Source organism: Callospermophilus lateralis, chromosome 13 (genome assembly GCF_048772815.1).
Source record: "Callospermophilus lateralis isolate mCalLat2 chromosome 13, mCalLat2.hap1, whole genome shotgun sequence".
Lineage (NCBI taxonomy): Eukaryota > Metazoa > Chordata > Mammalia > Rodentia > Sciuridae > Callospermophilus > Callospermophilus lateralis.
In genome coordinates this window covers 75,273,962-75,344,605 of record NC_135317.1, presented here as the reverse complement: position 1 = coordinate 75,344,605, position 70,644 = coordinate 75,273,962, and the positions used below count along the sequence as shown (strand labels likewise).

The window sequence follows — 70,644 nt, the reverse complement described above, 5'->3', positions numbered from 1 at the left end:
ACCAAATAGTATCAGGGGTTCTAGTACTATCTGAAATCACTTAGCTCTCACAGCCTGTTTCCCTATTTATAGAACCCCAAATAATGTTGGAAGTCCCTTTCCTCATTAACATGTTTGTGATTGCTTAGGCATAAAAAATTCCAACATTAGAGATTTTCTTTGCCACCTGCTATGGTGCTACCACCTAGTGGTTAATTGCTGCCTTCCTTCGACTGCACCTGAGTCTTCAGCCTGGGGCTGTCCACTAGCAATGTAAGTCACATATGTAATTTTAAATTTCCTAGTAGCCACATTTAAAAATGAAACAGATGAAAGTAATTCAAACACTCAATAGCTTATTAGTTCATTTGATTCTCATTTAATTTTCCCCCATCAAAACAGAGTTGAATGATCCTGAATGTGAAAGACTTGAGTCTATTTCTTTCTACAGACTCAGTGCTAGAAGATTAAATGCTAATGAGATTCATACCTGCTATATTCATAGGTAGTATATTTCACAGTGGTCTTCTAGAGACAAGGTTAAGAAGGGTCTCTAATAATGGATGTTGCAGGGAGATTTTAGTGGATCTCTTGACTCTTGCCTACTTTACCTGGCTTTGAAACCATCTTGGATGATGGAAGCCTCTTACCTTTGCCCATGCAACCTAGTGTGCTGCTTGTAGCTGGCCCCTGGGGGCCTGAGCAGCCCCTCCTGAGTTGAAGTCTTTGATGTTGTGGTGGATGGCAGAACGGTTGAGGGCTTGGCAGCTGCTACTGAGAATGCTCTGGATTCTTGAGGATGATGAATTATTGGTGTGGTGGGGGAAGGGTGGGGCTCTGGAGGGTCGTCAGTCCTTTGGGTTGGTGTGGTAACTGCAGGAGATGAAAGAAAAAGGGACCTTCCATATACACTTTACTCTAGTCTCCAGAGGGACTGGGCCACCAGCTCTTTCCTCAATACATTCTTCTCTTTTGACCAGACTACATTTGTTCCTAGGGTCCTCATGGCCTGAAGTGCCTTCAGAGCATACCACCTCTATGCAATCAATTCTGTATTGGCTTTGAATACCATTTCCTCCAGGAAGCTCCCCATCTCATGCCTTCCCAGGAAGAAGAGCTTGCCCTCCAGTGAGCATGGGGAGACCTTGTTTGTAGTTCTGTTCTCACTCTGCCTTGTGCTATATTTGTTTGTTTATTTGTTCTCCCCCATCACACACCTATCAGTAACAACCATAGCTCTATGACCTTCCCAAATACACTATTCCTTTTGGAACTCAACAGGGTCCCCTCATGTAATAATATTCAATTAATAGATGCGAGGATATGATGGAAATATTAAAACGTCATAAACGCATTTAAAACTAGAAACATACTGAACTATGAAAGTATTGTTAGTATAATAACCATTTATCTTTTAATTGAAAAATAGAGTTGTTAAAATCACTAGACACCAGCAGGTAGAATACAACCCTGTGGGCAGCAAGAAGACATGATGACCTCCAGCTGGGAAACGTCTGCCCAGTCGTGGGTTTGGCAGTCATTCATAAAAAGAGCTGATTTTGTGAATGGAGCACACGCTCCATTGCTTGTGGTGCCACCTAGTGGTGATGTGCAAGTTCTGCAACTATGTCAGGGAGTCGTGGCTTTATGATAGGTTTGGAGGATGTAAAAGCAGGTCTGCTGGGCTCTGCTCTGCTCTGCTCTGCCACTCATGGTGAGCTGGACACCCACCCACCCCCCTCCTCCATTTCCACAGCGCTACAGCATCTTCCTCATCTCTCTTACTCATGCTTTGATGGACTGACCTTTGGATGTGGATTCAGAAGAACTGGCATGTGCAACCATCTGGAGCCAAGTGGGCATCCGCTGCTCCAGAAATTTATGAAACCATTTTGGAGGCTCAGATATCAGCTCCTCCTCCCAGAATGGATTGTACTCTATTGGAAGCAAGGAGATTATGTTGATGGTATCTGGAGGAAAGACAAACCTGGGGAAGGGACTGTTGGCGTAAGTAAAAGCTGACTCGGACAAGGTGAATGGCAGTGAGGGCATGAGAGCAGCGTTGCTGGAGAGGATCAGAAAAGGAGCTGGTCTTGTGGCCTCCCTGAGAGAGCACTTTTTCTCCTAGCACAGCTAATATGCCCTGAAAAACCATCAGACACTGTTGGGACTGTGAACTGTTGAATTAGTTGCTGCATTTGTGTAGGAAATCACTGGAGAAGAGGAGAAAGGCTGGATGCATGAGAAATAAAGGGCCAGACCAGACAGTAACAAATCTGGCCTATAAATATGCCTTGATAAGTGGGTGTATTTCCTTTATATTCATCTCTGATGTATCTCATGGAACAGTTATATATGACGGTTATGTCCTTGGCTTCCAGTTTCCACTGGTGCTCAAACTCATGTCACCTCTCCCCTTGAGCCCTGGGTAGGACAGGCGACACAAGGTCAGCATCTCTTATCCTTTTGCCTACCATGGGTAGACAGTTCTGTGGGCCAGGAGGTTAGTGGACTATGAAGTTCAACTCTGTGGATGCTAATTGTTATTGGGCTGGCTAATATGGCAATAGCATAGAAGTCTGGAGGACTTATTTAGATGGCTGTCTCAATCTTCCTGAGTGGAGACATTTTCTGAGTGGGCTGAACCTGCAAGCAGCGGTGGCACCTACCACTGTGGACATTCAGGGTGACCTTCTGGGTCTTTCCCCGTTCAGTGTGCGTGCCCACTCCACAGGCATAGACTCCACTGTCACTTTCGGTTAATTCTGTCATCTCCACTAGGAACAAATTCTTGTGTAAGCTCGGCTTCAAAGTGACTCGACTGTCATATTCCTTCTTGATGAAGTTATTGGATACCACCGTGGAACAGATTGCAGGTTTCACCATCTCCCGGCACAGATACATCCTCACGTTTATTTTAGGAAGCGGGCACTCGATGGTAATAGATCCACCCAGTTCTCCATCCAGCTTTACTTCTGGGAGGATCTTCAGAGCCCCACATACTGCAGAAGAAGGAGTTAATGCAGAGGGAGCCTCATTCCCAGACATATCCCCAACTCTAACTCTCTCCAGCCCTAGCGCAGGTTCTAGCCCAGCCTCCAAACCATGGCCCCATCCCCATCGCCAGTCCAACTTCAGTCAGTCCTCAGCCTCAACCTGTCATGATTTCTTCCCTTAGCTTCACTCAGCTTTTCCCTTGCCTAACCCAATTTACCACCTCAGGCCAAGTCTTTGCGCACCCCTCCCCCATGACCATACCTTAACTTAGCTCTTAGCCTCATCACTAAATCCATACCCATAAGGACCCAGACCACCCCTGCGAGAATATGATGAAAACTGCAACACCCACTTCAAGGAGAAATAATGTGCCTAGGGTGACCCCAAATGGCATATAGCCCTCAAGGGACTTCAGCCTGAGGCTGGGAGATGCAGGTCAGTTTTGCTGCAGTAGGTTTTCCTCTCCAGTTTTGTTTTGGTCATATTCATTCAGCCAGTCATTTATTCCAACAATTCTCCATATTCAGTCATTCAGTAAGTGTCTACTGAATGCCTGTCATGAACATCTCTCCCTTGTAGAACAAATCATTTAGTGAGCAATACCAACAGCCAGCCAGTACAACACCGAGTGATCGATTCCGTGACAGAGAGAGCACAGTATTCCTTGGAAGGAGCAAGCAGGGGCCCCTGATCCAGTCTCTTGTAGGAGGTGGGGTAGTTAGAGGAAGGTTATTTGGAAGATGTGGTGTCTAAATTGTGATCTGAAGGAAAGGGCATAGAGGGCAACTGAGAATCCTGATACTTGTCACCCAGTGGGGAGCTCAAAGGAGTGTATGAGTGAATGCGGGTGGGGGTGTGGGCACACTGTGTGTTGACAGGGTGTGGAGCAGGGAGGGATAAAAGATGTGGGTTGCAAGAGTCTGACATTAAAAGGCTTGTGCTTTAGGTGAGAGGTCTCATGCAGCTCAGCCAGCTATAGAAGAGGGTAAGGCCTCAGTGATTAATTATTAACTAAACAGGTCCCATTAAGTGTCTGAATATTTTCAGGAAGAGGGTTCATAAGGTAAAATGTGTGTGTGTGTGTGTGTGTGTGTGTGTGTGTGTGTGTGTGTTGGGGTGGGATGGGGTGGGGTGCAGGGCTGCAAAGGAGAAGAAGTCTTCCAGATGGTAAGAATGGTCCCCACCAGGGTGGGGATGCCAGAGAGAACAGAAGCACATCTGTGGATGTGGATGGAGGGAACTCCTCCTGCTTAGGGAGATGCATCCCCAGAGCATGACTTCAGGACAGCTGCAAGGAGTTCAGTCAAATGGGTGTCAAGGAAAGCGTCAGGAGAGCAGTGAGAATTGAGGATTCTGGATCAGGACATCCCTGATGGGTAAATGGGTAAATGTGGACAAGGGTAAAGAGGTAGAAAAAATCATGGGAGGAGAATGCAGACTACAGGGACTGGAGAGGGAGCTCTATGGGAGCCCACTGAAAATGTAGCCCATATTAGCATGGTGGGAGAGCTGGAAGCATGAGCCCCCGCATCTTTTTGGGCCTGCGTAATCCTCCCCTCCTTCTAGGGGGAGCAACATCCCTTTGGCCCAGCTAGAATGGCGGTGCTGCTCAGGGGCAGACTGAGGTGGTATGATTTAAGCACTCTTTACACCTTTATATCTTCCATTCCCGCCCCACCCCTCTGCCTTCTCAGCCTCAGTTTGATTAGCCATCCATCATGCACATATATCCCACTACCTCTCAGAGTGTCTGACACTGCATTAAAACTCCATTCCTTTGGGCTCTTAAGACTTTTCAATGCAACAATTATTTGAATTTATTCTATACTGAAGGCATCACAAAGAAAGAAGTTTTGAATAAAAATCCATTTTGATCCTTAAGGAGCTTATCATTTAATTAACCAAATAAACACACACGGAGCCACAATATGAATATAATCAGTATTCTGAGTTCAGAAGCGGGGGCTCAGGAAAGTCTTGAAAAGGAAGTGGAGACTGAGGTGGACTTTAAGGAACTCATAAGAGGCGAAGGTGAAATGAAGGATGTTTCTGGTAGAACGAATATGGGCTAGGAAGGGCAAGGTGGCAGGGGTGTGTGGCACATGTTCAAGGAAGAGTTCTGTTTGGCTAGAGCAAAGTGCAGGAGAATGTGTCAATACATTGAAGATTTTGCAAAGAACAATCCTATGACTAGAGTCAACCTGTGGGAAGATTTACCTGATCAGGCTGAGAGGGTGAAAGTGGGAAAGATAGTTGAGAGAGGATAGTTGTGCATTTGACCCCTTTCCTTTTCCTCTGTGACCTTGCTAGTAGAAGCTGCCACTGCTTCTCATTCTGGTAAGCTACACAAGTTGGCCATTGAATGAACCAAACTCTGGTTGTGACTAAATGGGAAGAGGTGGTTAAAAAAAAAAAAAAAAAAGCCATTCTGGCATTTTGTGGCTGATATTAGAAACACTTACGGCAGATGAAATAGCCCATTTGGATGGGACCCATGAGGAGTCGGAGGTAAAGGGTTAAGCATGTAGCTGTGTCTGGAGTCTTTGTGGGTGGTTAAAGTGGGGTGTCCAAGAGACAGTTGCCAACTGAAATATGAAATTCAGAAAACAGAACGGGACTATTGAATGGATTAGGGAGTCCTCCTTTAGAGTTGAAAGCTAGAAATTCAGGAGTGAAAAAGATCTATAGACAGAGAATATGGCAGTAAGAAGAAAGATCTTTGGAGGCACCAGCTTTAAAATCCCATAATAAAGGTAGACGTCTAGGAAATGAGATACCTTCAGCCCTTGGGAATTAACAACTGGCTAAACAGTACCTGGAGTGGAGAGAGGAGCACTAGCAGAGAGCGGGGTGCTCCGGTGACTCACGTGGCCTCCGTCCTTGTACTGGTTTGCAATTGAATCCATCAAGGAGCATTAGGGGCGGAGATGCCTGGCGATTGATTGCCTGTGGCCACTTCATACAAAGCGTGAAGTGTTTCCCCAGAGTACTTACCTGGCAGGAAGTAAAGTGACCAAAGCCAGAGGCCCATGGTTCTTTCCAAAGCCTCTGGAGCAGGAGCAGAGACCCACTGCCAGCCCGAGAGCCCTTCACCATCGGGAGCTTGAAAGAGATTCTGGCCCCATCGAGGGGCAAAGGCTTGAAAATGAGGAAATGACAACCTGTCTTGTTTGCCAGCTAGTCTTAGCCTAAAAAAGAAAATACCAGCAAACCACAGCGGAAGTCAGGAATTGAGAAAACATGCTGTGTTGGGTGAGAATGGGTCACCAGGGTTCCAAGGGCCTCTAGGAAGCTCTCGAGATTGTTAGCGAGCACCAGCCTGGTATCTCTTTGCCTTCACACTTTTTCTTGGAGGGGCCTCCTGTGCTTTATATGTATCCATTAACTCCTGAGCTGGGGGCCTTTGCTTTACCCCTGTCTTCAGGAAAAAAGAGCCTCATCTCCAGTTCTTCCCATTGGATGGAAGCTGTGTGGACAGAGGTTTGGACCTGAAGTCAGAAGATGCTGGTTGTGATCCTTATCAGTCACCAGTTAGCTCATTTGATGAATACCTTTGAGCACCTACTATGTGGAGTTGCCAATCATGGATCTGGGGCAATTTAGTACTTTTCTCTGAGTCTTGATTTCTTTATCTAGAAAATATATGAAGGTGGGACTAGATGACCCCTGACATCTCCTTCTACAGAACATCATCCCTGGTTCACTCAACATCTCCGCCGTCCCTCATCCCTCATTTCCCCCAGCTGTCTCCATAAGGTAATTCCCTCCAGCAGGGACCCAGGCCACTATCCAGGGACCATAGGAGCAATGTTACAATCTAGTTTTGGGAAAGCTTTCCTGGACCTCAATTTTCTCATTAAGAAAGTAGGGAAGGTCTCAGCCCTGCCTACCTCACACATCTTTTATGATGCACAGCAAAAATCACAGATGTGAAAGAGCTTTAGAGTCCTATTTCAAGTGGAGACGTGCTGCACTGTTACTGATCAGAGGGTTCCCAGGGCCTCAGTCCTTGGTGCTTCATTCCTGGATGTTGGTTCCCACCTCCAGGTGCTGCAGCCTCCTGTGCCTATGGAGGATTCAGGCTATTCCTACACCACCTCAGGGAGGAGGCAGCTGACAGAGCCCAGGGCTCCTCAGGGGCTGTGTGCATCACAACCCACTCGCCCACACACCAAATTTGTCACATGCTCTCCAAAACAACAAGTTCCCCCAGTTAGGGGTCCATTGTGAGCAGGTGCAGAGGAAGCGCATGTGGGCGGGTTGCCTGCCCTGCCCTGCCCTGCCCTGTTCTGGCTAGATCTACACTGGCTCAGAGGAGCTAGGTCCTGCAATCAGCAGATGGGCCATGATGTCAGAGGCCTCTGTCAGGCTAGGGTGCCAGAGGTTTCAGCTGGGATCAGCTCCCACCCTCCCTCCTTAGAGGGCCCTTCAGTGCCCTGTAGCTGCCAGGCTCTGCTGTCTGCTTGGCAGGAGGGCTGGACTGCCTTGGGGATCCAGGGAGAAAAGAGGGAGGGAGGGTCCAAATATAAATGAGTGAGTGTGATGTGTGTGGCTGTGGGTGTGAGAGCTTGTGGGTGTGAATGTGTGAGTGTGCACAAGCTGTATGGATGTGCATGTGTATTGTGAGATGCATAACTGTGTAGTGTGTGTAGGATGGCTACGAGTGTGTGAGTGTGCAATATGTATTGTGTGATGTGTGGAGTGTGATGAGCAGTGCGTGGCACGTGTGTGCATGAGTATGATGTGTGTATGAGTGTCTGCAAGGACCTGGGTGCACTGCGCTGTAGCCAGGCCTGTCAGGTGGAGTTGGAGTTGTGCGAATGAGCCTGGGTAAAGAATTTCCCACATGTGTGACCCCAATGAAACTTTTAAAAGCATCACATGGGGTTAAGAGCAAGAATTGGGGTTCTGAAATGAAATTATGGCATTTGCCCATAAATGAATGGAGCTGGAGACTGTCATGCTAAGTGACATAAGCCAATCCCAGAAAACCAAAGGCTGAATGTTCTCTCTGATATGTGGATGCTAACTCACAATTAGGGCGTGAGGTAGGGAAGAATAGAAACACTTTGGATTAGACAAAGGGGAATGAAAGGAAGGGTGGGGGATCGGGAATAGGAAACACACTGGAATGAACTGGACATCACTTTCCTATGTTCATATATGAATACACGACCAATGTCATTCCACATCATGTGCAACCAGAAAAATGGGAAGTTGTACTCCAGCTATGTGTAATATGTCGAAATACATTCTATTGTCATGTATAACTAAATCAACAACAACAACAACAACAACAAAGAATTAGGGGTCTGAATACTGCCAGGCAGAAGGTAACTGGAGAGTTCAAATTCCCACACCTTGGCCTGTACAGATACTGCCTTGAGATGTTGTCCCAGGGTGTCTAGGGGCAGGGGCCTTTAGGAAACCTGGCCTCTGGATAAATTATGCTGTTTACCATTCATATTCTCTTCACTCTTCTTTTCCCCATGTGAATTTAATCTCCTGATTCATGGGCTGCTGTGTTCCCGGCATTCCTAGTCCCAGAAGCACACAAAGGTGCAGGGGACTCAATGGCCAAACAGCTTCCAGGGGCCAGAGGGGTGTATGTGATGGAGAGCACTCAGGCCTAGAGGCATAGTCGTTCACTTTCCATGACCACTTCTTAACTGAGGCTTTGCTATCCTCCCCGTGTTACTGCTAGGCTTAAAGGAACATTCTTCCTAAGGTGAAGGTGGCAAGAGGTGAAACTTACCAGGGGCACGAATACAGTAAGAGTGAGTGGGGTTCACCATTGTCACTGGGTTGTTCTGGATTCTGCTTTGCTATTGCATTTCTCTACCTTCGCCTCCCCCATGGCTAGTTTCCAAAGGGCCATCTCCTGGGCCTGTCCACATGGAATGCCTCCATCCTCAGGTGGCCCTCCCTATGACTCAGTGTTCCTCTCTGCAGTGTCTGACCTTGAGAATCTCTGCTGGTGGCCTCTCCTGGGAGCCCCTCCCCACCAGGTGGAGGCACCTGCCTTAGGTATCCTGAACTTCCCTCCTTCCAGGAACTTGACCACAGGCTTGCCTGGCCAAAACATACAGGAATTCAGGGTGAATTATAATGTGATTCATCACCCAAGTCCTGGATTTTAGAATATTCACGTTTCCATGTCCAGGATAAAGACTTTTGGCTTTAGTTAAGAGTGGATTGTAGCCTCTTCTTTCTTTTCTTTCCAGTCCTGATGTGGAATTCAGGGTCTTGTGCATGCTAGGCAAATACTTGACTACTGAGCTGCACCCCCAGCCCAGAGCAACCCTTTTATTTCTCAGCCTTGAAAGTGAAACTCTAGAGTTCTTGGCTCATACGGCTGGATGAACTCTCTGTTCTTGTTTTAATTTCATGGCGAACTGGGGGCCGTTGGCTTTGGTCCTTCATCTGCTCTCTTGTGTGCATGCCCACTGCCCACTGAGATACGAAGTCTCTCTGAGATGATCCCTCATTGTTTCTATTACACAGTCTCCCTAGCAGAGGTAATTGTTTTAGGGAAGCTAGTGAGTGGGTGGGGAAACACTGTTTCTTTGTCTTGGGGACCAGCTTCATAGACCACAGCACGGGTGGTTCCTCACTGCGATCTGTCGTTCTTAGGAGAGTTGTTCCGTCTTGAGTCTTGGAAAAGTCATGAACGAGTTTTCTATTTTGCTTTGTTTAGCTTTATAAAACAAAGTCAATTGCTATAATATATTTGAAAATACTGTTGGACTTTAGTAATGCATAAGCATATCATTACCTAGCAGACTGAAAAAGAAAAAAAGTCAAGATAGTTCTAGAACTTGAGGAAGATTTCCTTGTCATTAAATATGTAAGTAGCTCCCTGAGTGGCTGATGGTCACTGCTAAGTGTCTATCATCATCTGTCTCACAGTTAATAGTTATTCCCCTGTACTGGGCTGAATGGTAGCTTCCTAAAATTCATGTCTACCCACGAACCAGCTTTTCCTCTCCTGTGCTCCTGGGCAGCTGACGAGCTTTGGGCAGACATCATTATCTTTGCAATCACTATTGACAATATCAGTTAGGAATAATGAGATTTTCTGAGATGTTAGTGACATTTTTTGGCCTTTGATTCTGGGGATTGGGGGATTGGCCTGCTTGTTATTGGCCCTGATGCAGAAATTCCATCTTAATTGTTTGCCAGGCAGGGACCTCTCGTGGGTCAAGAGTAGTTTCCTGAGGGATAAAACACTTACAGGTTCCAACATGCCTTGTAATTTTAAATCTCTTGGAATGATTTGCTGTCATCCCGGGAGAAGCTAGGACTGCCTTCCCATCACAGAGAAGAGGGAAGTCAACACTCCTGACGGCCTCCTCTCTAGCCTGGGGAGGACCCCAAAATCCTTGAGAATTGGCACAGGACACTGTAGTCAGTGGGACTGGAGGGAAGAAGAGGGGGAAGGGAAGTCTGGGTCCCTGCAAGGGCAGGCTTGGGAAGTGACCTGCGACATCGTGCTCAAGGCCCAGGTAGAAAACATGGTTCCCATCAGGCAGAATGGAAGACCAGGGGAGAGCTCTCTTGAGGAGAGATCTCTCCACACACAGCCCCCGAGGAAAAGTCCAGGTAGGGATTGGAGAGGGGACGCAATTGCCAGCCAACAAGTTTGGAGAGTCCTTGTAGGATGTGACATGGTTTAGTGCCAGAGGCTAGGATAAGCTTAATAAATAAGGGGTCCTTTATCTAATCACTAACCTCCTCAAAGAGACTTTGGATCAGTCACTCTAAACTTTAAGTTATCATTTAACTAGATCTTAGTTGATGAGCCTATAGAAAGAGTTTACTCTTGTGCTTACCTTGCTTTTGATTAGTGACCTACTGATTTTGGAGGGAACACCAGGGACAGGAGTTTAAAGGTTAAGTATTTACTATTCTAAGGTTTTGTTTGTTTGTTGTTTTATCACTGCCCATCAGAAGCCGTGGTTATACTTGCTTTCAGTTTATTCCACTATAGTCTTAATTATATTCTATAACAAAACTTCACATAAAACCATTCTTCCATTGAAAACAATTCTTTCATTGAAGACAATCTTGGTCCCACTTTCAGGAACTTTCCTAGCCCTCTTTAGTCCAGCCTCGGGGAGGAGGTGGGGGAGCCTGTTGGCTTAGACACATGCCCCAGGGTGTCTAAAAGTGGGACCAAAGAAAAATGCTCTGGAAAAATTATCTGGAAAACCCCAGGTAGAGACAAATGCAGTCCAACCCTTCTTGGTGGCAATCATGGTCTTTAATTATGAGTTAAGTCACATTTCTGATTTGTTAGCAAGGGCCAGCTTGTAGATGCTGGTTGAAATACAGAGCTCAGAGGAAGAAAGAGCTTTAATTTTAGCTCTTGGGAGATCAGCCCCTCCCTGGCACCATCTGACATTCTCTTTTCTTATCTCCACTTATAATTCTTCAAACATGTGTTTGACAGCCCTCTTATCTTAGATCCAGGGGAGTGACAGGAAGGGAAGGAGTTATCTTCCCTTCAGGTGGGACCTGGGAAAGATCAGTCACTGCCCACATTTTTCCTTTCCTCTTCCTTGTTCTAAAAAGTACCTCTAACAGTGGGGCAGGACTCTTACAGAAAGGTCCCTGGTCAGGAGATGCCAAATCTGGTTTGATACTCACTTATCTTACTGGGTGCCCTTGAGAAAAACTCAGGACCTCAAAGTTCTTGCCGAGGACTGCAAGAGTATGTTTATGATGACTTGTATGTATGCTTTAGGACTTCAGGCATTGTATGATGTCACCCATTGAGGGGTGAGGTGAGTGTACCTGCTAAGGTGTCAGGTCTTATGAGGGGATACACACTGGGAGTATCGGGCCTCCTTCAGTGATATTTATTGAGACGTGGCCAACTGGGTTTAGGGTATATCTGTCCCATCATCTAGCAGGATGCCTGGATTCTAGTAAGTATTCAAACATGACTTTTTAATGAAGGAAAGAAGAAAGGAAGGAAGAAAGGGAGAGATGGATTGGAGGGGAAAATATCACTGGCATCCCACCATAGGGGTGTAGGGAGGCCCCAAAGGTTCTCCTTCCTGAAATGAGCTCCCCACCCAGGTCCCCCTATTTTCAGAGAGACCCCTCTAAGATCTGAATCCTTCACACCTGAGGTTCTCTCAACAAAAACTAGCTGCAGATGGACACTCCTTGTGCCCCACCCCACCCAACAGGAACAATTTGGCCAGGCTTCGATGTCACTGAGGACAGGACCAGCAACCTCTGAGCATAGGTAGAAAAAGCCGAGGTGGGGGTGAGTGCAGGCAGCAAATCAGCATAATTCTGAAGGTGATTGTCACAGGCGATGGGACAGGTGGCTGGCGCTGCCTAGACTTCACTGGGTTCCTCCTGGCCCTGGGCAGCTATCTTGCCGGACTGGAGCAGGAAGGCGGAATAGGCCATGTCGGCTTCCTCCTTGGATGACTAGGGGGCAAAAGAAGAGGCATCAGTGGATGAGGGTGGGGAGGGAGGGGTGCTTTCCACATCCGGGATTCATCCTCTTGACCCAAGCAACACAAGCTTGTGTGGCCCCCTGTTCTCAGGCCTGCCCTGTGCTCACCAAGAAGCTCTGATTTTGAGAAATGGAAAGTTGCAACCTCTAAAAATATCTCCCTCTGTCTCACTACCTCCTTCCAACACGTGGGGTGGAACCACCTCTGTTGCCCTGGCCTGTCCCCGGAAGCTGTGCCCACACAGTCCATGGGCAAGGTGGCCCAGGCTGGCATCAGGTAAGGTGGTTTGTGTTTTTCTTCCTCCACTAGCCCAGAAAGGTAGCTTTTCAGCAGCCGGTGGGGAAGCTGTCTGTAGCTTTGTGGATACCTCTTGCTAAAAGCAGAGGTGTCTGCTGTTGCCAGGGGAATTAGATAGGATAAAAAGCATGAAGGCTTCAGGGTGGGATTTAACATACTGTGTACTGCCACTCCACTGGGGTGGGCAGGGCCTGCCAGTCACCCACCACCCATCAAGTTGCCCACCACCAGTGAATGTCTTTCAGGCCCAGACAAAGAGCTGGTGCTGAGCAACTCTTAAGGGAGGGTGGGTGACCTAAGGAAAGTCCAGGGGTCCCACAGCCCAGAAAAAGCATCTCCCAACCCCCAGCTCTTGACATGTGATCTCCCCGCCTGTGACCACACCTGTCAGGCACTTTTCTTTTTTCTGTCCTGGCTTCCTCCCTCCTGCAGGTTTATAGTCTACCGATGCAGCTGCCTTCTTCCTCAGCTTTATACACAACACCCACAACCAGGAGGAAGCCTTGCCCCTCCTGCAGAAAGTCCCCCTGAATACTGTTTGTGCCATCTTTCCTGTTCTGGGGTCAGCCTCCATGCAAAGGTGCCCCTGATATCTAACCATAATTCCTCATCTTGCAATTCCTTGTCACTCTAATGGGGCTCCCCTTCTCTCCCGGGCTCTTACCCTTTTTGCTCTCTTGGGTTCTTCAGGTTCTGTGTTGCCCTCGGGGGTGGCCATGGCCTCTGCATATACAGAGAGTGTGGTTAGCTCTCACTAGCCCCTGTTTCCACCCCAGAGTCAGGGTCAGACTAGTTCTTGCTGCATGATAGGGGGGTTGAGCATTCTCTCCACACATACCAGCTTTTTCTTCAAGGATGGTCTCCTGAGTGACTGGAGCGGCTCCCATATTGTCAACGGCACCAAATTCCCTGGAGTTGTCAAAGTCTGACATGCTAATATCCGTCTTGTAGCTTCTAATTGAAACCCGGTCTGTCCAGGAGAAAGAAGGATTGGTGTAAGGATAGGGTTGGGCCAGAGAAGACCAGAGCCACTCCTCTTGAGGTAGCTCTGCCATAGCCCATGGGACAGCTACGGGTGTGGGACCTCTGGCTGCTCACTTCTGCCTGTGACCCAAAGCAGAATGGATCTGAGTCCCTCTTGGTGGATAATCAATACTCCCTGACCTTTGTCACTCTGTGATTCTTAATGCACAGCACCTGTTTTGCCCTCACATCATCCCTGTGAGATGGTTATTATCATTCTGTATTGAGCCATGAGAAAACTGAGGCATGAAGTGGGGATGTCACAGAGTCACATAGTCCTTTAGTCACTGAACTAGGCAGATGCCCAGGCCTCCCCAATCCTGGTCTCTTGGCAGCCCTGCCTCTGAACTTAGACCCCAAGCAATCAGAGTCTTCCAGAGACAGTATCTAGATAGGAGCACCTAATTAATTTGGGGGGACATGGGGGTTTGTCTTTCCCAACTCACTTTCTCAGAATCCTTTGTGCAAGTCAATGGAGAGGCCACCAAGTCTACAGGACACTGTGGTAGCCTCCATGTGGGCAGCTGAGCCAGGAATGAGGGTTCAGGGATGGAGGTGGGGTTGGAGAACATCCCGGGCACTCACCCACATTCTTCCGGTGCCGGGCTCTGGCCACCCACACAGCCACAGCCCCCGCTGTCAGAACCAGGCCTAGAGGCACCAGGGTGGACAGCAATACTTTGGAGCTTCTGCTTTGTCCCTCAGAGCTAGAAGAAGGGTTAAGTCAATCCATCACTGGAAGGGAGACTCAGGAGCTGCCGGATGAGCTGGCAGGTTGGCTCCAGCTAATGTTCTTCCCAGGTTAATCCATTCCACCCTCCTGACACAGCTCCCGAGCTCTGTTCTCCTAAGAAACCTTCCCAGACTCATAAGGCAAGGAATGGACCTTTTCTGCATCCCAGGCTTGGAAGCTTGTACTGAAGTATAAACACTGCTCTGGCCATGTGAGAAGGACTGAGGGCACAAGGGACCCACAGCCCCAAGCTCAAGCTGAGGCAGTTAGGGCTGCCTCACTATTAAAGAGATGGGAACTGCTCTTTGGAACAGGTGGCCCAGCCTCAGGACTTTATCTGTGCTCAGAGCGAGGAGTCCCAGTCTTTCCTCACCTGCTAGTATCCGAGGATGCTCTGATCCCAGGTTCTTGGTCTCCCGTATCCTTTACCACCGCTCTTTCTTCTGCAAAAAGCCTGGGATTCACAACGGCTTTGTTCTCAATCACTCTAACCGTGGGCTCCGCCACTTTCTCCTCAGCCCCTGGATTTGTGTTGGCTGGGCTGACCTCACGGGACCCTGAAGCAGAGAAGAGCAAGGACTCAGTTAAGTCCCTCCCACCCACCCCCCACTTCCTCAGTGTTCTTACTCCCATAGGTTAGGGAGCCTGAGGACTGAAGCTTCATTAGAAATCACAGGGTTAGAGTTAGAGCTCAAGACTCTTAGGGCGGGACCAAGATTGACATTAGAAGCAGAGGAGTGATGGCCTTCTCTAGCTTGTCACAGATGATCTCTGCCTCATTGCTACCCAAGTTGTTTCCATAATCAAGACTCCGTGTCATGGATCCAGCTGTGAATAAGGACTCACTCAACACCTGGGGAAAGGGAGATTTTTCAGAAGTTGAAACCCTGCCCGAAGCCTCCTAACTGCTGGGCAGTGCTGCCTCCTGGTGGTAGCTGGGTGGTGGTGGCCCCCTCAATGAACCAGACAAATAGGACCCAGACACAATGGGATATCGGGGGTGTCTAAAAATACCCTCATTAGGGCAAAAAAGAGGCTGGAAATGCAGATCTGCTGGATGAGGTCATCTAAGTTTTCTTTCTTACTTTTTTTTTTTTTTTTTTGGTGTTGGGAATCACAACCAGGGCCTTGCTTGTGCTAAGCACATGGTCTACACTAAGCTAACCTTTGCCCCCATGCCTTAATTTTCCTGATCAGACCTTGAAAATGAAGGTATTTGGTCCCACTTTTGAGGGCAGGCTTTGATAGAGGGCAGGAGGATGAGTATATTGCATGTGATAGTGAAATTTCCATCTTTCTAGTTACAGAATGCACTTTGGTTTGGTTTGAAGGGGCAACTATGGCACTTGTCTTACTGCTGAGGTTAAACAGCCAACTTACTATTTTTATATAGTTTGTATTTCTATTTGGGATGCCCCTTATGGAGAACTCCCAATTGTCCTGCACCCCCACACACACACCTCATCCAGTTTCTGATGCCAAACCTAGGGCCACCTGTGGTTGAGAAATTGTCAGGCAGGAACTTTTGAGTGGTCCTGCTTTGGGGTTCCAGAGAGCACAGGCCCTCCCCTTGGAGACTCACCCACTGCCACCTCCTCAACTGCCACATAGACTGCTGCAGTCTCTCCATAATTGTGGTCTTTTCTCACGCCACACCAGTACCAGCCTTCATCCTCCTTGACAACTGAATTCAGGGTCATGGAGATGAACCGGTTGTTCTGGTCACAGGTCACAAGGGCCTGGCTGGGGCTTTTGTCTTGGCTGGGCAGCTCCCTGCATTCCCCATTGCTCCACTTGCACCAGTACTTCTCAAAGGCGTAGTATTTGCAGGGGAAGTGGCACTGGAGCTCGAGACTCTTCCCCAGCACAGCGGTCACATTCTCCGGTACCTTGAGGCTTGGTTTTCCTGAGGCAGGGAAGGAAGAAGACATAGGCATAGAAGTTGGCATGTGGAGATGCTGCAGGAAAGTGACCATGGTGGTGATCTTTGTCCTCATTTCTCCTTTGCATAGTGCTCTAAATAGATTAGGCTAATTACTTCAGCAACAGAATGATGTGCTGATGTCATTGTCATCACTGATGCCCACCGTGATCGGTCCAGAGTCTGTTAAGAGAACACAGAGCTTTGCTCCTTGGTTTCAGTTTGCTTTCCTTACTCTTCCTTTTCTTCTAGACTCACTTACAAGAGCCTGATTCAATATTCTACTTCACCTACTGCAAAAGAGGCCAGTGTTCCTGAAATTAGGAAGTGCTACATGTAGAAATTGGAAGAGTGTGGGGTGCTGGTCATAGGTACCAAAATGTGACCTTTGAATAGGAAGGCTCTCTCTTGAGGACTGTCCTCATCCACACATCAGGATGCAAGTGAGATAGGAGGAACAGTGGCTGGGGAGACTGCTGCTGACTTGAGTGGTCTTGGAGGTCTTCTCCCTTTTCTCTTGCCCCTAAGCTCTTACCTTCAACAATCTGGAGCTCCGTTGAGGTCCTCCAGCGAGTATTGCCATTGGTGAGACACCAGTAGAAGCCAGCATCCTGGGTGGTGAGCTGGTTGAGTATGACTGTGTAGGTGCCATTGCCCGGCTCTTTAAAGAGTGCGAGCCTGCCCTCATGCTCTTCCTGAACCTCCCCATCACTGGACACCAGCAGTGGGCAGCGGCCACTTTGTGTTCCTTCCCAGCGACACAAGTACTTGATGCTGTTGCTTTCCTTCCGGTCATAGGGGCAGAGCAAGGACACAGAGCCTCCTGTCACGCCCTTCACCACAGAGGGATTAGAGGGGATCACGGTCTCTGGAAGCACAAAAGGAGACAGCATGGAAGGGTGGCAGCCAGGAGCAGGCTTGCATGGCCTCAGCAGCTTTCTCCCCATGACTCAACAGGGTGGAGGCCCTCACCTTTCTCAGAAAAAGAAAAAAAAAAAAACCTTCTCAGAACATATAGCTAGAGCCACCATGACCAGACCTGATGAGCTTCACCACCATTCTGGATGGTTTGTTCCTTTGTCCTACCCCTTGATATACGTTTTTATCTATTTCTTAGCTCGTGGCTCAAAAATGACTCAGTGGATTGCAGCTAAATTCAGAAAAGCTATGTAGAATGGGTATGATTTCAGTGCAAATTTCGCAGCATAGATAATCTGAATAACCAAGGACCCTCAGAGGGATCTCAAATGGATAGACAGACATCCTCAAAGCATCTAATGCTGAGGTCCAGAGAGAACCCTGGGAGACTAAGGATGTGGAGGAATGTGGCAAGGACCCTGAGCCGGAACGAAAAGGGATGTGCAGGGAATGAGGGCTTCTTAAAGAAAAGTCCCCGAGGGCAGATGCTGTGAATGGCAAGTTCTAGTTTTGTTGTTCTCTGAGGACAACTTTATGCAGAATATTGCAGGGATCAAAAGGAGGAGCAGGGATTTAATTGTTTTGCAGTATGGATGGCCTTCCAATGTATGGCTGAGTGAGCCAGATCATGTTGAATAACAAATAACCCTAAGAAATGTGGGAGTGGAAGATTTAGAGGCTGGGGCATCACCTTCCTGAGAAGCTTTAAGGCCAATCCTTCTCTCATCTAAATGTGTAGGATGAGGTATCTGCCTTGCTCAGGGGTCAGAGGAGGCAACAGGGCCAACCATGGCACCCAAACCCAGATAATCTACAAATCTTGCCTTCATCGGGAGCTTTGCTCTCCATATTCCTATTAACCAGAGGTGGCCACCAAAAGGCCTCTGATAACAGGAAAAGAATGAAGAGAGCACAAGGCAGAGGCTGCTGCATTTTCTAACTTTCCTGTACTGCTGCGTACATAGTATCCAGCTCCGGGGCTCCTAAAATAATGGATACCATTGACAGATGAATATTGATGAATAGACCCAGGAGCTGGAGCTAAGCTAGTTTCTCGCTGCTTGCCCCACCCCTTCTCTCTCCCCATCCAGGGTCTTACCTTCATTGACGAAGAGTTGCCAAGCCTGGATGGGCCAGCCTTCCTTCTGCTGACCGCCGGGGTGCGCCCCGCATAGATAGTGTCCTGCATCTCCCTTCTTCAGGCCTGTGAGCAGCACACTGAAGCGGCCATTTCCCCTTTGGGTGAGTAGGATCCTGCCCTCAAAGGCTGGATCCCTCTTTCCCAGGGTGTTGATGACCACATCACAGCTTCCTTGGCTGTTTACCCGGCACAGAAATTGGGCCACATTTGTCTCCTCAGGGCCCAGGGCACAGTCAAAGTTCACGGAACCCCTCAGTTCTCCATAAACCAACTCAGGTTCAGGCTCTAGCACCTGGAGGTCAACATACTTCTTGTTACTACTGGAACCGTCCCCAGCCTGGCAGATATATATCCCAGCGTCGCTGAGTTTCAGTTGTTTGATGATGACGTTGAACATTAATTGGCTGGTACCCTGAATAACCAAACTGGCTCTTCCCTTGAAGTTGGGGTTCACATAATTGGTGTTAATGACTAGCTCGCCTGTCTCCTTGAACAAGTACTTCATTTTCTGAGAATTCTCACTTTTGAAAGGGCAGTTGATGGTCACTGTTCTACCCAGGTCTACTGTGTAGACTTCAATGTCATCTTGGGGGTCAGGACCTGTAGGATGAAGGGCAGGGAAAAAGTTGTGATTTCGTTTTCTTAGAACATAGGGTCCTGTGCTGTTCCCAGTGAGGGACTGGGTAGGCTGACAACAAGGAGTGCCCTACTCTCCAGAGGGATGCAGCCAGAATATGTCTGCTGGAACTCAGAAAATGATACCTGAAAGTAAAGCCTCAGAAGCAAACTTTCTCTCTGACCTTCTCCTGCCCTCCTGCCTCCCACCCTTGTTTTTCCCAAAGGCAAGCCATAGAAACTAGAATTCCTCTTTCTCAAGGCAGGCCATAGAAACTAGGACCCCTTTACCCCAAAGTTATTCACAAAACCTAAAAACATTACTCTAACTTTCCCCCCACCTTTGTGTGTAACAACTGGCCATAAAGAAATCCTCTGATAGAGCCTAGTTTGCCATAAGACCCTCATTCTGAGGGTTCCTGGCTCATATCCTGGAGGAAGAAATGCTAATACTGAAGGGCCAAGAAGAATTTGAAGAGTCAGGCCCTCCTGGGTTTCCGACTCCATCTACCACGATTAGCTCATGCCCTTTTTGTCCTATGACATTCCCACATGGCCTTCCCTGCTTCATGGAACCTAAATATAAAATCAGACGACTTTCCCTATATGTTTGGGTTTCTATTCTGAAGGTTCGGATGCATGTGAAACTTTCATTCAATGAATTTGTTATGTTAACCTGCCTTTTACTACAGAGGTGTCGACCATGATCCATACGATGGGTGAGGACAGGGATAACCCCCGTCCTCCCCTCCATCTTCCAAGGCCCAGCTGGATTGCTGTCTCCCCCATGATGCTTCCACCTAGCTGATACTAATCTCTCCCACCTCCCTGCCTTTCTTATGTTTGAATTGCTCCCTTCATCGGGTCCACTGGAGATCTAATTATGTTCTCCACAGACGGGAGGACTCATATTTGAGTCCCCAGCACAATGCCTATTCATAGGAGGTGCCCAAATTCACACGTGAGGAAATGAACAGAATGAATGTAATAACAGGTTGGTGAACTGCCGTGCATTACAATAGATATTTCTAAAAGTTAAAGCAGTTCAATGGTGGAGTGGGCTGTCTTGTGAAGCAAGACACCTAAAGTGTTTAATCAGAGCCTAGATTCCCCTCATCTACAGTGTTCTTCTGGGTGTCCACATAGGGAGAACTCTGAGAGCTCTTCAGCTCTTAGGATTCCATCACAATTGGAACGACCTCTGTAGAAAACAGACCACGGCCCACACAGCCCACAGGAGCAAGACATACCCTGAAGAGTCCCTCCAGATTTCCTTCTTGAAGACTCTTTGTCTTTCAAGTTGCTCTTGACTGTCCCTAGTGCGCTCATGGTTACACTCGTGTCAGTAGTGCCTTTCTGTTTCTCTCCTAACCGGCACAGGCTTGTTCAGGTGCCCCTGACTTCAGGACCCCGTCTTTGGTCAAGAACTGAGGTTCTAATTTATGCTGACAGTTCTGATAGATGAATGGATCCCAGGTAAAAGAATACATGCTCATTTTTAAAAGAAACCTTCTGGTGTCCCAAGACCCTGATCTAAAGGGTGCATTAACAGTAAGAATTTAAGGATCCTTGGAAATCTTTTTGGGTCTTTTCTTTTTCTTTAGACTCGTAGACCACTTGTTCCACCTTCGATAAATGTAAGGAGAGAAGTTGTCCTCCTGATACTTCTAAGCTAAGCCTCAGTAAAGCCCTAAAATGTTACAGGCCCAGAAGACTTAGGCCCCCAGGTACATGTCACCTGTCTCCTTTCTGTGTCCTATTACGAAAAGTTTGCTTTGGAAGGGAGGTGCTCCCCACCCAGGCCAGGACCCGCTTCCTATCAGGGGTCCTTCCTCCGGCCCTCCCATTGCACCTGAGGTGATGCCCTCTCACTTGCCCCAGAAGCCCACAGCACCGGGCGCCTTACCCTGGCTGACCTCCAGGCTTACATCGAAGTACAGGCCTCGGCTACTGATGCCCAGACCACACTTGTAGCGTCCAGAGTCATCTCGGGAGAGCTGGGAAATGTTCACCACGAACGCGCCCTCCTCCGGGAAGTTGGTGAGGTTGGCTCTGCCCAGGTAGTCCTTGGAGATGTAGCCCTCCGAGGAGATGAGGGTCGTGCAGACGCCCCTGGACCCTTGCCGGCACCAGTACTTCCGGGTGTGCCGGTTGACAGAGGTGGCCGGGTAGTAGCACTTGATGGACACTAAGCTACCTTCCACACTACTTACCTCTGCGGGACCAAATATGGGACTTTTCATGAAGACCACTGTGGGAACAGAAGACGGAGGCTTTAAGACACCCGGGGGGATGGGGGGGGGTGGGTAAAAGATTGGTGAAGGGATCCAGACAGCTCCCCCCAAAGATGCAATTTCTACCTGTGGATATTTACAAGATACAAGTATATAATTGCTGTATTGGGTAAAATGATTTCTTAACCACTATTAAATTCTAATGCAATTCAATTGCAATCTTTTAAACACAGTTGTTGAGTAACTTATGATATCTTTTATTTTTCTACATACCCCTTTTGCAGGGTACTGTATTATTCCATTTCTTATTGTTATTTCCTTATATTTTAAAAAATACTTTGTAGACGATTTTCTTTTTTTTTTCCATAAAAAAAATATGAAGAGCTGGGAAAGGTAATCAAGTCACTCCAAATCCCATGGTAGCTCATAAAGATGCTTGGTTTGAGGTCAAATTCTTTTTATTTCCAGAGAAGACCTTCCACCAGACCCTGCCCTTGAAATTAGGAATTGCCATTCCTGTTTCTGATTCCCTCCCGATGCTCACTAAGCCTTTTTCAGCTATGATGCTTCTGCATTACGTCCTTCTCTAGGGAGTATGAATTTGGAGAGGGACATCCCTGGGGAGTGTGATTTCAGCGTCCTCAGGGAACTGGATTCTGGAGGGGGTCAGATGAAGGACGTGGAACCCTGAGGAGTTGGGACCTGGCAGACACACCTGGGAAGACAGCCATCAGGCAGGTGAGCAAGAAGAGCCTCATCGCTGGTGGCTCCCGTGGGGGCTGTGCCACTCAGGCCAACTTCTTTTGTGAGATGCTGAAAAACAATAACCACAGGGAGATGAAGCTCCTCAGTCTTCAAAGACGAGATGACCTTAGAGTTTCCATAAACTCTATTTCCAGCAACTGCCATAAATTCTGCTAATGAATGAATGAATGGCTAAAGTTTTATCATCCTATACTACTTATTGGTCCTCAGTAGTTATAAGTAGCTTCAGTCTTCTTACCTAAGCTGCATGTTCCTTTTGTCTAGGGCTATCGATGACATTCTTTTGTATCTCTGTCCAGGAGATGTGGTATAGAGACCTTAGGACTGGCTCACTGATGATTGGTTACTATCAAGAGGTGGCCCCATTTCTGTCAAAACATCAGCCCTCCAGATATCTCTGGGAGGTGGAAGAGGCCGGCATGGTTTTTTTGGTGTGTTCAGATGAGTAAACTGACTCCCACAGAGGAGGTCTAATAATTATGAAGGTTGTAAATATGATGAGGGGGCAAGACGTCAACTTCACTAATTGTTTCTTACCATGTCCAGGGCACTGTTACATAATTTATATGTGTTGTCTCATTTAAAACTTGATAACCCTATGAAAAAGGTATTCTTACCACATTTTGCATCAGTGGAAATGAAAGCTTAAAGGTTAAGTGCTTTACTCAAGGTTACACAAGGATTAAGTGTGTGTGGATGGGCAGAGTCCGGCTTGAGCGGAAGATTTGAAGCCAGCTTTCTGACTCCAGGGTCTGTGCTCTGGGCTACTCCACGGCAGGATATCGCAGCCCAAGTGTGATAGCATGTTTACACCTGGTGGTTTGCAGGGCCCCGATTGCTTCTCAAACACAGTCTTATTGACACTATTCATTTGAGCTCTATAACTTCCTTGAACCAAAACAGACATCATCACAACCATGATGTGGATAAGAAAATCAAGGTTTTAGGATGCTGAGTGATGCCCAAGGTTTCCCAGTGATTTGGTGATGGCAGCAGAGTTAAGCGTGTCGATGTTAAGATCTTTGTAATCATGCCTGTAAGGCCTGGCAGAAACCAACAGAGAATCTGAGGCAGCCCTTGTAGATTTTGTGTCCACCACCAACACAGCCCCAAGAGGCTTGAGGCCCAGGACCCCACCTGACTGCAGCTGTCCTCAAGATCCAAATTGCAGCCTAGAGAAGAGAAGAGGAGAGGAGTCCCCACATCCCAGCGGACTCTGACAGACTTTCAACTTTGGAATATATATGACAAAGAGCGTTAAAAGAGAAAACAATAATAATAAGCAAGGGCGGTAATGAGCACCCATAAAGATTGATAAGGGAGCTGTAGCAAGAGGGAGCTGGGCATTATCTCTCCTCACTGCCTTGGCCCGGGCTCCTGTTCCCAGAGACTTCCTTCACAGCTTGAGCCAAAGGCAATAGCATTGTTTATCTTGGTTATTTCTTTTCCGTAGGGGAATTTCCCAGCAAGGAGTCCTTGTATTTCCTTGTGTAGATAAAAGTATTTTGTTTCTCTAGTTCTTTGGAAGAGTATGGGAGGGGTTGGGGACAGATATGGATGTCAGGTGGCAACTCTAGGCTTTCTTGAGTCCAGCTAATTGCTCCAGACCTTTCTTAGCAGATCAATGATAAACTCCTGGACTGAGGCCTTAGCCAAAAACCAGAGTCAGCCTGGGTTGAAAGTGCTCCGGGGCTGCTGGCTGGGGGCTACCTGAGTGATGAGACTCTCCCAGATAGGAGCAGCTGGGAAGCCTGTTATTTTCTTCTGCAGTTAGGATGGGCTGGCTGCAATGTCCTGGGAAACCTGCCACTTGCCATTTGTGCTCAGCCCTCAGCACAGCTGCCGGTGGAAAGGCCAAATAGCACAAAGTTTTAAGAGCCCTAACCTGCAGCAGCTATCCTTTATTTTCATTGCTATTCTCACCTGTAGAAAAGCAAGTTTCCTAATATTTTGTGAGACAGAAGTGGGTCTTTCCATGGGCTCAGCTGAAGACTGCATCCCCTCCTCTTGATTAGTAAAGTGACTTGCCCCATTTTATCAGAGTCAGATGCCAGGGTTTCTAATTTGGTGGGGGGCGCAGTCAGCTCTCAGCCTGCTTTTTCCCATTCTGTGACTTATTTGGTTGGTGGGACATGTCTGCATGGAAGAGGGACATGCGTGTGCACCCATTACCTTTTGCATATTCTGAAGCCAGAGGTGAAGAGCATTAGGAGTGCATAGCTAGAAAAGCAAACCTGGCAGAGGATGACCTTGGTACAGAAGCAGAGTCCAGTCCCAAGGGGCATAGTGGGGAAGAGAGGGCACAGATGCTCTTGAGAACAGGAACTTTTTCTTGCCCAGAGCTAAATTTGATAGCAGCTGAAGGACATGTACTTTGAGGATCAGTGGGGACCACTTTATCTAAGCCATATTTTTTCCAAACCCAGGAAATTCAAGTTTCTAGGAAGCCTCAGTCGCAGGGTGTCTGAAACGGGATTTAAAAGATTTGCCTAAGGAAGGAAGGAAAGGGCAAAACACTTACTTGGTACCTCTTATGTGCCGATGCTTTGCTAGTTTTTTCTGATTGATTTCATTCATCAGCACAGAAACCCAAGAGGTAGATGTTATTATCTTCATGTTGCAGATGGGAAATCTAAGGGTTGGAGAGATTCTGGACCCCAAGACCCACGTAAGAATTAGAATTTGAAGATACCACTCCATTATCACTCTTTGAATGGGCTGAGGGATCTGTTCTATTGGGTTCTATGTATGCTAGTACATCATGCTTGAAGGTACCTTATCTGGTCCTTAAACTATGAATCTAATGTTTTCAGTGGTTGGACTGAAATATCCAAATCATTCTCAGCTTACTAAGTTAATGCCTGATACATTGACAAAGTATGTCCCCAGGATGGGGACATACCTTGTATATCCACCTTGTATAAGGCCCATGGCTTATAGGGGCATAAGCCATGCTGAAAAGTAGAGTTTGTCTCCTGTGAAATTAATTTAGCAAACTCCACTGCTGTTAGACTGCTCTTCAGCTCTCTTGGCATGGAGTTCAAACCGTCTAATCTCAAATTTTCTTCTTTTTCAAAGGAAGAGATATCACCGGGGCCTGGGGCCTGGCTGGGCTTCTAGGGAGTCATGTGTTCATATAATACTGTAGCAATCTGAGCTCTCAATATGCTTAGGACCAGGAGATGGTCAGTGACCTTCTCACGGTCCCAGGAGCTTCAGAAAGGACAGAAAGCACCTGCTAAAAAGACTGAGAGTCAGATTGGCAGTTTCTGACAGCCCGTGAATGTAAACTTGGAGGAACAGAAAGCTGTGGAGTTCAGAGGCATGGGGGATGGTCTGGCCTAGCTAGGGAGGGGTTTTTTCCTGGCCTGGACTGAACAGCCCCTTCCTCTGCTTCCAGGAGAGGAACTGCCTTAGTCCCCTTGGGACTGTCACTCTTGGAAAGAGTTGACTGAAGAAGGAGCTTCAAGGATGGAAGAGAACACAGAGGTCCAGTTCTGGTCTACCATGGACTACAAGGAGAGTCCTGTCACTTGGGCAAAATATGCTGGTCAACTCCATCATCTGTAAAATAGGTACAAATAGCCCTGTGTTCTTCTAGTTTGAAGGGCTAGTACTTAGGATGGAAAGATGGGGGGAAGGATAATGGGATACTGTACATGGAAGCACTTTAGGGTCAAGTGCTCTTTGACCATAAGATATTTTAATTACTCTTAATCACAGGAGGGTAGGAAGGGTCTGTACACTTGACTTTCATGGTTGCTGTGCACTTGACTGAGAGTGGCACAAAGTACTGATTCCTCAGTGTGGTGTCAGCTCTCACTTGGTGGCTATGTGGTTTGGGGTAGACTATTTAAACTCATTGAGCCTCAAGCTTCTCTTCTGTAAACTGGAGATAACGTACCTTGTGCAGAAGGTTGCTATCAGGATAAAATTGCACAACATATATGAAATCCTTAGCATGGCAACAGACTTTAAATTCTTTCTCCCTCTCCTCTCTAAAACAAATGCAGCCTTCTCTTTTTTCCTGCCATCAAGTGAGAGGAGAATGGAAGGCTGCTTGGTGGGCATCTTTTCAAGACAGGGAATGAGCTCTTCAGGTTGGGCCACGATGGCTGAGAGAGGAGACAGGCACTGTGGACTAGCTTATAAGGAAGAACGAAACACCACCTTTTTCTGAGTGTTTTATATGTGTTAACTGGGTTAATCATCACAGCCACCATAGAAGGTAGAATAAAATGGGCAACCCCACTTCACAGATGAGAGGTCGAGGCACAGAGAGGTAAGGGTTTCTAATAGGGGGCGGGGGCATGCAGAAGCAATATTACATAGCTTCTAAGTGACAGATGGAATTCTGGACCAAGAGCATAGGAGCTTAGCTGCTCTGCTGTACCCAGAGGTCTTGTTGGTGAGAGGAAGCAGTGGGACAGGAATGAGCAGAATCTCCGATCTTAGAGAAAGAGGGTTAGTCCTGTTCTCTCTGCCTTACACAGAAAAGGAATCTCCCATGAAGAGACACTTGGACCCAGAGGTAGGTGCCGAAAGAGAAATTTCTTCTTTAAAAAATATTAGCTGCTATTTCCCTGGCATCCACCATGTGTTGGGCACATTACATATGCTTCCTGTGTCTGAATATATCCATCCCAAAGCATCTTTCTAGTCTACCATACTGTGTCAATACCAGTGACTCTGAGATCTCAGCTCCAGTCCACCCAGAGAAAGAGCGAGACAAAGGTGAGCATCTCTGCTGAACATCATGCTTGGGTAATATAGGGTGAGTATCCTTTACCTAAAATACTTGAGATTAGAAGTATTTAGATTTTGGATTTTTAAAAAATTTGGAATGTTTGCATGTACATAATGAGACATCTTGTACAGCCAAGTCTACACATGAAATCCACGTAAGCATCGTATGTGCCATGTATACATAGCCTGAAGGTCATTTATACATTTTTAGTGCACTTGCATTTTCACTAAAACCTATCACATGAGGTCAGGTGTCAAATTTTCCACTATGTCAGGTTGACTCTCAAACAATTTGGTGTTTTAGAGCATTTCAGATTTCAGATTTTGGGTTTAAGGATGCTCAACCTGTAATTTTTTAAAGTTAGGTAAATTCATTTTTTTGGTGATATCAAAATCTCACAAAATCTCACAATTGCATCTGAATGGCTGTATCGACATGTCATCATTCCTACTCACTGGATGGTTTTTACATCATTCACATAAGCTTGTGTATTTCCTGAGCTATAAAATGGAACTACCCCAGGGTCTGGGGTTGTGGCTCAGTGGTAAAGTGCTCGCCTAGCATGTGTGAGGCACTGGGTTCAATTCTCAGCACCACATATAAATAAATGAATAAAATAAAGGACCATCAACATAAAAAAAAAAAAAAAAAAAGGAACTACCATACCTATGCCGCCTGTTTCCCAGGTTTGTTGTGGGTCGAATGAAATAAAACCGTGAAAGTCCAGAGTAAGTGGATTTACTAAATGGAAACCGACATGATCACGTTTCATAAACAAAACGATGGAGATGCAGGGTAGCAAGAGACCAGCAATGATCACAGAGCGAGTTGCTCTCCTGATTTCTGGCTCAGTTCTTTCTGTTCCATCACCGCATCCTGGGCCAGGGAAAAGCATGGCTGAGAGCTCCAGCCATGACTTTGAAAGACCCTCCAGTTTCAGCTGTCAGGTATCTACCTGCCTCTCCCTAGGCCCCCCACATTGGCATTTTCCCTCTCTAGATGTTAAAGAAGCTATAATTTCTCTAGTGAAGGGACAAAAGGGATATTACACCATATGTGAACTGCCTGAGCATGGAAGGTGGCCCTGCCCAACCTTATTCTGTTACTCTGTGAGGACCTCATTTTTCTCGCTTGGAGCAAGGGCAGGTGATACTATGATACATGCTTATTAACAAGCTGAGTTGCAATTAGAAAGGAATTCAGAGACTCTCTGAAGCCTGAAGGGACTGAGCATAGCCTCTGCAGACAGAAAATTTCAAAGACTAGAAGAGGCTGAGTCCCTGCATTCTATATACATTATCTGAATCCAGGTCTGTGAGGTGCTCCATAAATCCTGGAGTGATTGAACTAAATTAAAAAAAAAAAAAAAAAGACCAGTTTCTGTTTTGCTCTAGAGGTCACAAAGTTATTTCACACATATTTTCTTATTGCATCCAGATCCACCTGGAGTGCTAGGTTTTATTTATATTCCCATTTTACAGATTAAGGAACTGAGGCTCAGAGAGATCAAGTGTTTTGCCTAAGGTCACAGTTAATAAACAGTGGAGGAGTAAGGGAATCTGGGGACGGAGCTTAATGGGAAGAACGACATATGGTGACCACACATTTTCCTTCTTGTCTTCTGGTATTTTGCAAAAAAGGATGGCGGGGGGCTTCTCCACCCATGTCTGTCCTTACTCGTGCCTCTGGGAAATGCACCTTACCCCCCACCTCCACATACAGCCACCCAGTCTGCCCCATTGTCCTCCTCACTCCAACCTTGTGAGGTGTGTGGGACTGAGCTACCATCCCAGGTAGCATCCTGCCCGGGATCCCAGAGCAACCACACTTACATTTAGCTACTTCCTCCTCTCCTGTTGATCCAGCTTCAGGGGCACAGCCTGCCGGCCAGTCCGTGTAACCCCTGCCTCTGTGGAAGCTGCCAGCCGGGCACTGGATACTGCCACCAAAACTGAAACTGCTCAGGGCTTGACCTACACCTGGGCTCTTAAAGGGCCACTCTCCCATAGGCACGGCGGCTAGCCAGGGGCACGTGACTCACGGATCCCTTCTTTCCTTTCATTTCAGCTTTCCTGGCTCGCTCCATTGGCTTTCCCTTGACCTTGGGGAGAGTCTTTTACTTGGGAATCCTCCATCATTATGGCTGCAGGATATGGGGCAGAGCGTCAAACACAAAGATCCTGCTCTGTCACTTTCTAGTGAAAAGATCTTAATCACATCACCTTCATATTTCTTTTCATCTGGAAAATAAGAACAATCATACCATGTCTACAGGTAGGGGATATGGTCAGGTATTAGATGTAAAATGCCCAGTCCAATGCGTGGTGTGAAGTTGACATTCATTCCATAGGGTGCAGGCAGCAGGAGTGGCTCTCTTACTCCTTGATCTCACATCCCAGTCACTAGGGAACCCACTCAGTCTGGACCACAGCACCCTCCACACACCTTCAGCAAAACCCCTTTTACCAACCTTGGTGCTTCTGGAAACTGGCAGGCAGAACTTCCAGGAACCTGGGTGACTTTTCACTCTTGGAGGGATTAAAGATTCTGTTTGCTTCTGGGTTCAGCTCCACACCAAGGAAGGCACCTACCTGTCGGGCTGAGGTAGCTATCTCCTTCCCACCCACAGTTAGTCCCTGGTGTGTAACCGGGATGTGATGTGGTTCTAGGTGTCCCAAAATATTCTTAACCATCCTGTGTCACACACGGGAACCCCCCATTCCCCAACACACACACACACACACACACACACACACACACACACACACACGCCTCACCCCCATCCCTCACTACAATCCTATACCAGAAATTCTGCCCCGTCCTACCTGTGCAGGGCTGACCTGGCTCTGTCCTCTATAGAGTCCTACAGGCCAAACCCCAGAAGGGGAAGGAGAAGGGAGAAATAGAGCCATGGAGAAAAAGTGAAGTCAGAGTCTGGGTTTTATTTTAGCTAACCACTGATTCATGCTAATGTGTTAACCCACAATCACAGGTTTGAATAGCAAGAAAAGAAACCATATTTTTTTTATTCTGGAGTTTAATTCCATATCCTAAACCCATAACCTGGCTGATGTGAAGGAAAAAAAAAAAAGTTGCACAGTGACTTTCAGGCAAACGCGGTCTTATTCAGTACCTTAGTCCCTTCATTCCAGGTTTAAAATTCAGTCTCTGAATTTTCCTTCCTTTCCGTCTCCCTTCTCTCCCTCCTAAGTAGCTGGGGTGACAGGCACCTCGGTGCTGGGCTCTGATCTGCCTCTTTTTGAGGCCCTCAGGAGATCCCATGCAGCAATGTCACACTCTGTAACCTTCTGTGTCCCAGTGTTCCCATATAATTGTGGGTGCAATTATATTAACAAGATTGTGGGCCACCAAAGTTCCACAGAGGACAGACTAGGTGCAGGTCCTCTTGGCTCTGGAATTTCCAAATTCATCTGCAGGTCCATCATTGTTAATTTCTTCTTTTCTACAGCAACCTGGACTCAGTTCCATGGTGGTAGTAGGGAGCACACACATCAACGCCTAAATTCTCTTCCTGCCTTTTTTTTTTTTTTTTTTAGCAATTTTCCTCCTCCCCCAGTTCCAAGGTGGATATCTGGGGTGGGGGGGATGTAAAGGGTGATGGAGATGTTTAGGGACAGTGACAGGACAAGCCTGCTACTGGCAGATGACAACTCCTTTCAAAAGTTTTCTTAGACCTCTCTTTGTTTGAGCTCAATAGTCAAGGTATTTGTAGGGCACGCTTCCTTGTTTCTCAGTAATCTGCTTCTCCCAACGCAGGGAATAACTTGCGTCTAGTTGTCTGGGCTGGCAAGAGAAACCGGCATAGAACTTGATGGGCAAAGGCTTGTGGGAGGGAGGGAAGAGTGTCCATTACATCGTTGTTTCTCATGCTGCCTGGAGGAGGGGGCAGATTTCCCACCCTATTCTGTTTTTCCATGATGGTGGGTAGCTTACCAGATCATGTTCTGGTACATGTTCCCAGTGGCATCCAAAACCGTTTTAGCCATGGGCACAGATACACACAGATATATACACCACATACTCCCACATACCCAAAGCCCACCTATCCCATGGATCCAGCTAAGGGACAGGGGAAAGTGAACCGTAGAACCCAAGAAGTCAGTCTTGTGACCTATTTAGAGCTCAGCGACACACTGGTAGCGTGATTGAAGTCACTAGCTTCCCCTTCCACACTGCTGTGGTTTTCCTACCTGGAACCTGGTGGCCCTGTATCCAGCCCCGGGGGAGGAGGGACCAGCCAAGAGGGTTCAACTGCCCAACTTGATAATGACACCCCTGGTGGTGATCATGCTTTCCAAAACTTGGATCTCTTTGTCTGTTCAAACCACCCCTTCCTCTTTTTAAATTAAAAATAGAGAAAACATATAAGAAGAGTAGCTTCTCGTTTGCTTTGCATGACTCTGGGAGCTGGCCTGAGTCAGTGTGCGGGGAGGTGCAGAGAGACCGGTCTGGGGTCAGCACACGGGTGTCCTGATCCTAGTTCTGCCTCTAACTTGCTGAGTGATCTTTGCCAAATCCCTTCCTCTTTTAGGTCTGCAGGCTTTTCACATATTAAAATGAGAGAATAGGGCCAAATGGTTCCCAAGGCCCTTCTAGTTTTAGGAGTCTGTGTTTTCATTGAGCACTGTATTAGTTTCTTGTGGCTGTTGTAACAAATGATTATGACTTTAGTGACTTAAGTCTACAAAAACATATTCCCCCTTAGTCTTGGAGGCTTGAAATCTGAAATCAAAAGTGTCAACAGGGCCACCATAGAGGTTCTAGGGGACAATTCTTTCCTTCCTTCTTCTAGCTTCTAGCTGCTGCTGGCATTCCTTGGTATGTAGCTGCACCACACCAATGTCTGCCTTCATGGTCACATTGCCTTCTGTGAGTCTTTGATATATTTCTGCCTCTCTCTTATGAAGATACTCATGATGACATGAGAAATATAATAATATTATATTATCTGATAATATATTATCTGATAATCCAGGATGATGTTCTCATCTCAAGATCCTGAACTTAATCCCATCTACAAAGACACTTTGTCCCAGTCAGTACACATTTTCAGATTCCTGGGATTAGGATATAGATGTTACAGTCTGGGGAAAGGAGGGAAATGTTCAGCCTACCAAAAGCATCTATTCTGATCACAACCAATTAAAAGTCCAGGGAGATTAGTGATAAGTTCACATAGTCTAGCGAAGGATCGTCACCCGCATACAACACTATGAGGGAGCCCCAGTAGCCAGGAGGCAGCTAGCATGCACAGGCTGCACAGCCTTGTGGAAAGGGTCTGGGCTCTGCACCTAGGCTGCCTGGTTCACATCCAAGCTCTGCCATCTGCGAGCCATGGACCTTGGGCCTAATTATCCTAACTCCATAAGGATGTTATAAAGATTAGGTATAATATGCTCAGGGATGGGAATTTAACTGGTGCTTATGATTCAACATCGAATAAATAGGACAGCATAGCCTTCCAGAACTGAGAGCGATTCCCCAGTGAATGATGGGGATTAGAGGGCAGAGAAGTGCAACGACTTGCCCAGCATGCATGGTGAGGGAATGCCATAGATGGCTCTATAACCGAGATCTTCCAGCATTGGTCATTTTCCTCCACTTCCCAAAGCCTTTGCTCTTAGGTAGAATCTTTTGCACTAGGGTTTCAACAGATAGTAGGGGATTTCCATTTACACTATCCAGAGAAGACTGGAGAGGGCCAAGCTCCCAGACACACACAGATGCAGCCCTCAGGCTGTCATGATTAGCTTGTTGCTCGAAGACCATGGATGGACCCTATCACCAACAGAGGAGGGGAGCCCCGAGCCTACAGCCCTTCTCCTGTCTCCACTGTCCATCTGGCCTGCCTCTGTTTGAATGGTACTTATGAGTGTGGCTTTTGCCAGTCAAATGAGATAAGAATGAACAGATGAAACGCTGTTTGCTACCAGTTCTCTGCTCCTATCTGCGGGTCTTTAGTTGGGTCAATGTTTAACCCTTGTCTGGAGTCAATGTTTAATCCAGGGCCAGTCAGCCCTATAATCCAGCAGTCCCTCTGCAGCCTAGAATATGGAGTCACATTAGTATTAATCACTGAAAAATGGCATGTGACAGAGAATCAGCCCAAGCCCCAAAGAGCATCCTCTCTACCATTTTAGAGGATATTGGCTGCTTAGAATTAGTCATACCACAGTGACCACCTACCCCTGTCAACAGATAATTGTAGAGTATTTCCTGACCCATGTTGTGCATGGGCAGAAGCACAGCATTTATTCTTCTTATTCCAGTTCTGCCTTTTGTGTTGGGGGAGAAAAGCATGGAAGGGGGACTGTTGTTCTTCCTGCTGGCTGGCAAGTATGGCCACTGCTTGGAAGCCTGCTGGGAGAGCCAGGGCTGGACTAGTCTAGCAGGTTTGGCTTGGACAAGTGTTTCGAGAGTTTCTGAACCCGGACTTATGCTTGAAGGCCCCAACCTTTTCCCGGAATGAGTCTTTCTGTTTTGGAGCAGGTGCAGGATGGGAGAGAACTATTTGTAAAAAGACTCCCTACAGGCCTGACTATTGGGTGATAGATAGTAGAGTGGCTTTCCAGGGTCATTCCTTAGGAGCTCAGGGCACGACATCTACAATCTGGTAGAATCTTGCCCCTGAGAGAATAATCAAAGGATGGCAAACTAGGTGGGGTGCAGGGAGAGGGTGAAAGAAGCGAGGAAGGCTATTGGCAGGTTAGTGACTCCAATCTTTGAATAGTGTTGGACCTACCGGTCAAACACATGCAAGTGAAACTCTGATCTTTTCTTTCTCCCAAATGAATGCCCAGATCACCTCCTTTTCCTTGACTGCTCGCTGTGTCACTGCCCAGATGTTTAGCCTCTCAATTATTTTCCTAGCTCAGTTGACTCCCAACCACAGAGTGGAAACAATACTCCTTCTGGGGCCTGTAGGGTGGAAGGATTGTCAGTTCCCTTTCTCATTCTGACTGGAAGAGGGGTGAAGGCAAAGGCTGTGCCTCGGGGACTGGGTCCATCTTGCCCTGAGGAGGCTGTGAGGCCCAGGGAGCAGCAAAGCTGAGCACCGAAAAGCCTAGAAATGGAAAGTTGGCTGTGGCCCAAAAGATCTCCTGGTTCCCCTTTGGGGGTTGGTTGCTGAGTTCCAAGGAAACTTTATTCTCTGGTTCCGAGTGGCAGGGACAAATGAGCAAACGTCTTCTGAAGTTAACAAACCACTCTCCTGCCCTTTCCACACCCTGGCTAGGGAGGAGCAGAAGGAGGAAAAAGTTTTTGGAGTAGACATCCAAAGTCAATAGGTAAGTGTCAGGTAACAGGGCCCAGCCTCTCTCATAAGCCACTGGAGTCCCCCCCAAAAGTCTGACTGTTTCCTTGTTCCTGGTCTGAGTCTGGCCTTCAGCCCAAGGTCTGCCTGGCAGGTAGCCACTGGAAAACTGTCCATGTTATCCCCTGCAGCCTGTGCCCATCTAAGCCTCAGTGTTTCCATCTGTAGATGGGGAGTCCCTTTCTTCCTGGTGTATATACTGCAAGTAACTTCTACTTGTCTGTACTACACTGGTGGTGGTGGGTGAGGAGAGAGCTGGCCAATGGAAAGCCCAGTCCAGTTGCATTTGCTAAGCGGACAGCCCTTCCCATGCCAGGCCCTAAAGAAGCAAACTCTTTGATGCCCTATTTCTGAACTCTTGTCACAAGTGAATTGCAACATCTTTATGGCAACTTGGAAAACACTTTGGACTTGGTAGCCCTGGCTTTCTCCCTCCTCTCTAAAATACTCAGGGTTGGGGAGGTAGGAATTTGAAATTCAGGGAGAGAAGTGGCCTTTGTTTGACCTCCATGCTGAGAGCAGAACTGGTGGTTCTAGACACAGCAGGCAAATACATGGGGAGTGAAAACTAGGCCAGAGGTTGAAAAAGGCAGAACATAAAAATAGGAGTCCAGATCCTAATCGGTGAACGTGTGTCTTTAGTGGGACCAGGAGGCAAACGGTGGCCGCTGGTCCGGTGACTCACTACTGGAAGTTCCACATGCCTCCAGAGGTATATAGGTGGGGTCCTATAGGGCTGGCACGTCTCTGTGGTCCACCTTGGTTTCAGCTGGCCCTGTGAAGAGTGGCAATGGGTGAAAGCTCATATTCTTGCAGTCAGTGAAGGGAGCAGGCTAGCCTGGGAGGGCCGGTGCCTGTAAGCCAAGTTGTGTCACTTAATGAAGAATGGATAGCAGGGTGACCAGAGAAAGTCCATTTCCTTCAGTGCAGTCTCCATTCTCCAGTCCACGTTTGCCAAGTTCTCAGCCCTGTATCTGTGCACCAAAGGGACATAACCAAATATGCCATGTCTACTTGGTTGAAATGCGTGATAGATCTCTCTGTGACGGCACCTTCTTCTCTGTGTGACCGAGGCTGCTGGTGAGCAGATTCTGCTTTTCTCAGACCATACTGGCCATTGAAGGAGGAGAAGCATCCCCCAAAGTGTCAGCAGAGGACAGTGAGAAGTTGGCTTAGGGTCAAGCATTTGCCTTGAGTAACCTTAGATGGATACTCCTATGGATCATTTCAAATCTGAATTCTACTTGTAGAAATGCCAGCAAGCACCCCAGGGCTGGTGCCTGAATTTTTAGCTCTCAGAACTTTTTTTTTTTATGCTTCAGTAGGCCAGGACAAGAATAAGCTACTTAGTGAGGACAAGCTAAAAGAGAGAAACAAGCCTTTGGAACTCTAAGCAGGAAGAGACCTGAGCAGATGAACAGTCTGTAAATTCAAATGAGGAGAGAGGCAGATGGCACAGCAATCAAGGAGGAGTGGAGGTAGACCTTGTGTTCAAGTTTCAGCTTGCCCTTTCCCTGGTAGTGTAACTATTTAATTTTTCCGGGCCTCAGTTTTCTCATCTGTAAAATGGGAACCAACACACCTTCCTTTCAGAAATGTCACAGCAAATGTGACAGAAGGTGCTGTGTAGAGACACAGGAACGAGCAGCAGCAGAGCTAATAAGCAGGAGGAAGGGAGTGCCAGAGAGCTGTGCCTTGACCCAGGAAGCTGCTTGATCCTATGACAATCAGTGGCTTTCCTGCACTCTGTACTAGATATCCATATGGAGGTCTCCCTGTTTATAGCCAAGTGGTTTCCCTGCCCCTTGTCTCAGTGGTGAGGACATTGTGCTACCAGGGAGGTAATATGAAATAAAAAGATAAAATCTCTGACCATATATCTACTGGTATAGCTGGCTTGCTCTGTGTATTCTGTTTCAAGCCCTTTAAGAGACACTCCTGACCCAGCCACTCATCAGTTGAGCCATAAAAGAGAGCTGTGAACACTTGGGGCTACCCCGCTTCCTTCCCTCTATACTGTCCTCAGATCTTATCTCTGTCTCCTCAAAACTCCTGGCCCTGACATTAACCTTGGCTCTCCACTGGCTCTTTCTTTGAGCTTGTACTGGCACCTTCCCCTGGTGCACTCAGCTCTCTAGAACACTCTTACTCCTGGACATTCTCCTGGCTCCACTCACTTGGCCAACTTGCTGGCTGGACGGGTCCCCTCCTACCCTGAAGATAGGTAGCCGAACAGGACATTCTAGCTGCTCAATTCCAGAGAGAAAGTACCAAAGCTGTTCAGAGGAAGGAAGGAGCGGGTGGCCAGGAAGCTCTTCATGAGGATCAGATCAGAGAGAGGCCAGGAGAGTCTCGGGTGATTTAATGGCCTAGTGCAGGGGTTGGCAAATTATAGTTCAAAGGCCAAATGTAGTCTGCCTTCTGTTTCTGTGAATAGGTTTCGTAGGAACCTAGCTGTGGTCATTGGCTTCTGTGTTGCCTCTGGCTGCTTTGGTGCTACTCAGGAAGAACTGAGCGGCTGCACAGGGACTGCAGAGCCTGCAAAGGCTAAAATATTTAATGTCTTGGTTTGTTTGTTTGTTTGTTTTTTTTACAGAAAAAGTCAACGGACCCCTGGTTCAGTGCTCTGGTCTTCCCTACAAGTGATCTGAGGAAGTCCAGTTCGGTGAGATTGCTTCACTGAACAAGAGTTCAACACACATAATGTCCCACCCTCAAAACTATTTGCAATGTGCAAATAAGGTATACAAAAGGCTCTGAGAATTCCTGCATAAAAGAATCTGTTGTTCTTTAACTTAATATTTCCCAAACTTCTTTGAACTGCTAAATCTTTTCCTTAGCACCTGTTAACATCCCGAGAAGCTGGTGTTCTGTAGCTCCCCCCAGAAAATGCTGTTTAGATATAAAGAACAGCCTGACTTCTTGACCCATCCCTGCCACCAGTGAGTCAGGTGGCCTTGGTTGAATGATGCACCTGTCAGAGCCTGCTTTCTCACTGATTGAAGGGAATGATGGTGTCTGCCTGTCTCTCTTATAGGTTCTTCAGGAAGATCCCCAAGAAAGCAGGCATGAAAGGTAGAGGGATGACTGTGGTCTTTGGGTGACTAGTTTTCTTTCTTCTATCACTTAGCAATGGGGAAAAGGCACTAGGCCAAGGGCACGAGTTCTCTACTAGTCCTCACTTTGCTATCCATCACTGAGTGACTTGAAACAGGTAACTCCGTGACCAGGCCTCAGTTTCCTCACTTCTAAGCTGAGGGGTTTAGACTAAATCTTTAGGATTTATTAGCTTGGAAATTCTATGGTTCCATTCGGTTAAATGCCTGAACTTGCTACTTCTCTCTCACAAACAATGAAAACTGCATCTCTTTGGTTTCTTTGGTCCTGGACCAGGTATGAGGAGGTACTGCTGAGGGATTTCTGACGCTGCTGACAGCTTAGGAGGCAGAGCCTTCTGAAAATGTCTACTTGACAGTTCTCAACTTGATGTTGCTAGCGCATGAGGGGCAGGAAAAGAGCAGATGTGATTCCTAAAAAGACAGTGGGATCCAGGGTGGAGCAAAAGTTCCCCAACAGACACGAGGTAACATGGTTATCAGGCGGAATCCACATAAAATTCCTCTTTCGTCTTCTACCCTGTCCCCCAACACCATTTTCCAGCTTTGCCAACAGTCTGTGATATCAAGGACTTATAAGAAGTTGAACAAGAGGAGCTTTATAAAGATAAAAATTTACTAAAAAATATTTTCTGCCTCCACGAATTTAGGAAATTCCAGAAAGTCTTGGCTGAGTGAGAAGATCCATGACATAATGAGAATGGACCCAAAGAAAGGCTGTGAGTGGAGGGGTGGATTTTCTTCCCTTTGGTCTCCTTGTAGAAACTACCTACCAATAGGGACATTTAGGGGACTCCCAAATGAAGTGATGGAGACACAGGGAGATTCAGAGTGCTGGCCTGGGTGTCTCCTCAGAGGCCACCTAGCCCCTCTCTTCCCTCAGCCAGTCACAGATATTTATGGGGGAGCCCACTGAGTTGAAAATTCTCTTGGGACATAGATGGATAAAACACAGTTACTGCCGTAAAGCAGTTTAGACTGGGCATGAACAGACAGGACCTGGCATGCTTGAGTAGACTTACATGTGAGCAGCAGACTGCAGACTAACAGACAAGGGGGCACCCAGAGAGGGCTGGGGTGATGGTAGAGAAGTTGTCATCCTCCATATTGGTTGGAAGCCTCTTACATTTTTAAACATGCTGGAGTTGGAATTCCACAGTTTTCCTAGGTGACCTCTTCCGGTGTCTAATAGGTCCTTTCTTGAGCCTTCCTTGGGTCATTTGGCTACCTTTGGCTGTGGAGAAGGCTTCACCTTCTAGGCCTGAGACTGTCAGCTGCTGCTTCCCCAAGTGGACACCAGGGACTAAGGTCATGGACATGCTTGGTCTTGGTCCTCCTTCCATGGCACTGAGCCATTTATTTTTCCATTCCTGAGAGTCCTGGGTCCCTTTCTGGGGCCGTTGGACCTGCTTGGGTAGGAGAGTCACCCTGCAGTGTCTTTCTCTCCTCCTGAGGCAGATGAGCTGGCGAAAGGGTTGACTCCAGGAAATGTGTCATCTGAATCAGGGTGACCCTGGGTGTTTTTTCTGTCTCCTGAGCTGCAAAGACACAGAGCAGGCTGTGAGGATTCTGGAGTGACCAGCACTGAATTAATTGGATTCCTCACGGACTTTCTCAACCCACCACAAGTTTCTAAGAATTTCCCCAAACTTAGCAACTGAATTCCTTAGGACAACAGAAATTAGGCCAGGCCTTTGGGGGCCTGGCTTTGAGAATTTCAGCCTCCCTGCTTGCTCCCAGAAAATCTCACCCTTTCTTCACCAGGTCTATACACCCAAAACACTCACTTTAGGAGTATTTAAACTTGGCACATGGCAGTGAGAATATCAGTAGGCCAGGCAGGAGGGTGGACATGCAGTTTGGCCCATGGCTGGGCCCTGTGCTCCTGCCCTCTGCCCTTGGGGTTGCTTATGCCTCTGTTAGCAGAGGTCCTGCCAATCTCCAAAGAGCTTCTCCTTGGGCTCTGTGATGCCGCAGATGATTCAAACTAGAATTTAGCTCTACATCCAAAAGCCTGGCTACGACTCTAAACTGACCCAGGCCTGAGGTTATGTGGGAGGGGAGCAGGGGCCAGTACCCTCTACCTATCTTCGGGACCACTCAACTCAACTTACATGGTCCATTTCCTCGGAGCTTCCTTTGCAATAGGACCAGAGCCACAATCAGAAATGGGGCTAGCACAGTGCAGACTGGAGTCAGGATCCGAAAGCTGCTCTCCACCTCTGGAAAAGCACTGGAGGGGATGGGAAGAGGACAAGAGAAGAGGGGTTAGAGAGGACAGAGCGTTAAAGGGCCCATGCCCCTCATTTTACAGATAGAGAAAACAAGGCTGGCTGGTGGGCCCAGTTCCCATGGCTGGTTAGGAGCAGAGATGGGGTTGCTGCCTTTAAGTCTCAAACCCCAAATCCTTTGCGGAATTCCACCCTCCTGTGTGTGGCTGCACTGTGTTCCCTAGTGAGAAATGAGGCAATTGGGAGGAAGGACTCTGGGCTTGGCATTTGGCTCTGCCACAATCTTTCCTTGTGGCTTTGGCAAGTCACTTCCCCTCTCTGGAACTCCTGTTCCTCATCTTTAAAAAAAAAGTTCTAGAAGTTTCCAACCTAAACATTCGATAGAATGTTCTAACATTTAGATTTTGCCTGCAAGCCATGGGAACATATTCAGGTAGCCCTCTCACCAGGGTCTTGCAAGGACCCTGAGTGGGGGAGGGTGTTGATGCTTCTGTCCCCTGCCCTTTACTGTCCCCTGCCCTTTACTGTCTTGCAGGTACAAAAGGGAGAGAAGAAAGAAGAGGGAGAGGGACATGCCAGGATCGGGAGACATGGGGTCAAAATCAGAGGAAGGGCCTGGGGCTCACCTCTTCATGGAGGACTCCATGCCAGGGGACTTTAGGGGGCCTGTTGCCGGGTTCTGACTTGGCGTTGCTTGGGGACCTGTTGCAGGGATCTGACTTGGTGTTGCTTGGGGACCTGTTACTGGGGCCTGAGTTGGCATTGCAGGGGTCTGACTTGGCGTTGCTTGGGGACCTGTTGCAGGGGTCTGACTTGGCGTTGCTTGGGGACGTGTTACTGGGGTCTGACTTGGCATTGCTTGGGGACCTGTTGCAGGGGTCTGACTTGGTGTTGCTTGGGGACCTGTTACTGGGGTCTGACTTGGCATTGCTTGGGGACCTGTTGCAGGGGTCTGACTTGGTGTTGCTTGGGAACCTGTTGCAGGGGTCTGACTTAGCGTTGCTTGGGGACCTGTTACTGGGGCCTGAGTTGGCATTGCAGGGGTCTGACTTGGCGTTGCTTGAAGACCCGTTGGGGCCTGACTTGGCATAGCTTGGGGACCTGTTGCAGGGGTCTGACTTGGCATTGCTTGGGGACCTGTTACTGGGGTCTGACTTGGCGTTGCTTGGGGACCTGTTGCAGGGGTCTGACTTGGTGTTGCTTGGGGACCTGTTACTGGGGCCTGAGTTGGCATTGCAGGGGTCTGACTTGGCGTTGCTTGAAGACCCGTTGGGGCCTGACTTGGCATAGCTTGGGGACCTGTTGCAGGGGTCTGACTTGGCATTGCTTGGGGACCTGTTACTGGGGTCTGACTTAGCATTGCTTGGGGACCTGTTACTGGGGCCTGAGTTGGCATTGCAGGGGTCTGACTTGGCGTTGCTTGGGGACCCGTTGCTGGAGCCTGACTTGGCGTTGCTTGGTGACCCCTGTCTCCCACAGTGCTGTGTAGGTCTCCATAAGTGCTTCCTTCCACAGATGCTGTCTCTGTGCTCATGGTGTCCAAGGTCCACATGCCTGTAGGTGGGGTTGCTCCCTCAGTGGAGCCCAGGGCTTGTTGCTTAGAAACAGGTGTTGCTTCTCGGAGGGTTTCCTGGGCCAGCTGTTCTGAGACTGGGGCTGATGGCCTCATGGTTCCTGTGGTTCTCCTGGCTGCATCTGGCTCCGTCCTGACCCTGTCTGTTTCCTGCCCTGCCCTATCAGCCTCAGTAGTCATCTCCTTCCCACTCTCGCTGGCCCTAGGTGTGTTCGTGACTAAGCTATGGGTGCCCCACTCCTGAACACCTTCTGTTGTTTTGGACACACTTCTGTGTTTTGAAGCTGGACTCTCTGGAGCAGGGACTGTTGCCTTGATGGAACCCTCCACCCCACTGCCTGTCTCCAGAGCTTCTTCCCAGGCTGTAGCAGGGGTTTGTCTTCCCTTTGCTGGAGCTGTGATTTTGCTGGTTCCTGAAGTTGAAGTAACTCTGTCCCATTCTATCCCCTGTCCTAGAGTATGGGTGGTTCCTGGGGTCCATCTGTTGGATGCTGGAGATCCTGTCCCAAAGGATGTCGTGACTAGCTCACCAGCAGCTGAAGTGGCTGTGGGGATGGTTTCAGAAGGACCTGTGTGAACAGCAGAGAGGGACACATGGGGAGGCTATCCAGGGCACCAACTAGATTTAGCAAAGATCATTGGGTTTAAAATATTTGCTAAACAGCATGCAGCCTCACTCAGAGGTGCAGTCTTTGACCCATATGTTGGATACAATAGAGAGGTGGGAATCCCAGATGTATCCTTTAGACCCTTGCAAATTCCTAGCTCCTTCTCCCAGGCACACATATTCTCTATCCAGCTGCCCACATTCCAGGTGCTGCCCTTACCGCAGAAGTGCACAGCCCATTAGGTACTGCTCTTCAGAAAAGGAAAAAAGAAACACAGGCTCCTGCAGAGCAGCAGGCACAGCAGATGGGTGGAGAGCAGCTGCCCAGGAACCACATCTGCTCTCCTTGCTGGCGCTCCTGACCTGCGGCCTCTAGCACAGAGTGGCTCTCATGGTCTCCAGGTCCTCCCTCTCACTCTGGAACCTGCCACAGAGGTCTGGGCTTGGGAGCTGTCAAATGCCTGCTGAGAGGCTCAGCAAGGGTCTGTCACAGGAGAGCCCAGTCCTAGTTCTTCTGTCCTGCCTGTCACAGTTCCTCTATAGTGCTGGCCCCTTTTGCATGTCTGAACACTGAAGTCTCAGGACCCCAAGAAGCCACATTTTCTAATTCACCGCCTGCTCAGAACCATCTCCATATATATGTTCCACAGCATTGGGGCAGGGGTCAGGGATAAGGAGGGAGAGCTCATGTGCATTCGATTGAAAGGTTTTTCCTAATATTTACCTTTTTTTTTTTTTTTATTGTTGTTGAACGCAGGGGTGAGCCACATCCCCAGCCCTTTTTTGTATTTTATTTAGAGACAGGTTCTTGCTAAGTTTCTTAGAGCCTTGCTAAGTTGCTGAGGTTGGCTTTGAACTTGCGATCCTCCTGCCTTAGCCTCCTAAGCTTCTGGGATACAGGTGTGTACCACCGCGCTCAGCCATCTACCTTCTTTCTGAAGGCAAGTTCCTTCTGAAATGAAAGGCTACCTCTGAGAGTCTTGACCTGCCTAATCTTTCCTCAGCGTTTTCCAAAGGTTTAAGCCTCGCTCGCTGTGCCTGGATCTTCTCTTGCTCCTTCCTAGCTCAGCCTTCACCACATGAGGCTCCTCAATCATCTCATACCTGCAGAGACGGTCAGATTCATGTTCAAGAACAGCCTGTTGTTTCTGTCTCCAATGCCACAACGGTACTGGCCCACATCATGCAGGGACAGTTGGGACAGCCTCACCACAAACAAGCTGCTTTGTGGGAAGTCTGCTAGAGTCACACGACCCTGGTAGTCACGGTGAGTGTAGTGGTTGCTGGACACAATTGTGTGGCAGATCCTTGTTGGCAGCTGCAGACGGCACCAGTACTTCCTCTGGTGCCTGTTGGCTGATGAGGGGGTGTAATGGCACTGGATGGTGACAGCTCCCCCAGGTTTCCCAGCTACCAGCTTCGGGCCCTTCAATGTATTTGCAGCTGCAGGCAGAGAAAAAAATCAGAGGGGAGGAAGAGGGTGGGGAGAGTCACTGTTGGGGGAATTTTAAGCCCAAATGCTACTAAAATAGATCACAGTGAAAGTGGAGCCGAATCAGTACAGAAATGGAAGAGCTTAGCCATTGGGGAAGCAGGAGTCACCCCAAGATGTGGAATGCAGCTATACTCAAGGCCCCAGCTGGAAGATGAAAACACAGTGAGAATCTTACTCACTGCTTAGCTAACACTGATCACATGCTAGGTCTCCTTAACCAGTCCACCTGGGTTCATTCCATGCGCTCCAGGACAGATGTTTGAAAAGATGCCATCTAAGCTCATCTAAGAGGGCTGGGGCAGCACCTGACACAGGGGTCCCATTTGCATGCAATGCAAAGATAAGAAATGGTGAGAAAATATCAGTGTGCTTTTTCTCTAAAAGGAGAGTGTGCCCTGAAACACAGGAATCATGCTCTGCTTGGTGGGTACCTCTCTGGATTACAGCTGCAGAATTTTTCACACTGGCTACTTCTCTGTACAAGCAGGAATGACCAAGTGCCATTGTGAAAGGACAGAAGAGTGTACCGTGAAGGTCGCCTTTGGCAATAAGCCTAAAGGGAATTTCTAGGCGAACCACAGTGTAACGGTTGCTGAGTGACTTTAATTTGATAAGGTGTTAGCAGAAACAAAGTTTATTCTTTCTCTTGCTGCCTCTTTGTACTATCTCTGTGGATTTCTTTGCTCCTTGATAAAATCTCAGGTATAGTAGTCATTGTCTAGTAGCTTTAATTTTCTGTCTTGGGTAATAAAAGTCCAATCTAGTGTGAAATGACATATCCAGCCCAGTACAATAAAAGACTGCAATGCCCAGTCTCATGAAGTCAAAGTTTTCCTTTCTTCCAACGGGGCTTAGAGGCCTACCATGGAGGAGGGGGACAAATTGGGGTCCCTTGTTTTGCTCCCTCCTTCCTCTATTCAAACCTGCTCTCTGTGGCCTCTCCATGGTTGGGCACAGAAGAGAGGGGACAGGTGAAAGAGACAGGCATCATCTTCCCTTAGTTCTTTCTGCACATGGCAAATGTCCAAAACTGTCTGTCTGTCTGTCTGTCTCTCTTACTCTCTCTCTCTCACTCTTTTTTTTTTTTTTGCCACTCAGATATCTTTTTGGTGGCTTTGGTGGTTGATCCCTCCTTGTGAGACCAGCTTTTCCTCAGCTAACCTTTTTTTGGATACTGGCAACCACCCTATGACTTTTGGCCATCTGCCCCTCCTTTTGTGGTCACAGTGTCCTCTGGGTAGACCTTTCAATGAAGGCCCATTTGGTCACAGTAAGCACACCTTTGTCCTGTTGCCAAAAGAAATCTGGGACATATGGATGGCTTTCTAGAAGTTCCTTCTCTTAATTGGCTTAAACTGGGGACATAGCAGGTGAAAGGGACCCAGCACACTGGCAACTCTTTCCAAAACAGCTCCTCTGCCCTCTGAGGAGTGTTCTTTGGCTTGGATGGCTGTATGGTGGGCTATCACTGGAAGCAGGTGTACATTCTGTTTCTGCAGTCCTGCAAGGAGGCTCAGCATTTGCTTTAGCATATGGGTACCTGGCAATTTGTTCTATGTCCTTAGGGTCTCTGAAGCCAAGAAAGTTCTGTTTAATATTCTATTGCCAGGAACAGCTAAATAATTTGTGGGTCTCAGTGCAAAATTAAACTGCAAAACCCCTTGTTCGAAAGTTACTAAGAATTTCTAGATGGTCACAGCAATAAATTAAGCCAAGTACTGGGTCCCTGTACATGAGCTGACTCTATTATGTGTGCTTAGGTCTAATCACAAGAAGAGTAGAGGTCATACAAGCTATATTGTATTAATGCTCACTGTAAATTTTACTAAACAGTCTACCCAACCATGATGCAGATGACAACATTAAATGGTAACTTATTATTAAAGGTAACACTCTTCACTATTACAAACAAGGACCAGCAATGATGCTTTGATAAAGCGTTCAGGAATTCTCCTGATCTACACGTGGCACACATGAGAGGAGCACTGTTCCATTAATCAGCAGACGGGGGAGGTCTGACTTAGCAGTAGAAAACCGATTGAGAATCCTTCATCAACTCTTGCAATGCACATTTTTTCAAATTAATTTGTAAGTAAAGAACCAATACCTGAAGAACTCATGTGGTTGCTTACTGATCAGTAGCTCTTGGTTTTATATTATGATTAAGGGGTTATTTGGGGAGTTTTATATTAGTTATCTGTGAGAATATCACCTGTGAGAATTAAAGAATGGGCTATCACTTTAGGATCTATGTGCTACCACCTGACGGCTCTGACACCAATTCTTTGCCCTTGGTGCGGGTGGGTGCTCCTGGCTCTCACCCACCCATCATTACCTGTTGCTATGGCCTCTCTTAGGGAGGGCTGAGTGGGGCCTGCAGTTGGAGAGACTTGAGCCAGACTTGGTGTTACAAAGGTCTATGGCAGAACAAAGGGAGAGCAGGGGCTGTACCTGCCAAGGAACTCTCCTCTTGCCAGCAGAGGGGTGAGGAAGACAAGAATGTTTCCATGATGCAGAGGTGGGTGCCAGAGGGGAGAAAGTTGTCCTGCAGCCATCTGAGATGGGGTCCTCTGTGTGAAGGGGTCAAAGAAGAACCTGGGCAAAGGGAGGGAGCTGAACCATCAGCTCCAAGTGTCCACAAAGTGACCCACAAAAGGAAGAGGTGGGAAGAGCAGCCAGCTCTGAACCCCGACCTGGCAATCCCATCAGTTAAGAGCTGCCAGTCCTCAGGCCTCTCCTCTCTCCCATTGCTCTGACCCCACCGGGATCCCAAGTGTCAGGGAAGAGAGGAAGGCAGCAACCACACCCCATTTCTGGTCTGCAGGGCTTTGCTGGGAGGGGGGGGGGATAAAGGGTAAATCTCTGAACACAGATTAAGGCACTGATCAAAATATTTAGCTGGACACTCAAAATGATGACAGCTAGAACACTTGACACTTAGCAACTAATTTCTAACTTTTCACTATGTTAGCAGAAAAATCATGATCCTGCTTGGTTGGGGGCAGTGGAAGCCTGCTTTTATTGAAAAAAAATTAAAGGAAACAGTGGGATATTAAAATAAGGAGGTGGTGTGATTATATAATACAGAGAATACTTAGTCAAATATGGGCTGCCTTTGATTCATTAATACTTTGATTTGTTGGTAAGCCAGACATGGTTTATCCTTTTTGGTATTATCATAGCATTTCCATTCATTTACTAATTAATTTCTAAGCTTCCACTTGGAAGTAGATTTTAGGTAGTAGACATTCTAGGCACATGTGTAGTCCTCAGTGGCTCCCCATTACCATAAAATCCAGATGCCACTGGAGGAGATAGGGACATTTATTATCTGAACCCGACATAAAGCTGGTCAGCCTCACCACATGAGCCTGCAGGGATCTGTAGGGCAGGGATCCCGTCTCATTTCTCTGTCCCCAGTGCCTGGCACGTAGTCAGACCTTCACAAGTAAGAGTAAAACAAGTAAGTAAATGAATCCAGATGACTTTTATTCAGACCCTCAGCTTTGAAGAGGAGGGAAGTGTCTTCATTTTTATGTCCTTAGTGCTGGGCCCTGCACTTTGGAGCTTATAGAATGAGTGGTAAAGAAGCCTCACTATATTTCTGTCTTGTGTACACCCTGGAACTTTTATCTTGAAAGTGGAGCTCACTTTGGGTCACCAGCTCAAAGGAAAGAGAGCAGAGTACCAGAACAATGAGTAGCAGAGCAAATGTCCCAAGTCCTGCCGCAGGAGCGCTCACCTCTCTCATTTCCCCAGCCCAGATCTGACCACTCCCGGGCTCCACTGCATGGCCCAAGGCCCCAGGACAGAAAGCCATGGATGTGCCTCAACTGTGCAGAAATCCACTGTGCTGCCCTCCAAGAATCTCTGCAGCCTGAAAGGCTCGGGTCTGGTTAAGCCCTTAATCTGGACTGTGTTTGGGACTCACCTTGTAGCAGGCACAGTACAAGGAGGAGGGGCATTTTCCATCCTGCCCCCTGGTGGATGACCTGCAAAAAAACACTGTAAATGGAAAGAGGCCTGAGGGGAGGCAAATGGGAAGCTGGGTGAGCAGCCCCGGGGATGAGCACCTTCTGCCTTTGGGACCTCTGTTGGCTCAGAGAAGGGGCTGGGGTGGGTATATCCAAGAGCAAGACAAGGACTGCCCTGATTGACTCTGTCCTCACACTCCTGAGCACGCACATGGGTCACTGGCACCACAGTGAAGTGTCCCTTACCTTTAGCTCTGTGTATTCAGAAGAGACGGAACTCTGTCTCTAGAAGACCAGCTCCAGCACCCACTTGCTGATGCCGAGCTGTGAATTTGGATGGAGCGCGTAGAGTGGAAAGGGCGCATGCTTGAAGTTGGACCTTAGTTGGAATGGCAGGGCCTTGGAAAAAGTAGTCTCAGGGCTCCATGCCCGCCCCCCCCCCCCGCCAAAATATGCATGCTCAGGAGTGGGAGGACAGAGTCACCCCTTCTCATGGGAATGAGGGAATCTGTGTGGGGTCATTGTGCAACATAGCTAGGAGTGCGGGTAGGTGGCGTGCACTGCGCCTGGGGTGTAGAGAATTCCCCTTGGCTCTTGCATTCTTCCTTGCAGAAGGGGAATTGGTTCCTTCAGGGATAGTCTCCTTCACTGCAAGTGTACATACAGTAAGAAGGAGCTAAAGGTTAAACCTCAGGCCAAGCTGCTGTCGGCACTAGGGTGCCACTGTATTTCTCCTTCACAGCTTCTAGAAGACCCTCTCTGCCCCCTGGTCTACAGGGATCTCCCTGTTCTGGTCTCTCCCATTGCCTGGGGAGCACCTAGGAGCAGGGCTACCTCATTCCTCTACCTTCAGGCTCTGAAACACGATTGGGCACAGGTAGGTGTGCAATGCACAGCTCTTGTGCACAAGAACCCACCACTCTTTTTTTTTCCTTTATGAAGTTGTATTTTTTTTGTTTCTTTTTTTTAATTAATTTTTATTGTTGGTTGTTTAAAACATTACATACTTCTTGATATATCATATTTCACACTTTGATTCAAGTGGGATATGAACTCCCATTTTTACCCTGTATACACATTGCAGAATCACATCAGTTGCACATCTATTGATTTACATATTGCCATACTAGTGTCTGTTGTATTCTGCTGCCTTTCCTATCCTCTACTATCCCCCCTCCCCCTCCCCTCCCCTCTTCTCTCTCTACCCCCTCTACTGTAATTTCTCCCCCTTATATTTTTCCCCCTTTCCCCTCACTTCCTCTTGTATGTAATTTTGTATACCCCTGAGGGTCTCCTTCCATTTACATGCAATTTCCCTTCTCTCTCCCTTTCCCTCCCACCTCTCATCCCTGTTTAATGTTAATCTTTTTCTCATGCTCTTCGTCCCTACTCTGTTCTTAGTTACTCTCCTTATATCAAAGAAGACATTTGGCATTTGTTTTTAAGGGATTGGCTAGCTTCACTTAGCATAATCTGCTCTAATGCCATCCATTTCCCTCCAAATTCTATGATTTTGTCATTTTTTAATGCAGAGTAATACTCCATTGTGTATAAATGCCACATTTTTTTATCCATTCATCTATTGAAGGGCATCTAGGTAGACCCACCACTCTTAATGGCACTATAAAGGCTACCACTCAATGGCCTTCTACTGCTTGCAGATTGAAAAGAGAGATTTTACGTTATACTTCTTTTGTATTCTCCAGGGTATTTGTGGATACATTTGATTAATTAAAAATCTGCTTTTTAAATCCTGTCTACTGCCTGCAGTTCCTGGGACCTATAGTTGGCCCCTGTCTGTCCCTTTCTGCTCTAACACTTCTTCACTGATATTGAGAAGGTGCTCTTGGGCTGGGGTTGTGGCTCAGTGGAAGAGGGCTTGCCTAGCATGTGTGAGGCACTGGGTTCTATCCTCAGCACCACATAAAAATAAATAAATAAAATAAAGGTACTGTGTCATCTACAACTAAATAAAAAAATTCAAAATCTTAAAAAAAAAAAAAAAAAAGATATTCACAGCCAATGGTTTGACCTGCAACTAGACTACCCACATGAAGCCATTGGCCAGTTTGGGACAAAGGCTATGCAAGGGGGCAATTGAAAGGAGGAGAAAAGGGGAAGGAAGGAAAAGAAAAAAGAAGAGGAAAAAAGAAAAAAGAAAAAAGAGGAGAGGAAGGGTAGGAGGTGAAAGGAGAAGGGAAAACAGCGGAGAGGAGAAGAGAAAAGCCTAGACAGAGCCTGTAGGGTGGGCCTGTAGCTGCAGCTTGTCACCTGCATGGCTTCCCAGTCACCTTCACCAAGGCCTTTGGCTGCCCTATTGGCTGCCCCAAGAGTGGCCAGATTCTGAAAAGTCTCCAGGCTCCTCACACCCCAGACCCTTGCCTTCAGTGAGTCCCCTATCTCAGGTCCCGCCATGGCAGTCCTAGTCTCTCCCTGCCTCACCCAGCTTCCTGCCCTCCCAGGGTGCACCTGCATCTAATCCTTAATTTGATTAATATTCACCAAGTCCAGGCTACCTCTGGGGACAGCACCCAGATTTCCCCAGGCTAATTTTTCTTTAGTGCTAAGTCCTAACCCAGCACACACTGAGGCCAAAGTCTCTGCCCTGTGGTGCCCAGTTCCCCTGAAGCCCATGGTGCAGCGATCTCTGGGCTTCAGGGGTGAAATCTGCCTCCCTGGGGCAATGAGGAAGCACAGTGTGAGATAAAATGGCTCCAGAGGGTTATCAGCCTTGATTGGGGCCAGGGAGGATATCATTCAACGGAATGCTTCCAAGTTACCTTCCCCACCAATGACCTTCAGGAATCCTTTCTTCCTGAACAGGGAGCTCCAGTTCAGTGGCCTGGCCTGAAGGCTCGCTGTGCTTTGGGGGTTAAGGCCCTGTGGGGGAACCCTCTGGTCCTCCTACTGGGCAACAAGGCCACTTCATCTCCTGCTCAGGCTGGTGATTGCCTCCCTGGTTCCCGACTACTCCTGAGCCCTACTTCTTTTCTACCCCAACCCCAAGCAGACAAGAAGGGCAGGGCTAGTGTGGTACACAGGGAAGAGCACAGGACTCGGATTCAGGAGGTTCTGTTCTGGCTGAGGCTGATGCAATGACCTTGGTCTTGACCTTGACTAATGCTGCATTCCTTGCAACTATAAAAGAAGAGTTTTGCCGCTGTGATCCCCATGCTGCTGGTTTCTAATGCTTACTGGTGTGTTTCCCACAGGTTTTTAAGGAACCATGTGCTCTGCTGGGGCCTAGCAGAAGAGTAGGAGGGAGATGCTGGAAGGAGCCCACCTGCTGCTCTGGGAAAGGCACTTGGGAGTATGTGTGACACCCATGTTCAGGGCAAGACCCCCATCTCCAGGAGAAAATCTCATCTCACCTTTTGTTCTCTAGGCTTCCTTGGGGCTTCTCCATCCATATCAGGACAGAAGCAAGATTTGCTTGGACTTTTCTTTGTAGCCGTAGGAAGCGTTGGCGTTTGCAGGTCTTCTAGGTGTTTTTTTATACCTGGAGAAAGAGAAGGCAGCACGGTGTGTTGGCAGAAGCTAGAGCTGGTGCTAGAAGACTGGGGTACACAGGACAGCTCTGCCACTCACCTTGGCCACTCACATCAAGGCCAATTCGGGTCCTTGCTGTCCTTACTTACTCCTGCACAACTTTTCCAGGGCTGGTAATGGGAGCTTCAGGGAAACTGTCCGGATCTGCATTCTCCCTTCTCTGTGTCCCCTCCAGCATGGGGTCCCAGACTTTTTATCTGACCCGCTCAGGATCTCCAGAGTAAGTGATGTGACAACCCATGTGGGAGACGAGGGACACTTTAAAACTCAGGAGAGGAATTCCCCTGCCATCTGGCAGCTGTGCCCTCCAGCTGACCTGGCCCCTCCGTCTACTCCCCAGGAGAAGCCATGTGAGCAGTTTGGTCACTGACTGCCGTTCGACCCCATGGCCTGGGGGTTATTAATCCACGTCTTGGACAAAAAAACACCAATGCAGTAAAGGAGACAGTCTTCTTAGGAAGAGGACAAGGGCAAGTGTGGCTTATCCAAATGGATGACACACCTAAAAAAACACCCAGTATTCCCCTCTGGAAAAAAGTTTATGGGGGTTCTTTTCTTTGTAAAAGATATGATCTTCCTAACTCTGTTGGCCTTGAACTGGCATAGCCCCCAAACTTGACAGATAGGGGGCTTCAAGGAATGGAGGTGCTGTGGATTGTAGTTAAAGACCCTCACCAGGACCTCTAATGTCCCTGGGCCAATGAAAAAGGCCCTTTCTTCCCTGAAAATTGATTCAGATAGTACATGATTATAACTGTCCATGGCAGCACGCCCCATTCCGGGCTTGAAAATAGGTAGCAACGGAGTCACTGAAAGCTGTTGGAGAAGAAAAGAGACAACCTCAAGGAATACTCAGAGTATGAGATAAGGCAGTTTTGTGCATGTGTGTGTACTGGTGACTGCTATCTCAGGACTTGGTCAGCAGCTCCAGTCCTAGAGTCCCAGATCTTCAACCCCACATATGTTAGAAGACATCTAAAATGTGAAAGGCCTCCCTTCAGAACAATACCCTTGAGCAGTGCACAACCTAAAGAACTACATGCTAACCCTGTCTTCAGAGGCTCATCTCCAGAACTTAATGATACTCTCAAGCAGGTGGTAGAAAGGTAGCTTATACCTGTCTATATTTTCCCCTCTCAGCTCCTTAGGGAGCAGTATCATACCATTTTGGATCTCACAGACTCTGGAGTTACTTTCCCTTCTTGCCAAGTTTGTATGGGAAAGTGATAGGGTCAGGTTACTTATTCTCTTTAAATCTTGTTTCTTAATCTGTTAAGCAGGAAATAATAATATCTACCTCATAAAGATATTATGTGACACAAATGCAATCCATGTAACTCAAAATGCCTAGCAAGTAGTAAATTATCAGAAAACATAAACTGATAATATTATTAACTTAGTTTATAGCAAGAGGAAGCAGGTGTCTTACAGTGATCAAACCTTCAAAAAAAATCTCTTGGAGGTTTTTGCCTATTTAGGATTTTAATTCTCTCTCTCTCTTTCATTTTGTATTCTTAAGCATATATTTTTCTATTTTATCTACTTTTCAACACTTTGAAGACTTTTTTTTTTTATTATCACTAGAGACGTAAATTACAGTAAAGCTCAGTAAGTTGTAATACACTGGACCTCTTTCACAGCAACATCCCGAGCTATGATGTCCCTTCTCTGAAACTCTAGGGGAGAAAACTCACTGACTCACTGGTTGCCTCTCCTGGGGATGTACCCAAATTGTCTTGCCCAGTACAAAGCCACCGGGGGCTTTTCCATTGGTTTATGATACTGTGACCTTCTGAACTTAGGACCCAGACTTTGAATCAGGCTCAATAGCACTTTGACCAAATGCCAAATCTGGGAAGAACTTTATCCATTCCCTATTCATCCCTCCAACCTCCAACCCCTCAATCCGAGTATTAGTAAAGGACTGTATTTGCTAAACACACCCACCAGAGTAAAAATCAGCAAACAAAAAGCTAGCCCAAGCAAGGAAAGCTACTTGTGCTATAAAACAATCCCTTTGATCTCCCTCTGAAGCGTGTTTTCTAATGTATGTGGAGAGCAATGAACAGAGGTGTTTGTGCACTCATGGGGCTCACCCCGTTTGTTCCTCTTCCTGGGTAGTCACATTATTGCTAAGTTTTCTGCTCCACATACCCCCTGTGCCAGGTTTTTTTTCTATGCTTGTTGTCTGCCGGTTAACACATCTTCCCTTCTGGTTGCACTTGGCCTTCAAGAATTCTGGTCAGAACACCAAGTGTTAAAGAACACAGAGTTTACAAAAGGCTCACATCACTGGAGTCCTTGATCACTTACTGAGAAATCCACAAAGGAAGTTGAACTATGAAACTTGTCACTCCTCCAAATGACAACAGACATAAAAAGTATTTGTATAGCACAAATAATCATTTTATAATGGCATTTAGCTTGTTTTTACAACCTCAACCATCATTTAGCTGATTGCAAAGCTTGTGATCCAGCAATATTCAACCCCCAAACACAGGAGGCATTCCAAAGGCAGTTAGAGAGTGCTGAGACAGGTTACATTCTTGTGCAGACTGCTGGCAAAGTGCAAAGAATCCTGGGAGATCATTTCTTAAATGCGAGTGTAATAGCCAAAATCCTTAGCCGTATCTCATGTCAGCGGGTTGCTAATGGATCGTTGTAGGAAAGCGTGGTCAACAGCTCTTGGCATAATCTTTCTGGAGTGACTTGATTCTGGGGATTGAAGTGAACATGTTTCTTACTGGTTGGGATTATATGCTATTTATAATAGACCTTACCTTGTGATAATGACTATGGCCCTTGCTGCATGGAAAGGACCCAAAATAGTTAATTTACCAATAATTAACTTGTTGGTCTCCTGGAGGAATGGACTATGTGGGGGATCCAGTGTTCATCTCTGTTGTTGGCAGATATTTGAGAGCCACTGTGGCTTTAGGTTGGGGGTGGCTCAGTGGTAGAATGCTGGCCTAGCAGGCCCGAGGCCCTGGGTTCCATCCCTAGCACCTCAAGCAAACAAACACAAACAGTAGCTAACGTGGCCTTGGTCAGTTAGTTGGGCCCATTTACAGCCTCCATTTCTCTGACTGTGACCCCTTCCCTAATATGTCCTTTGTGCCAGCACCAGGGTGGCCAATGGCTGAAGCCAGCTGATGTCAGATGGCCAAGCCACTCTGCCTACTTGGGAGTCTAGTGTCTCTTCTGCAGTGGAGTCTCTGAAAAGTTACTGGAATATGCTACAAAGACCTTCACCCATCTTTCCCACTTCCTTGTCCACTCATGTGCTTCTAACCCAGTCTTTCACTCTTGCTCCATGCAGACCTCTGTGCATATTCTAACATTAGGCTATTTTTCCCCTCTCACAAACCAGATCACTAGGTATGCTGTCCAAACCTCTGTCCATTGGAAGGAACCCCTCTGGCTAGCCACAGTCTTTCAAGGCCACTCTTACTGTTCCATTTCAACCTGAACCTGTGTACCAAAACAGCTAACCTATGGATTAAGCTTGGGGTTTTTCCTCTTCTATCATCTACTCTGTTAGAAAGTGTCCTCCTAGTGACCCCTATGACACAAAGGAGGGACATTGTGTCACTGTGGTAGTCATGGGAGTCTGGGCTACTTGCTCATGCAGCCTGCTTGTGCTCTCAGGTCCTCGTACGTCATCTCAGATGTAACCCTTAAAATATGATGTATTGCTGCCAGGCCTGGTTATCCTAACTCTAGTAGGTATACTAGCTCTCAACTCATGATGGGCAGCTTCAGATGCCCATCGTGTCCTGGGCTCAGGTATTGTGTTTTTGTTGGACCCAGTTTCATACCAGGAGTTGTTTTGCAAAAGGCATACGATTCTCCTCTGCAGATGGCATGGCCTTGCAAAAGAACCACAGAGGACCAGGGAACTAGGCTGTGATTCTCTCTCTGGGGCTGCCGTAGCTCCACATAGCATCTTTATCCACCATGTATAGCTTCAATAATAAGTGACTGCTTAAGGCTCAACTGGGATCTACTACTAAGCCTTTTCCTGCTCTAGTATCATTCTAAGGTAGAAGCCTTTCATTTCACTAGCTGCATAGGCCAAATTAGTGTTCCCATGTGTGGATTCTGCTGTGTCCTGAATCAAAGAGGTCTACTAGGTATGTTGCTTCTTTCATTGTAGTAGAAGGTATAGATAGGATGTTTTGTCTTTTACCTTGGAGAAAATTTCCTATCAGGCCCTTGAGTATAGGACCCCTAAAACTATTCGTTGTAGGTTTGCCTCCCATCCTCTGAGCCACATGCAGCTTATGAAGGTTCCAGTATGCCTCCAATCAATATGCTAGCCAGTTCTTGCTCATGTGGCCTAAGTAGCATAATATCATCAGATAATAGGTCAGTGTCACATTCTTCGGGCTATCTAACTGATTTAGATTCTTTGGGACTATTCGTAACAGGACAGGGGAGTTTCATAGACTTGGGATGGAACTGCAAATGTATGTTGTTATTCATCTCTATGAATGCAAGTGGGCTCTAATCCTCTTCTCCGAAAAGAATAGCAGGGAATGCATCCCATGCACCGGAAGTCAAGTCAATCTGCTCAGAGCAGATAGATAGACGCAGTGGCTGGAACTAGGGCTACTATTTGGTTGAGTTTGTGGTCATTTACTGTCATTGTTCAGGGTGCACTTGTTTTCTGCAGGGGCCAGCTATTGCATTAAATAGAAACATTATGGAAACTGTCATTCTTACATCATTTAGATCCTTGAGGGTGGTATTATATCCAGAATTACTTCAGCCAATATTGTTGTATATTGCCTACCTTGGCTAGAGATGGGGAAGTTCAAAGGCTTCACTTGGCCCCACTATCATAGATCTTAACTCACAGGCCTAGCACCCAATGATCCAACTGATGATTATATCAACCCCAATCATACATTCAGAGACTGGAGAACTAACCACTGGGTGTGAGCTGGACTTTTTTTTTTGTTACTGGTTCCCATATCCCTAGCTAGTTAGAACAGGAACTATGATGATGATTTGCTTCTCTGGGCATCATGTCAGCTTGGACCTGGAATATTTGGAAGTCCATTTTTCTCAGTGTACAGTTACCCAAATAAATGAAGAACTGATGGAACATTTACTGTTTACTGTTTCTATTTGCTGTGGGGTTGCTCCTTCCCAGGACCTGGCTGAGTCTGAGTCTAAAACCTGTTTCAGGCCCAGGAAATGGTCAAGTGATCATAATATTTTATTGGGGTTACTTGTCTCCCTAGGCAGAGATTCTCTCACTGGCGTTTGTCATAGCTCCATATAGCATCTTTATCTACCACCTATACCTTCAATTTTAAGGTAGGGCTTAGTGGATGACTCCTAGTCATCCATCCTTGAATCGTCTAATCGTACAAATTAGTCAAGTATCTACCTTGCCTCTAGCACACTATGTTTCTTAAATCACAATAACCTGTGAGTTAGGCCCCCTTGGCTGCCACTTCAACCCTGGTGCTCACCTTAATGACTACATCTACCTGGTGTCTGCAGTTAAGTGTCACCACCTGGCTTCTTTGGTGCTGGGTCTATCATCACCATTGGTACCACTAAGCCGGATTCTCCAGCTACCTCTCCTGCCATAGTCCTGGCTTATACAGGGGAGCCCCAACTCATCTTTTCAGTGATGCTGGTGTCCTTCTCAGGATCTCATTTTTTTTTTAAATGATTTGTTCTCTGGGCCATCTCATGGAAAGAGCTATCTGGTAGGACTTCTAGGTTTACAGTACATCACTCCACCATACCCACTTCCCTGAGCTCTTTCATTTTTCCCTCTATTGCCTGTTAGGATAATACTGGCATTTCAACTTCATCTAGCCTGGGTCTTCGATTGTTTCATGCTTCTAGGAGCCATTTGAACAGCAAAGTCACGTCACCTCCTAAGGTCCTTACCAGATGTTAAATCCTGGGTTTTTTGGAGAGTACTCCCTAATTAATGAACTCCCTAATCTTATGTTCTGGCCCCTTTAATCCAGCACCTGCAGGATCCAGTCCCACGTGAACTCCTCGGAAACTGCTAAAATATGCTGGCAGAGACCATCTGCTCATTTGGGATCTCTCCTCCCTTTCTTTCATCATCAATCATCAGACATAGGACATACTTGACTGGGCTATGCAATGTCTTTACCCTACTTCTACGTCTATTTACTGAAAGCAGAGTTGGAGGGGAGAAGCCTCTTTGTTGTCTTCAAGCAAGACTGGAGTGCTGGAGTTGAAGAGAGACTGGCTCTTCACAGTGCAAAGAAGGAAAATTTTGCAGGCTCAGAAGGTTTGAAAGACTATGGAAGTTCAAAATTCAGAGCATCATCCATCCCGATGTCCTGCCAAGTTCCAGAGTTCCATTGTCCACACCCTCGTTCCCCCAAATGTTTCCATACTCTTTGGTCTTCAGACTGAATATGTCCATGAACTAAAAAAGGCAGAGCCAACTTACACTTACAAAGAGGTTGTCACGTGACTAGCTCAAGTTACTTAAATCCCACCAGAGCCAATAACTAGTAGGATTCCAGGGACCATTTTCTTACCAAATACTGAAACAAGTAAATGTATTTAATCTCCAGTTTGGCTGCAATGAGAAGGCTCCATAATGATGAGAAATTGCATCCTGATTTTAGCTGATTTAAGTTTTAAAGAAATGTTGTTTGTACACACTATTATCTTTAAGCTCTATGCTGACAAAATTACTCAGTTTGAAAAGGAAAATTATCTTCAGAGATACTTAACCTAAGCCTTCATTAACCCCAGATTTCTTTTTTCAACCACCTAATCATGAATGAATGAGAAAACTGGAATATCAATATAGCACTTAAATATTTCCAAAAATAAAACCTTAAGAGAATGTGAATTCATGGGCCAGAAAAGTCTGAAGAGCATTCTCAGAATCATAAATTTTCATAGAATCATAAAATTCGGGGAACTTAATTAGAAGTTAGCTAATTTGAATCTCTATTCAAGGCAAAATATCTTCAAAGAATTCTTGTAAAATGATGTTCAGCTTCAGTTGGGCTACTGCCAGTGACAAGGGACACAAAGTCAACTTCATTTTCAAATACTTTTAATTTTTAGGAAACAGCAAACTCATTTTAATTTCTACCTGTTGGCAATACTTACACCATCTGAAAGGAGAAATGAGGAATTAGATCTACTCTTTCTTCTAATAATGGTAGAGTCTGTTCTTTACTTACCTGAACATTCCTCACTCCTTTGGACTACAGTCTTAAGTGTTATATCTACAAATGGCCATCCGTCAGCAGTGTGTCTATTTTTGGTGCTTCTCTATGTCTACCATGATTTCACTTAAGCATTGCAATAACTACATAAGTTGATATTATTGTCCCCACCACATGGATAAGAATTCTGGAGTCTCAGGGAAGTTCCAACCCTTGGTCACTGAGTTTTCCCTTCCTTTCTAGATGAATTTATTTGTTAATAAGTCTTAAAAGCACTTGAGAATTGAGCCTGTGGATGATAGGTTTTTGAGCAGGGTATGGGCAGTAGACATTAAGAACTGGAAGAAACACATTAGGAAAAATGAAAACCTGTCAGGAATTGTGACAATAATCAAAGTGCTGAGATTGGCATGGTTAATGACAGATAGCACAAGGTCAGGGTGATGTTCCCATGATGTTGGGGCCAGAGTAGGCAGCAGGTTAGGGGATGAGAAGAGATTGGGGGATTGATTTAGTAGTCCTCAAGTATTGATCAAGAAGTTCTTGATCAAAATCAACCAATTCCATTGTTATACTGTATGCACGTATGAATATGTAACAACAAATCTCACCATTATGTATAATTATAATGCAGTAAAAATATATTTAAATAGCAAAAAATAATTAGGGGAAAAAAGGAACTTCTATGTGCTAGCTCTATGCTGGGTGTTGGGAATGGATTTCGAAGAAAACAAATATGTCCCTTCCTTCATGGAGATGATAGTCTGGTGGGGAAAGGGACATTAAATGAATCAGCTTAGAGACAGGTGTATGCAAATGTCAAGTGATTTGTAAGTGTTGGTAATTATGAGGAAAGAAAAGTGGTCTAGGCTCTAAAAATGTCTATAAAGGGCTCTAAAAAGTGGTCCAGACTATCTGATATAGGGAATGTGCTAGTAGCCTTAAGGGTGGTTGGCCATTCTAATGGTGAGAAGACCATCTCCCTGGCCAAAGGGCTGTGCTCCATGTCTGGCCAACTGCCCCACCCTGCCAGCTGCAGATTGGGCTGGGACAGAATCCAACTGGAGTTTTGGATAAAACGACAGTCTGGAAGCAACCTCTAGTGTTACGGGAAGGAATATAGTAGAGAAGGAGTTGAGGAAGGAAGAATTTTAATTGAGACTGGCTTGGGGGATGGTGAGAACAGTTCTTTTCCTGGACTTAGGAAAAGCCCCAGCAACCATGTTGACAGGGTTGGGGATAAGGTTTAGAGTGATCCCATGTGGTGTCTCAGAATGTGTACTTATAGCCCAGCTAAAACTACTATAATGAGCTAAGAATTCTTCCACTGCTCTGTTTGGCTCATTTACTGTTCCAAAGATGCCCTCTCAATGCTTGTCCTCCTAGTTTGCTATATCAGCGAAGAAATGGACAGAGAAGGCACATTGGCTTTTATCTTTTCAAGCTCCTAGAGGCTATGACCTCATCTTACATCGACAATGACTCTCCTTCCAAATAAGGAGAAGTTTAGGACTTCAACCTATCTTTTTGGCACATTTCAACCCAGGGATAGAAACAGAGAACAGCTGATCATTACCATCAGGAAAGCAAACACCTTTTCCTGGGGTCAGTTAAAGATCCCCAAGCAGTCTGCACACTTGGGACAAGGACAAGAGTCTCTGTGTCTCAAAGGATCTCAGAAACCGCTGGTGGGGAGGGCATTCTCCTTGCTCCAGGAAGTGCTTGAAAAACGGAACTCTAGCTTCACAAGCTGTGAGAAGGAAGATGCCTGAGGAAGGCATCTCTCACAGCTGCTAGGAGAGGTGGTGCAGCCTTCTCCATGGTAGGGGCTGGACAAGATGGTCCCTTATAAATCCTTGCATACTACATACCCTCCTTTTATTAGATTGGTGCTCTATTTTGAGGCCTGTCCAGGTTAATGCATGTGCTATTTTCTCTGCCACAGAATATGACAGAGCTCACAAGCTGCAGTACGTTGTCAAGTGTGTGCATCTACTGCCACCATGTGCCCAAAAGACTCCATGGCTAGAGTGCTCAGAGTCACCTTAGCAAGAACACGGGTAAAGGAGAGCATTTCTGATCATTGTGTTGGGACAGCAGGTGTAAATCATGAGTGTCCCCGGTGCTATATCGTCACCCCTAAGTTGTGCAGGGGAGCAAGAGGATTGGCAAAGATTTTCCCAAGGGAATTCTGGCAGTTTCCTGTTTGTCCCACTGGCCTACATTTGTTCTTAGAACCAAGTTTCCTATGAGATCTACACTGGCCATCTTGTGCCTCAAAGTTAACAACACATTAAAGAGTTTTGAACTCCTTTGGCACAAAGAATAAGGAAATCGCAACAAAGCACATTAAAGAAAAAAACGCTTTCTACATTGCCTATGTACTTGATAGGTCCAAACACACTTAAAGTTTTTTTCTGACTTTAAAGATGCATTTTAAATCAATAAAAGATCAAAAAGCCCAGAAAGGGCCTCTGTGTGTGTATGTGTGTTTCAAAATTGACATATTATTTACATATGGAAAAATAGAAGTAAAATATTTGTTTTATAATTGCTTCTTAGTCTGGATACGGATTTCTGTTCATAGTGGGGATGAGATGACATTGGTCAGGTGTATCAATCTGCCAATTATTGGAAATGTAATCTCTTCCATTTTTCCTGATCTCTTTTTAATAAAGCTGTTAAATCAAAGCTCATATTATTAACGGCTTCAAGAAATCTCTCGAACATCTTCTCATGGTGTCTGGTGCAGTAGATGCTCAGATATCTCTGGTCCTTCCTAACCTCTGCTGAGTTGGTCCTCTTCCTGTGTGGTGATGGTGGTACAGCTGGCCCATGGGCCTCATCTTGGCATCTGCCACCCACACCATGGTCCTTGCCATTGCCTCTGGTGACCAGAGTTCCTCTGGGTTTGATTATTTGGTACCCAGTTATTTTTTAATGGCTCAGCTGTTGCCCATCTCCATGAGATATGCTATGAATTAGTTGTGGTTTGTTCCAAGAGTTCATGAGTTGGGGGAATTGGCCAATGTGGGATGGTACAAAGAGGTGGTGGAACCTTTAAGAGGCGGGGCTTAGTGCAAGGTAATTGGGTCATGGAAGTGGGAGCACTGCCCTTGGAAGGGATGAAGTAGTTCTCTTGGGAGCCTAGTTAGTTTCCTCAAGAGTAAGTTGTCAAAAAGAGAAAGACTGGCCACCTCCCCTGCCTCTGGCTTCCTGTCCCATCATGTGACTTCTCCTCTCATGAGCTCTTACCATGAGTCCATCTGTCATGAAGTGATACAGCCAAGGGGACCTTGCCAGGACTGGCACCATGCTTTTTGGACTTTTAGGCTCCAAAACTGTGAGCTAAATGAATCTTTTTTCTTTATTAAATCCCCAGTTTCCTATTTTGTTATAGTAAGATGAAACAGACTGATACAAGGCCTCAGAGAACTCCAGATTGTTCTCTCCCAACATGCTGTGACATGTGGACGCTTGGAGGCTGCCCTCGGCACATAACTTAGACACTGCTACTTCCCTTTTCTTGGATTGAGTTGGGCGTAGAATCCCTCCTTGCAAGGCCTGTAGTTTCTTCAAGCTTACCCAGGTTGTGAAGGGTATCAGCTCTGAAATTTTCACACTCTCTAGAATCTGTCTGGTTGGTTGTGTTGTTCATAATGTCCCCTCCTCTTTCCAGTGTTCCATTCTGGAGAGGGAAAGGCACCCAGAACAGTGCAGCTCTTACTCTTTGCCCTGGAAGGAACTTTCCCATATGTGGTGGAGATTTCATGGACCTCAATTTCATGATATTCTCTGATCAATGATCAATGATCTGATCTATGATTAGTTGTCCAGGCTTTGGCTATCTGAAACTCCCCTGGCATTTTCTAAAAGATAATTTTCTCAACATAGTCTAGAAAACCAAATAGTAGCTGCCTTGTTCTTGAAGACTCTTTCTTTCTCATAAAGCCATGGATTCCATTTATTTCATGATTGGGAATCACAGATTAATCAGCCTAATAGTTACCAGGTTAATATTTCAAACATTATCAGGTTAATGTTTCAAAAAATAGTGAGATATGCCACATTTTTTTAATCCATAAATTCATCTACTGACGGGCATCTAGGTTGGTTCCACAGTTTAGCTATTGTGAATTGTGCTGCTATAAGCATTGATGTGGCTGTGTCCCTGTAGCATGCTGTTTTTAAGTTCTTTGGGTATAGACTGAGGAGAGGAATAGCTGGGTTAAATAGTGGTTCCATTCCTAGTTTTCCAAGGAATCTCCATATTGCTTTCCAGATTGGTTGCACCAATTTGCAGTTCCACCAGCAATGTATGAGTGTACCTCCCCCCACACCCGCCACATCCTCGCCAACACTTACTGTTGTTTGTCTTCATAATAGCTGCCATTCTGACAGGAGTGAGATGAAATCTTAGAGTAGTTTTGATTTGCATTTCTCTAATTGCTAGAGATGATGAACATTTTTTCATATATTTGTTAATTGATTGTATATCCTCTTCTGATAGTTGTCTGTTCAGGTCCTTGGCCCATTCATTGATTGAGTTATTTGGGTTTTTTTTTTTTTTTTTTTGGAGTTCTTTATATACCCTAGAGATTAGTGCTCTATATTACTCAGCAATAAAAGAGAATAAAATCATAGCATTTGCTGGTAAATGGATGGAATTGGAGAAGATAATGCTAAGTGAAGTTAGCCAATTCCAAAAAACAAATGCCAAATGTTTTCTCTGATATAAGGAGACTGAATCATAGTAAGGTAGGGAGGGGGAGCAGGGGAGGAATGGACGAACTCCAGATAGGGCAGAGAGGTGGGAGGGGAAGGGAGGGGTCAGGGGGTTAGCAAGGATGGTGGAACATGATGGACATCATTATTCAAAGTACATGTATGAAGACACAAATTGGTGTGAACATACTTTATAAACAACCAGAGATATGAAAAATTGTGCTATATATGTGTAATATGAATTATAATGCATTTTGATGTCATTTATTTAAAAATCATTAAAAAACAGTGAGAATTTTGTGTTCAATACATGTCATCAAATAATAAGAAAAAAATAGTCTTTGCTGGCAGTTTAGAAGATAAATTGCTTCAACCAGAAGCTAAAATAAGTTCCATATGGATTAACTAATTGAACCTTTGAAGAAAAATCAAAACACTAAAAAATATTAGCAGCAAGTAAAAAAAAAAATACTCACTTTTACTTGCTGCTAATATTTTTCAGTTTAAAAAAAATCCTTAAAGAAAGAAAACAGGAAGAGAAAATAAAATGCTTTTTAAAAACCTGCTCCCCCAACAAAATAAACAAATTAAAATGAAAACAAAAGACTTAGAGAATATTTCCAGCACACATAAGGGTCAGGGTGCTGAGTGTAATCACCACCTCTGTAACCCCAGCTACTAGGGAGGCTGAGGCAGGAGGGTCACAAATTCAGGGCCACCCTAGACAACTTAGCAAGACCCTGCCTTGAAATAAAAAATAGGAAGGGCTGGAGATGTAGCTCAGTGGTAGACCATTTGCCTAGCATGTGTGAGGTCCTAGGTTCAATCCTAGTACAGAGAGAGAGAAAGGAAGAGAGAGAGAGAGAGAGAGAGAGAGAGAGAAAATTACATGTTAATAACAGAAACTTTTATTCATTGCAGATTAAATTGATACCTTAAGTAAGTAATATAACCCAGGAAACTTACTATCTGGGGCTTATTCTAGGCCATAAGTTGCAGTGTGATGGTCAGTTTACATGTCTGACACTCCATTGGACAATGGGACATTATATTTTCTTTTTCACCTCTGAAATCATGATGCTTAGACCCAATTCTGACATAATTATATGTGGCAAATAAATATTGCAGAGAAATTATTTTGTTGCAGCATTTTTATTATATTAAAATGGAAATATTCTTTAATTTGTTTTAAATAAATGACAGTGGAATGCATTACGTTTCTTATTACACATATAGAACACAATTTTTCATATCTCTGGTTGTTTATAAAGTATGTTCACACCAATTCATGTCTTCATACATGTACTTTGGATAGTGATGTCTATCACATTCCAACATCCTTGCTAATCCCCTGCCCCCACCCTTCCCCTCCCACCTCTATCCTACCCTATCTAGAGTTCATCTGTTCCTCCCATGCTCCCCCTATGAGTCAGTCACCTTATATCAGAGAAAACATTCGGGGGAAACATTCTTAATTTTAATAATAGAATGACTACTCACTTGATGGGGATAAATCAATTAAAATAATAATTGTCAAGTGTTATAAGACACAAATAAACCTTATATGATTATAACAAGTATGAATCTTAGACTACACATTCAATTTTCTATAGTAAAGCTTAACTTTTCTTTTCAAGTACCCTCTATGCCCAATATTATACCCATTGCTGTCCACATTATGCTCACTCTGGGTAAATATCAGCAATTCTATCCTATTGCCACCTCCTTTGCCCCCACTTGCTTGCTTTTCCCTGGGCTTGTGTGTCCATTAACTTCTGTTTCGGTTATTGATTCAGGTAGGACCTGGGTTGTCTTCTGTTTTCTAATACAAAAGATGTGCAGGCCCAGTGACTTGAAGATCCTTGCAGAAACAGGAAGATCACCAGCTCTAGGTCAGCATCAGCAACTTAGTGAGGCCCTAAGCACCTTAGTAAGATCCTGTCTCTAAATAAAACATAAAAAAGGGCTGGGGACTAAGGATATAGCTCAGTGGTATAGCACCCTTGATTTTTTTTAATATTTATTTTTTTAGGTATAGATGGACACAACACAATGCCTTTATTTTTTTTTCAATATTTATTTTTTAGTTTTCGGTGGACACAACATCTTTATTTTATTTTTATGTGGTGCTGAGGATGGAACCCGGGTCCTGCCAGTGCTAGGCGAGTGTTCTACCGCTGAGCCACAGCCCCAGCTCCCGCCCTTGGGTTTGATCTCCAGTACAAAAAAAAATTTCAAGACAGTCTCTGTCGTTGCTACATTGTATCATGAAACCGCTGGGGCTACAGGAGCTTTGAGAGGTTGTCTTGGGTCTGCACATCCTAGTTGGTTCTGTAGTTTCTGTGCTCCCACATAATGCTAGTGGAAGGATTTCAGGGACACTTGCCACTTCCCTAAGCTTCTTCCATGAAGGTGGTTCTGGTCTCATCCACAAGGATCTGGGAGTACGGGTGGAGCAGACACAGGACACCCAGCTTCCTTCTGATTCTCTGCAGCCCTACCTTAGCTCAGCATACTTTATCAAGTCTTTGGGGTAAAGAAGACTGGGTCTGACTATTCATGTACTTCCTAATGGATTTATCTTTGACCCGAACCTCAACTATTAAAATTCAGGGCCCATTATTGGATAAATTCATTCTGCTATAACAATCCTTTAGAGCCTGTGTAGGAAGAGCCAGTGAATAGGCAGGATAATCAATAGTAAAACATAGGCTGATAACTAAAGCAATGGGCCCCCAAAAGTCTTCTCTAAGTAAGAAGGAAAGTACAGGCTATACCATAGAAATGAATTGGTCTATAGAAACATTCCAAACATTCTAGCTGATTCCTTTGTCCTAGAGAGGTGGGAAAACTTTCTTTGTCCAAGAGATTTGGAAAAAGGGAAAACAGGATGGATCTGAGTGAAGGCTACAGAAAATTCCAAACTTACCAACTAAAAGAACACAAGCAATCAATCAGAACATTGCAGGCCTGACTAATAACCTTAGCATTTTTCCAATACCTGGTCAGCCTAAATATTGAACAACATCCCTACCCAGCAGCCATAAAAACCTCTAGATGAGTACATTTAAGTGGCAACCCTTCATCAGGACCCCTCTTGCTTGGCGAGAGCTCTGTTTCTTTTTACTTGGATAAATCTTACTCTTTCACATTCACTCTCCATTGACGTGGATTTCATTCTTTTGAGTTTGCACAAGAACCTGGAAAAGAAATGATGACAGTTTGCTGCTATGTGGTGACACTAGCAGGCATTGCCTGCTGTGGAGCTGATTGACTTACTGTAATCATAACAGCAGAAAATCTGGTTTCACTAGGATATAATATACAACAGCACAAATCAAAATCAAAGTGTAAACTCACTGATTAAGGTATCAAAAAGTTAGTCTACTAAAAAATGCTAAAACCCATTAAAGTTCATTATAAATGTGTGAGCATTTTCTATGCATATGGATAAAATCACAGAATAGGGAGAATATTAAGCTAATTGATGTGTTAGTCAAAAGAGTGTGATTTTCTTTAGCACATTTCATTTATGTTAGCTATATGTAAATATGAGTCATGTTGTTTGTGAGAAAAGAATCAATTTTGCCTCCAATAATATAGAGCCTCCCTGACCCCTGATTTCCCACCAGGGCTCCGTCAATCCCTGATGCTTATATTTTGCACAGGCTCACTCTGTACCATATGAGGTGCAATTAATTGAGAGGCAAGGCAGTAGCAGAAAAAGAGAAATCACTTCATTATGATGATGAGTTATGATGATAGGAAGAGGGCAGGGATTTCCATCCTAAAGAGCCATCAGCTTTTTAGCTGATTTTTTTTTTTTTTTTTTTTTTTTTAGGACTATTTATACCCTCCTCAGCAGGTAGAGGCTTGTGGTCAAATGATTGTACGTCTGACCTTGTTGCTTAATCAAGAGATACTTTTTCAGTTCTGCAACTCTCAAGAATAAAGATCATTATTTCCTCAGGCTTTTCTTGTTACTGATTGGTTTTCCCATGTGCCATTTCTAACATATTATGCAATGGACAGGATAGAGCAGGTAGCTGTCCCAAGAACCTGTTGCTGACCACCAAATTTTTCGTAATGAAAGAAAACATACTTCACTTGATTACTGTGGAAGATAAGAGTCAGATGAGGTAAATAGGGAGTCAGGTAGGAGATCTGGTCTCAATGCTCAGTTTCAATATGGCTTCTTCCTTCCAGTAAATCCAGTTTACTTACCCAGAACCTGTTCATGCCAGCTTCTTCTTTGCCTTTGCTTGGCTCAGTGGTTCTCAAACTTTAGCTACACCAGAATCCCTTAGAGAGTTTGTTAAAATACAGATTGCTGGCCCCACCCCAGCCAGTAGATCTGGGGAGGAGCCTGAGAATTTGCATCTGTAATGAGTTCCCAGGTGATGCAGTGCTGGGGGTCTAGGGTCCACCCTTTCAAAACCACTAGCTCAGGCCATGCCTTTCCCCCTCTTCTTTCCTTCCTGACTTCCTTCCTCAAACACATAATGACAACCTAATGTGCATTAATAGGCATGAGGCACACCTTGGGGTGGTTTTTGCTTAGAACCAATCTATTCATTCATGTTTTTCATCCTACCTGTTTCTCAACAAACTCTCAGAACTCAGGTTATGTACCCTGTACCACTCTTACCACATTTCTAATCCATCCAGTACTACATTATTTGAATGGATTAGCGCATACCTTTGTTATTATTTCATACAATTTCTCTCTCCCTAACCAGTCCTCTGCATCTTGAACAAATATCCTCTCCTCTCTCCTTCTCTGTGTGGGAACAGAGCCAAAGTTTGCTGCCTGGGGCCCCCTAAGGGGCAGGCCTGTCTTCTATTAATAGAGCACTAGCTGCAAGACCTGTCCCATCCTGCTGCTCACCCTGCCCTTACTTGTATTGATCTGGAATTTCTTCTCTCTGTGTCCTTGTTGGGCAACTTTCCTGCTGGCCTTTTATAGGAGAGAGCTCCCTAGTACCACTCTCAACCAGCCGTACTACGTCAAAACCAGTTCCCAAAGACGGCTGTGCAGAGATAGGAGCAAACTACCATCATAAAAATAGATTTTATTATAAAAAGTATAATACAGTTTCACAGTTATATTTAAAAATACTTGAAAGTAAGAGGAAAAAAGTAACATTTATTCCTAACCCCATCACTTAGAGACAGTAATTAGAACACCTCAAGGTTTGTCCTGTTACATATCTTTCCACAAAATTAGACCAATATGAAAGCAACTTTTTTTCATTTGCCAACACATCAAGCTTTATTTATTGATTTCAATGATCTTCTTTAACATCACTTCAGATAGTTACAAAGCATCACACACACCATATACAGAAACTAGGAATTATTTAACTTGTCCCTTCTTGGTTAATAAGCAATCACTTTTGTTAATATAAATTATCATTTTGTAAATATTTTTATTCATGTTTATACACCTTCCAATGACTTCCTGGGTATATATTTTAAAAGCTTTTATGCATATTAAAAAGTTGCCTTCCCAAAATTCATACTTTCCTCTGCAGTTTAGAAAAGTTCTGTGCAGACTCTCAAATTTCATTGGTGAAGATGGCATCTTCTTTTCATGTGAATTCTATATATTCTTCTATGAATTGCCTTTCGGGGTCTTCTGCAAATTTTCCATTTTTTCTTTTTTTTTTTTTTGTACTGGGGATTGACTGAGGGGCATTTGACCTTTGAGCCACACCCCCAGCCCTATTTTGTATTTTATTTAGAGACAGGGTCTCACTGAGTTTCTTAGCACCTCACTGTTGCTGAGGCTGGCTTGGAGCTCATGATCCCCCTGTCTCAGCCTCCCTAGCTATTTTTGTGTGTGTGTGGGTGCTGAGGATTGAACCCAGGGCCTTGGGCATGTGAGGCAAGCACTCTACCAACTGAGCTACATATCCCCAGCCCCATTTTTTATATTTATAAAAGCAGACTAAGTTGGCTATTTCCACTGGATCACCAAGATATAAGAAATGCTTTCAGATGAGAGGAGATGAAGATCTGGAAAATTCCATGAGGAGAACCAGTGAGACGACCTCCTGTTGAGGCTGCTCTAGTTCTGTGGTGAAGATGGGACCAGATTTTCTTGTACAGAGCTGTGCAGCAACTGACCTCCCTGGACCACCACAGGAGTGGGTGGTGCTTACCCCTTGCCTCAAGTCTGGTGGGACGGGCCTCCATTGACCATATGGACTGTGTGTGTGTTCCCTGCAGTTAGACAATGTCTGACTCCTGCCCCTGGAGCCAGGGGAGGTGAGGCAGGCTGGTTAGCTGCCCTGGGAGTGGAGCAAGCCCAGGAATGTTAGTGTAGCCCTGCCAAGGCCTGGACCTCAGGCTCTACCCAGGCTGAACATATGGGTTTCCTGTGGATCAGAGGTAGAGGGAGAAACAGATTGGAATCATTGAAAATCTCACCCCAAAGGACTTCTGTCATAGGCAGAATAATGGTCTCACTTGCAAAAGAAATGTCTATTTTAGTAAGCTTCTTCACTACTGTGACTAAAAGACCCAACCGGAACAATTGTAGAGGAGTAAAAGTTTATTTGGGAGCTCATAGTTTCAGAAGTCTCAGTCCATACACAGCAGGCTCCATTCCTTGGGGCTTCAGGGGAGGCTGAACATCATGGCGGAAGAGTGTATTAGAGGGAATCAGCTCACGTGATAATCAGAAAGCAGAGAGAAAGGCTCCACTTATCAGATATAAAATATACACCTCAAAACCATAGCCCCAATGCCCTACCTCCTCTAGCCACACCCTACCCACCTTCAGTTACCACTGAATTAATCTCATCAGGTGATTAGTTCACTGATTAGGTTAAGGCTCTTGTAACCCAATCATTTCTTCTCTGAACCTTCTGGCATTGTCTCACACATGAGTTGCTGGGGGACATCTCACATCCAAACTACAGCAGCACCCTATCCCTAGAACCTGTGAGTATATTTCTTTACCTGGCAAACAGAACTTTCCAGATGCCATTAAGACAAGGATCTCAAGTTGGGAGTATTACCCTGGATCATCTGGATGCCTCGGCGTCACCAGGGTCCTTATAAGATAGAAAAGGGAGGCAGAAACATCAGAGTCAAATAAGGAGATATTCCCATAACTTCATTTTTATACACATTGTAATATTATACATCACATAATACATCTTTACAAATTTCTTCTATTAGACTGTATTTTATTAGTACTTTCTGGTGTTCTCTAAATCTTCCTTTTAAATATGTAACATTATATGTTTGATTCAGGGTTATAATATCTGAGCTTGTCAATGGTATGTATTTTTTTAAACTTGTTCGTTTTCTTCTGTTGTCTCCACTTCCTCTGAGTTCCTTCTTCCTGATTGCTCATTTTGGTGCCTGGCTTTCATTGTAGAGACTTTCCTCAAATATGTAGTACTCCTAGTGTGTGTTCATATTTAACACTGAGGCACCTAACCACTGATGATAGGACTATACCTATCTGGGGCTTCACCATTTTTTTTTAAGGTAGTCACCATCCATTTCATTGGAGGAAACACCCAAACTTACTAGCAGCAGTCATTTTTTTTTTCTTGAGTGATTGTTTCCCCAGAGAATTTTCCATTTGCCTCTCTGGCAGTGGTAGAGGGGGATGCGCCTCTGAACTAGCATTTTTAGAACAGGTGGAGATAGAGGCTGGAGGGTTCACCATTCAATGGAAAACACCTGTTAATCTCCAGTTATGGGATGTGGTTGACATTTTTGAGTTTTGAGATTAGAGTTCATCTCTCACAAATTCTCGTCAGTAGAAGACCTTTTCCTCCTGAGGTGAAAGAGGGGACATTCTTTCTCTACACAGACTTGTAACTGGTGGTCTTAATTTTAGGTGTACTCCTCACCTCCATCTTCTGAGTAGCACACATCCCATGTGCTTCAGCAGCACAAAAGCTGACTTCCCACAGGCTTTCCCTCTTTGCAAGTCTGGGCTTCCATGTTCTCTGCCCTCTGGGTCAGTATCCCCCTCCCACTT

General features: G+C 46.0%; 3 protein-coding genes across 3 annotated transcripts in view; all 3 read right to left on the bottom strand.

Moving 5' to 3' along the window:
* The window catches only part of Fcmr (Fc mu receptor), an 11,666-nt gene extending 5,576 nt beyond the window's left edge, over positions 1 to 6,090 (bottom strand). The window contains exons 1-4 of the mRNA XM_076831539.1: positions 5,971 to 6,090; positions 2,649 to 2,981; positions 1,785 to 1,916; positions 630 to 852 (exon numbers count right to left, since the gene is read on the bottom strand). Of these exons, the coding sequence (XP_076687654.1) occupies positions 630 to 852; positions 1,785 to 1,916; positions 2,649 to 2,981; positions 5,971 to 6,007 (725 nt within the window). The 5' untranslated portion in view covers positions 6,008 to 6,090. The remainder of the gene's footprint in view (positions 1 to 629; positions 853 to 1,784; positions 1,917 to 2,648; positions 2,982 to 5,970) is intronic.
* Positions 6,091 to 12,327: 6,237 nt separating this feature from the next.
* Positions 12,328 to 22,092, bottom strand: Pigr (polymeric immunoglobulin receptor). Its single transcript, XM_076872919.1, has 10 exons — positions 22,050 to 22,092; positions 21,007 to 21,351; positions 18,444 to 19,085; positions 16,962 to 17,294; positions 16,088 to 16,411; positions 14,879 to 15,062; positions 14,358 to 14,479; positions 13,588 to 13,719; positions 13,414 to 13,472; positions 12,328 to 12,423 (listed from the first exon to the last, which is right to left on the bottom strand). Exons 1-10 carry the CDS (start codon positions 22,090 to 22,092, stop codon positions 12,328 to 12,330), a joined length of 2,280 nt encoding a protein of 759 aa, XP_076729034.1.
* Positions 22,093 to 38,494: 16,402 nt separating this feature from the next.
* On the bottom strand, positions 38,495 to 47,181 carry Fcamr (Fc alpha and mu receptor). Its single transcript, XM_076872918.2, has 8 exons — positions 47,133 to 47,181; positions 45,653 to 45,796; positions 42,811 to 43,149; positions 40,955 to 41,668; positions 40,272 to 40,910; positions 40,153 to 40,228; positions 39,410 to 39,528; positions 38,495 to 38,833 (listed from the first exon to the last, which is right to left on the bottom strand). The coding sequence occupies exons 1-8, from the start codon at positions 47,164 to 47,166 to the stop codon at positions 38,652 to 38,654; spliced, it is 2,247 nt and encodes a 748-aa protein (XP_076729033.1). The 5' UTR covers positions 47,167 to 47,181; the 3' UTR covers positions 38,495 to 38,651.
* Between the last annotated feature and the right edge of the window lie 23,463 nt (positions 47,182 to 70,644).

Coding starts and splice junctions, on each gene's coding strand:
- Pigr (XM_076872919.1), bottom strand. CDS start 22,092: ATGAGGCTCTTCTTGCTCACCTGCCTGATGGCTGTCTTCCCAG. Junction 21,352..22,049: donor CCTGATGGCTGTCTTCCCAG/GTGTGTCTGCCA, acceptor CTGTTCCCACAG/TGGTCTTCATGAAAAGTCCC. Junction 14,480..14,878: donor GCATCCTCGGATACTAGCAG/GTGAGGAAAGAC, acceptor CCCTTCTTCTAG/CTCTGAGGGACAAAGCAGAA.
- Fcamr (XM_076872918.2), bottom strand. CDS start 47,166: ATGCCCCTCCTCCTTGTACTGTGCCTGCTACAAG. Junction 43,150..45,652: donor AGAGGAGAGTTCCTTGGCAG/GTACAGCCCCTG, acceptor CTCTGCCTGCAG/CTGCAAATACATTGAAGGGC. Junction 41,669..42,810: donor GAATCTGACCGTCTCTGCAG/GTATGAGATGAT, acceptor CTGTTCACACAG/GTCCTTCTGAAACCATCCCC.